General features: G+C 34.0%; 1 long non-coding RNA gene across 1 annotated transcript; it reads right to left on the bottom strand.

Moving 5' to 3' along the window:
* Positions 1–58,469: 58,469 nt before the first annotated feature.
* On the bottom strand, positions 58,470–69,496 carry LOC123646309. Its single transcript, XR_006737865.1, has 3 exons — positions 69,463–69,496; positions 64,585–64,637; positions 58,470–58,483 (listed from the first exon to the last, which is right to left on the bottom strand). It is a non-coding gene; the product is annotated as an uncharacterized LOC123646309 (long non-coding RNA).
* Between the last annotated feature and the right edge of the window lie 2,593 nt (positions 69,497–72,089).

The raw sequence follows: 72,089 nt of genomic DNA, 5'->3' as shown, positions 1-72,089 counted from the left end.
TGGTTCTGCTGGACTATTTCTAAGATACTCATTCTTTTTCAAGGTTCTTGTCATTCTTTAGACGCATCAGGATTATTTCTTAGTGTGAACCAGGTTTAGTTACTCAGGCCAGGATTTGCCTAAGAATAACCAGTCCTTTGAGCAGCCACAGCCTGTGAATCTCCCTCTGCCTTAGCTCACCATATGGAACGTAAAAGAAATTTTAAAACAATTAATAACCACAGAACAAATGCCCAGTACTTTTCTAACAATTTCAAGAGTAAGGGATTATAATTATCTCTATTTTAAAGATGAGAATGCTGCAGTTTATGTCACTTGCCCAGTAACAAACTATGAAACACAAAGTCAAACTTACAAGCTAATTTCCTGTGACTGCAATACCTGAACTCTAATTTACATATTTAAGTGATGAGCTTGTACCAATACTAAGCACTAAAATAATAAAAAAGACACAATGAAGAGAGTGCTTGCATATTGTTTTGACTAATCAGAAATGAAAGTACTCTGGAAAGCCCCATAATATTCAATTCTACCAACAACATATTAGAAATTCCTTGGGGGAAAATGTAAACTGTTTTGGCCATTATAGGTTATTTTTTAGTTTGAATTTAGGACTCTTTCTCTTCTTTATTAGGCATATATTTTATAACATATTGTCAGAGGAAAGAAATTTTGGAGCTCAAGTTCTAAAAATCCCTAAATACACAAAAGTCAACTTCAATTTGTACACTCCCTTTGCATATTGTGATAAGAGATAATATTCATGCGAGATAGAAATATACCATGATAACATAGGATTTTTCTTTCTTTAGTGATCAGAGTGATGACAACTTTCATTGGTCATGATGGAAAAATCTAATTTCACAGCCAGTTTCAAAATCCTGCTGTTTCAGCAGACCTTACAGAGATATGGGAATGAGCAGGGTATGTCCCTATTGTACAGCAACTATGAAAACTGTAATTTCAGGATCCTCCATAGGAAACTTGTATTGTTATTGCTATATTTCTTAAAATGAATGGGTTTTCTATTGTGTTGGGTCCCCTAAAATTTCTAAGATACTGTAGTTGATCTTACATGTCTGCAGTAACTAATTCCTATTGCCACAGAGGATCATTATGAATATACTCAGCATTAACATACTTTTATTCAGAATGGGCCTTTATACAGATAGAATGACAATGTAGTAGAAGAGGTAGCTATAACCAGAATTATAATAACATTTTATTTAAGAATCTTAGAAATTGAAATTATAACCTTAAATGTTCAAAAACTAGGAGTTTGAAACTTTCTCTTAAAATTTCTTTGAAATAAATTTACTTGTACTTCTTGAATTCAAGAAGTACAAGTAAAAGAAGACCACATTATATGAAATATTGTCATTTCTACATATAGTCACAGATGATAAAAATGGGGTAAATAACACCAATAAATCAAATTTAGCTTGTGATCATTGGGGAAAAAGTGCCACCAATTATCTACATTGAAAATGTAGACAAAAATGAAATCTGACTATTCTAACATACATTTTTCCACCCTCTCTACCAGTACTTTTCACCTAGTGAAAGTTGAATTTGTTTTCTAAGTATTTGTTGAACATTTTTTTATCTTTCCTGAACAATGAACAAGTCAGTCTATCATTCCTTGTATATACCATTGTACTTTATTAATTTGTGGTCTGGCACCATACAATTGTAAAATTTACTTTGTAGATGCTACTGAAGCACTTTATTCACTAGCATTGAATAGTAGTTTTAGTAATTTAGTCTCTTTTTTAACATCTCATCTATTCACCATCCTGTGGTAGGTAAAGATCACAAAACTATTATAACATCACACTTATATACTCTGGGCTTTCCGAGAAGGGTGAAATCTGTAGACCTTCTTCCCACATTTGCAGTAGAATATTTCAGTACCCCTTTCTAATGGAGAGAAAAATAGACATAAATATCTGTAAGAATACAGAATACTTGAATGACACCATCAAATAAATGGATCTGGTTGACATTTATAGAATACTCTTCACATCAGCAGAATACATAGTGCTTTTCAAATGTACAGTGCTGGAATATTCACCTAAATGGGTGATTAAATTGTCACAGAGATGCAAAGCATGTGTATGAATATAAACAAATTATATTAGAAATCAATTATGTAAAAACATATAGAAAAATTTAAAAAGTTTTGAGATTAAGCAACTCAGATCTACATAACCCATGGGTTAAAGAAAAAATCTAAAGGCATATTAGAAAATATTTAGAACTAAATGGAAAGAAAAACACATCAGAGAATGACTTTGGCTCTGTCCAGTGTTCAGAAGACAGTGTAAGTCACAGCTCAAATTTTTACCAAGGGCCAAGGGATTTGAAAGTGCTAAGGTGAAGTTAACTCTTAAGTAAAAATGAAACGAAAGCACTGAGGAAACTGAAAATTAAATGGTGAGCATAAAGCAGTAACAAAAAATAGAATTAACAATTATTGGGTATTTGATAATTGAGTATTTACTAATGATGTGTAGCATACATTATTCCAAGTACTTTTATGTGCTAAAATTATTAATCCTAACTAGAATCCTTTAAAATAGATATTAGTATTCACATTTTCAAATGAAAAATGTTAAACACAACAAAACTGAGCACAAAGACATTACAGAAAATTGCTCGTGTTTACATAGAAAATGAGGAGCAGAGTTGTGATTTAAATGCACTGTTTCTGGTTCCAGAGTCACAGCTCTGAGCTACTCCCTATCCTACCCTTCTCTGTGAATTATATTTTATTTTAATGTTTCAAGTGGGGAACAATTCCTAATGAGGAAAAGGTCCATGGCAAGCCATCAGATAGAGCCACTGGAGTAAGCTGCTAAAGTAGTGAGCGGGTAAAAGTCCTGATAGGTAAACCTGTGACAGGAGTGTAAAGTCAGGTTCACAGAAGTGTTCCCTTCCAAATTGTGTAGTAAGTGGATAAGAGGGAGACAAAAATCAAGTGCTAAATTTTCCAAAGTGGGGTAGTTACCTCGGAAAAAAATTTAAGAAAGAAAGTGAGTTTGAGAAAGGGTAGAAGACCTTAAAAACTGGGATGTTTACTAGAGCTTGAAGCATGCTATGTAACATAAATGAATGCTAACCTCATTTATGAGTTGAGTGACAGACGGTTTCTAGGAAAATAGACAGTTGGCACATTTACAAATCCTCTGTACACAATGGAAAATAATTAATGCTATAAATTTCCCTGTAAGTACTCCTTTTGCTGCATCCAACAAATTTTGATAAATTGTGTTTTCATTTTCACTTACTTCAAAATAAAAAAAAAATTCTCTTGAGATTTCTTTTTTGGCTCACATGTTATTTAGAAGTGTGTTGGTTAGTCTTCATGTGTTTTGGGATTTTCCAGTTATCTTTCTGTTGTTGATTTCTAGTTTAATTCCCTTGTGGTCTGAGAGCAGACATTGAATAATTTCTATTCTTTTAAAACTTATGAAGGTATGCTTTATGACCTAGAATATGGCTTATCTTGGTCAATGTGAGCATGAGAATAATGTATATTTTGATGTTGTTGAATGAAACAGTCTGTAGATATAAATTATGTTCAGTTGATAAGCTATGTCCTTACTGATTATATTGTTTGGTAGGTGTGTCCCTTTCTGATAGAGGAATGTTCAAATCTCAAAGTATAATAGTAGATTCATCTATTTCTCTTTGTTTTTCAATCAGTTTTTGCCTCATATATTTTGACACTCTATTGTTAGACACAGGCACATTAAGAGCTATTATGTCTTCTTGTAAAATTGACCCCTCTGTCATTGAATAATACACTGATTTATCCATGACAATTTTTCTTGCTTTGAAGTCTGCTTTGTCTAAAATTTAATATAGCTTCTCCTGCTTTCTTTTGGTTAATATTAGCATGATATGTCCTTCACCATCTATTTACATTTAATTTATGTGTGTCTTTAAGTGGATTTCTTGTAAACAACGTATACTATTATTTGTTCTTTTTTGATCCATTACTACAATCTCTGTCTTTTAATTGGAACATTTAGACCATTGACATTGAACTGATTATTGATATAGTTGGATTAATATCTACCATATTCATTACTGCTTTCTATTTCTTGTCCTTCTGTGCTAGAATAACCAATATTGTTAGAATGACAGAGCAAACTCCAAGCATATTAACAAAGTGGAACAGAATACTTCAGGACAGGAAGAATCTGCAGGTTCTATACAAGTTGCAGTGGTGCTGTCATAGTCTCTGAAGCCAGCTCTATTCCTCTGACTTGGTAGCTTTTTTAATCACATACTGAACTGTACATTAAATCTTTCCTCCAAGCCCAATCTTATTAAGACTGTCCTTGCAGAGGAGATTTTAAGATTAATATAGAAACAATTCCCCTGAATATTTTTATGATCATAGGCACAATCTTGTTTTTTCCCTGGTGAGTATGGCTCATTTGTATAGAATGCTTCAGTTTATCAGTCCTATATGTTTTTTATTTTTTTCGTCTTACTCCAAACCTCTTTCAATTGTTTTGATCTCTTGCATTGTGACAATAGTTTACTTTTTTGTGTTTCACTTAAATCCTTTCTTCTAGGGCTAACTACAGTCTATTGCTGTCTAATTGGTTTGGATCTCTTAATGCCCAACTTAATTACTTATTTGTACTTTAGTTCTGCCTTCCCCTCACATTCTGCCATGGAACATCCAAACTAGTACACTGGCCTTCCGTAAATATCTGCCTGCCCACCATCAACACCTCTCAACATCTACGAACTGCTAGGACACTCTGAAGAGATATATACCAGTCTCATTATTGGAATACTTCTCCCAGAAGTTATGCATAAAATAGCCTATATTTAAATTATGAATACTATTTTTAGTACATAAAAATGAACAAGAAAACTACAAAGCTAAGAAAAGTAGCTTATTCAAATCCAAGGCCATCCATAATGAGCAAAGGGTTATGAAGAAAACATATTAATTTATAATACTTTTTTCAATTTCTAGGAATAAAATTGAATAAGCAGGTCAGTGAAACACTTATAATTACAACTAACATTGAGCTGCAGGGAAAGTGTACACCAAAGTGAGATTAATGGCACCTTAAAGACTGTAGACAGCTAAAATCGGTAATTAAGAAAATGGTTTGCAAATATACTTCCTACTTTTATTTGAAAGTTCAGAAATAAATAGCAAAATGTTAAGAACCAGTACTAACAATTTAAAATTACTTTAAATTTTAATTAAATATTACAAGGTGAAATTCCCAAGATGTTTTTTTCTTGCTACTAAATTTAAACACCAATATGAATGAATAATGTAATATTTAAAATACATGCATTAGAGGTAATTTTGAAGTGTATACTCATGCATCCATCTGGATAGATTAAATATTTAATTAAAAACTTGCAATATTGTTGGATTAGTGGTAGTATAAGAGCAAAAGTCACATGGGAGTGTCCTGAAACAAAATTCAGGATTTTAAGAAAAGGGGGAAACATAAATCTAAAGAAAAATACAGTGTTTAAAAGTGAGTTTTAACTCCTTAAGGTAAGTGGTTGCAAAGACTACATGGATCCAGTATATCGAATAGAAAGAAATCCATTTAATAATATGTATCACGTGGAAAAGAAAGATGGTTGACTAACAACAAGTCAAATAAAGGACACTGGTCTAAATAAGGATTTCTAAAAATAAAGAATCACCTGGGTTATAAGGGTTCTTAAAATCCACGAAGCAATTGACTGTAAAGGCTAGAATCTACAGAAAACCAACTCTGATGTTCAAGTTGAGTCAAAAGAGGTTTTGTTTTTGTCTGTTATTTATTTGTTTGTTTTAACATTAACCCACCTGCTCAGCAACACATTACATATTAGTGAACCAGTCCAGAATTTTCTTTTCTTCTAGGAAATAAATGTATACCTTGTCATTAACATCACCCCATCTTGGGCATATGCTGTACCATTTTATCCATGCACAAGTCAGCCCCACCCTACACAAAATCTAAGGCTACAATACTAACAGAAGTTTGAAAACCTAGTCCTAAACTGAAAATGTACTAGAAATCATGCTTCTGCTGTGTACCATAGACATGCTGTTCAAAACAGGACTATTACTTAGAGACCTCCACAAAATATGTCTATTGCCTGCATTTTTTTTTTCTTAGCAACCCTAGCATGACTCAGCGTAGTAGGTAAATTGTTTCCAGAAAGATATGCTGAAGTCCTAACCCTCAGCACCTGTGAAAGAGATCTTATTTGGAAATAAGGTCTTTGCAGATATAAGCAAGTTAAAGTTAGATCACACTAGATTAGTCCCCAGTGATTTGTGTCCTTAAAAGTAGAGGGAGATACAGACAGACATATACAGAGGGAATATAGCCGTGAAAAGGCAGAGGCAGCTAAAAGCCAAGGAATGTCAAGGATTGCCAGCAACTAACAGAGGCCAGGAAAAGGAAAGAGATCTTTCCAAGAAACTTCAAAGGAGCATGGCCCTTCTGACGCCTTAAACTGGTCTTCTGGCCTCCAGAACAGTGAGGAAATCAGTATTTGTTTTTCAAGTCATCCTGTTTGTAGTAATTAGTTATGGAAGCACCAAGAAACGAATATACACTTGGGAAAGACATCTTTGTACTTCTTTGTATTTTCACAAAGAAATATGATTAGGTGAGAATCTTAGTTGTCTTTTGAAGTGAGAGAGATGATATATCATTTTCTTTCATATTTAGTATAGAAAAAAGCACACGGGCCCTAGAGTTTGACAGCCTATATTTGGTAAGTCTGAGTCTGAGTGGCAACTTGAACACTTTATAATTTTTGTGACCTGTGACACTATGAGGCTTAAGTTTCTTTATGTACAAAATTGGATCAAATATGTCTAGATTATAGAATTGTCATAACCATTAATTGGTATAATACATGATATATAACTGGTTCTTATCTCTTATCCTGCTTTGCCTTTAATCAGTAACCTTCTCTTTAAAATATACAGTTACTTAGATAAGTATACTAGAGATTAATGGCAATGGGGGCAGAATTCAATGTTGATTTACAGGGTAAAATGGATTGCCAAAGTCATTTCACCTTTATTTTCTTGTTCTCTAGGCTCTGTTCCAGCTCAATTTGAGGTTCAATTGAGAATTCTGATTCTTATCTTAAATTATTGAGGGAAACGGAATCGCTTAATTACTTTAACAAATCACTCTCATTTAACCTTTTTATAGCCTTTGGACAAAAGTACAAGAACCAATATGCCTCTAAATTCTAAAAACAATATATAAATTAGATATGCAGTGATTTTCACCTATGGACTTGAAATATACATTATGAGGTTTCCAATTATGTCAACATTGTGAAAAGTCACAAAAATGGCTATTTTCAAAAATTCCTGATAACAAAAAGCTATACGTATGTAATTTTTTTTAATCCAGGAGTTAGTTCTCTAACTTCATTTAAGACAGGAATTACTTTTTAAACAGAATGCTGTTAAATGTAACTAATATAAGCAGCACAAACTAAATTTGTATGTGTATCTGTGTGTGAGTACAGGTAAGTGTGTTTTCCCCAAAAGGAATCTGAGAAGTTCCTACTTATACTTTTTCCATTTTAGCCAGATACAGAGAGAAGATTTAAGCAAAGTAGTGTATTATTAAGAGTGTTTCACAATTAGTTAATGATCAAAGCAAGAAGAAAAGAAATAGAAGGAAAGGTTTGAGGGAAAATAAAAGAAAATAATTTCATCCATATATAAAGGGTATTTTCACACTTTGAACACTGTTTTTTAAATATTTATAGAAAATAAGCAAAAAAATTACAAAATACTTGTAACATATTTCTCTAATACTAATACATCAATCATGATAATCATTAAGTATAATATATTGTATATCTTTACAGATAGATGAGAAGACAGTAGTACATAGCACTCAATAAATTCACAAAGTAAACGTACCTATGTGACCTGCAATAAGACAATGAAATAGGCTTTAACAGAACCCTAAAATCCATTATATCCTACTGATGCCATTATATCCATGCAAGGTAATTACTGTCATGCCTTTTGTTTGTTTTTGAAGACAAATATAAATATAAATGGAATCATACAGTATGTACCCTACAGTGTCAGGCTTCTTTAACATAGCCTTACCCTTATGAGTTTCATCATGGTTGTTGCAATAAAAAATAGTTCATTCTTAATGCTTTATAATATCCAGTTGTAAGAATACAACACTATCCATTCTACTGTTAACTAGGTTTCCAATTTTTGTCTATTATGAATAATGCTACTATGAATCTTCTTGTTATCAGTGAACATGCATAGACAATTCTGTTAGGTACAGTCTATGTGTCCGACTTTAGCATAGCTTCACCAGCTTTTTCTTGAATATTGTTTGCATAATGTATCCTTTCAGTACATTTACTTTCTGCCTTTAATGTATATCTAAGATAAGCAGTTTACAGTTGAGCTTTTTAAAGGCTGTCTAAAAATTTTAGGCTTCCTATTAAAAGCCTTTAGTCCTTTTGTATTAATGTGATTACTGTCATATTTGAGTTTATGTCTCCTAGTTTATACTTTGCATGTTTTTTCTCTTCTTTCTTCCTTTTTTCTGGATTATTCAACTTTTTAAATATATTGTCCATCTATTAGCTTACTGATCACACTTTTTTAAAGCATCTATTAAAATCATCTTACAGTTTAACAACATTAATCCATGATTTATTATGGTATAAAAAATATTATGTTTATTGCTTCTCTGCAAAGACAGGACTTTAAAACACATTAAATGCATTTAACCTCTCTTACTATTGTGTTACTATTGTGATGCATTTTAACACTAAGTATATTTTTAATTAAAATGCATTATTTACATGGATATTGATTTACATTTACCTACACCTTTGCCTTTTTATTGCTCTTGATTATTTCCTGCATATCTATGGTTCTAGCCATTATATTTTTCTTCAGTCTGAAGAACTGAGAAGGTTTGGTGTAGATATGTTGACAACAAATGTTTCTATATTTGTTTATTTGCCAAACATTATTTACATATATTATTGAAGACTATTTTAACTCAGTATAGAACTCTATAGTTTTTTTAGGATTTTATAGATTTAATTTCATTGTTTTCATGTTTCTGTTATTTATTCAAATGGCAGCCTACTTCTTGCAGCTCTGAAGGTAGCATCTGTTTTCCCTGGCTGTTTTTAATGAATCCTCTTTCACTTTGATTTTTCTCACTAGCTTTCTCCAGAGAAGGTCTCCTCTTTTCCTTTGTTAAGTAAATAGAGTTGGGGTTAATCACCTTAATCCTATTCAAGAGCCTGAGTCTCAGTTGTAAATTTTGACCATGATATGTCCTCATTGGGTTTGCTCCTATGGCAAAGGCCTCTAAGTTTTTCAGCTCAGGGCCTGGCGTAATCAATCACAGTTAAGTTCCAAATTCTAATCCTTAATCTTTTCCCCTATATAGAGTTCATTTTCCACTCCTACCTTTTTATAGGATAACTTGCCCCTTGAATCTCTTACATCTCTCTACTCCTGTGAACCTGCAAAATCTCTACAGGTCTCTACAGTCTCTACATCTTAATAGTTGCCATCTGCTAGGTCCTTTGCCTAAATGTTCATCTTTCCCCCTTACTCTAGAACTGGCATATGTGTTTTTTGTTGTTGTTGTCTTTTTTGAGGGGGGATAATATAGCTTCAGAATGTCAGTTTTCTTCTCCTTGTCGCCACCATTCCATTGGAAAGTCTTAGTGCCTTAACTGTTTCTTGTGTCTTTAAATGATATATAAACATTTTGTATTTTTTATAATAGGAGTTTTGGTCAGTCCCAAACATCTTCATCCTTCTCAGGAATAGAAGTCGCATGGACAGTTGGTTTAAATCTACACAATTTGTTTGGGAGAGAGGTGAACAATACAGATTCATATAACAGAGAGGTAGATATACAGAAAATTATAAGGAGTAAAGTGATTATTGAGAAAGTACAAAGAGCTATATTTTTGCATTTGGTGAGTTTAACTAATTGCAAAGCTTCTGATGAATTTAAAGTTGAGAAACATAGTATCATATAAGTGGGAAAGGCCTCCCAAGAGGAAATAGTGGCGTCCATAATTAAGCAGTTACTAACAAAACACATATCACTATGGGTTTTTAACTCGTTATATAAACTTTTCAAATACTTTTTTAAAATATCTTGTCTTTTTTTCTCAGGTCATAATTGACTTTTTCTGAACACATCTTTTCCTTACACACTACACATTAGGCTAATGGCTGTACCAGAAAGGGTAGGGTAAGCTGTCATAACACTATCATAACAAGTTATAGCAACATAATAGAAGTTTGTTCTCCCTCTCATGTAACAGGCTGAGTCAGGTGTTCCTCGCTAGTAGGTGACTCTCCTCTAGGTAGTGATTCACTTACTGAGGTTTCATCATCCCTTAAAGTTTCATCATCACATGGTTCTGGCCAGTTGGTAGAGAAAGGGAGTGTGAAGACAACACATGTCTTAAAAGCCCTGTAGTGCCCCACATCACTTTCACCAACATACCTTTAGGCAGAACTCAGTTTCCGTAGTCATATCTAGCTGTAAGACTAGGAATTGTAGTCTGTGTCCATGCTCAGGAAGCAGAAGAAATATGGTTTCTTGATTAACAGCAGTGTCTACCTCAGTGGTTAAAATAAATACCTCAGAGAATTAAATGAGGTTTAGAAACATGCAATGGTACTTAAAAAAACAAACAAACATACGCTGAACCATAAGACAGTGCTTAGTCAGCATTTTTGATTTGTAAGAATGGTAGTTCCACGTGATTTAAAATGAAAAAAGATTAAAAATAGAGAGTAAAATGTTTTTTATCAATCAGAAAATTTAACTGCTCATACTTGATTCTGTAATGTTTTATTTAAAACATATGGGGTAGTAATCATTAAATTAGCTTTTGATAATTCATATTCTTCTATAAAGAAGGTTTCTGAGATTATCATACAAGTAAGTTTTCAATAATATTATTTGATGAAAAAATTAATGAACATGCTTCTATAAATCTTCAATTAGTTAAATTTATTATAATATGTACATATACATATTAAATATATATTTGCTATTAAAATGCTTAAAAAATAAGTGATGGAAAGACCCTAAGATGTCATAGAAATCAGCAATTTTTGATATCAATGATATTTAAAATAAAAATAGCATTTTAACTAGAAAGTAGTGAATTGAATAAGTCTTCAAAAGAAAGAATTGCTATTATAGAGGTAATGATATTTAGATGTAAAGAACATGTTGAAATGTCAAGTGCATGATAGATGAGCTAATGTCTTTATCGTTAAAATTACAGCTTAACCCAAAAGCTAATGATCTTTAAATTTCACAAAGGTAGCTATTCCATTAAGTGCCTAATGTTTTCCTAATTTTACAAGATATTATAGAGCCATAGGAAGTAAGTTATATTGTATTATGAGCCAAAATACACAGCAAATTATTACTTTAAATAATTACAATATAGTAACTCACTTTAAGTTACAGAACTAGAGACCCAACTCACTAAATTAATCTATTTCATTTGACAAGAATAACGATGCTTCATCAGAAATATACTTTATTGATTTTTTTTAAGTCCAGTTCTCTTTCTTAAATTTCTGTTTATTTAATTTATAGAAGTGAAAAGTCACATCTTTGTTGGTGTTTTCTGCGGTTTTTATTGTATTTTATCAGTTCTGTTCTGAAATATTATGCTTTCAAAATCATTCAACTGATAGCAGTAAAATATAGCACACACATCTGTCAAAACATGAAATTCTGTGTTTTTTCAGCAGCATTTACTATGTCATAGCTTGTAAAGAAAAAATACATTATAGTGCCTATTTGATGGCTATGGTAAACAATGACAGCATTGTCTATTTACTAATTGTGCAAATAACTTAGAAATATATTTTTAAAGGGCTTAGAGAGATAATGAAGTCTAATCTTTCATTTAGCAGATGAAAATGTTATATACCACAAAGTTTCATTTTCAGAATCAAGTTCTGTTTCTTTGCTACCAGTTTTCCCTACCCTTAACAGAGAAAATCAAAGTTTGCTTCCCATTTCTGGAATTTCATTGACTTAGGTTTCTTGGTGTCTTTAGCTCTGTGATGGGCATAGTTTATAAAATTATTATTTTATGGCGTATTGGCCTGCTCTTGTTGTTAGGCTGGGAATGACAGTCCCTTGAGTTTGTCTACATTCTACCTAGAAATGGAAACCTTATTCAGATTATATTCTTGTTTTCATCAAAATGGTTAATCTGATAAGAATTATCTTGTCATAGAAATAAAAGTTCTTAAAAATATAGTCATATGGTGAGAAAATGTAAGCATTACAATAAAGCATAAATAGCAAATGTTATTTCTTTAAATTCTGGAATTTCATGTTGTTATTTGGATATTTGAAGCAAGTCTCATTCTTTGCCTCTGTTTTAAGGATTTTTTAAATCTCTTTACATAAATATTTCCTTAGCTTTGAAGTTTAACAACTAAATTAGGATTTTTCTATGTTTCATCATTTTTATTTATTTTTAATTGAGAAATAAAAATGCATGTATTTATGGTTTACAAAATGAAATAGGTATATATGTTAGAATGCTTAAATGAATCCAAGTAGTGTAGGAATCATCTTATATACTTATTTTTTGTGGTAAGAACACATAATATCTACTCCCTTAGAAATTTTCAAGTATACATTACATTGTTATTAATTATATTCATCTATATTGAACAATATTAATAGCTCTCTTAAATTTATTCCCCCTGTCTAATGGATATTTTGTATCCTTTGACCAACATCTTTTCTAATTCCCTTCCCTCTACTAAGCCCGTGGTAACCACCCTTATACTCTCTGCTTCTATGAGTTCAAACTTTTTAGATTCCATATGTAAGTGAAATTATGTGGTATTTGTCCTCTTTGCCTGAGTTATTTTGTTTAACATAATATCTTCCAGTTGTTGTCACAAATGAAAGGATTTCCTTTTTCTCAAGGTTGAATAGAATTCCATTATGTGTGTGTATACATTAATATATATACACATAGTCAATATTTTATTAATTCATCTATTGATGGACAATTCATCTGTTGATAGTTGACTCCATATCTTGGCTATTGGAAATAATGGTACAAACAACAAGAGAGTGCAGATATCTCTTTGATATATTGATTTGCATTCTTTTGAATATATACCCAGAAATGAAACTTATGGATCATACGGTAGTTCAATTTTTAGTTTTTGGAGGAACCTCCATACTGTTTTCCATAATGGATATACTAATTTACATTTCCACCAACAGTGTACAAGCGTTCATTTTTCTCCACATCCTTGCCAAACTTCATCTTTTGTCATTTTGATCACAGCCTCCTAACGTTGTGAGTTGGTATCTCATGTGCTTTTCATTTGCATTTCACTGATATTTAGTGATATTGAGCATTTTTTCATATACCTGTTTGCCATTTGTAAGTTTTCTTTTAAGAAATATCTATTCAGGTCTTTTGCCTATTTTTTCATCAGATTATTTGATTTCTTACTATGGAGTTGTTTGGATTCTTTATATGATTTTGATATCAACCCTTTCTCAGATGTATGGCTTGAAAATATTTTCTTCTATTCTGTAGATCGTCTCTTCATTCTGTTTTCTTTTGCTATCCAGAATCTTGGGTTGATGCAATCCCATTTTATCTATTTTTGCTTTGGCTGCCTGTGCTTTTGGGGTCATAGCCAAAAAATTATTTTCCAAATCAATGTCATGGAACTTTTTCCTTATGTTTTCTTTTATTAGTTTTATAGTTTCAGGTCTTATGCTGAAATCTTTAATTCATTTTGAGTTGATTTTTTGTATGAGGTGTGAAATAAGGATCTATTTTCATTCTTCTGCATGTAGGTATCCAGTTTTCCCAGTACCATTTATTGAAAAGTCTATCCTGTGCCCATTGTGTGTTCCTGGTATCTTTGTGGAAAAATCATTTGACTGTATATCCATAAATTTGTTTCTGGGCTTTCTATTCTGTTCCATTAGTTTACTTGTCTGTTTTAGTGCCAGTACTAAGATAAGAAACAAGGCAAAGATGTATACTCTTGCCACTTTTATTAAAAATAATACTAGAATTTCTAGCCAGAGTGATTAGGCAACAGCATAAAATAAAAGGAATCCAAATCAGGAAGAAAGAAGTTAAATTGTGTTTGTCTGCGGATAGCATGATGTGATGTATAGAAAACCTAAGGACTCCACCAAAAAACTGTTAGAACTAATAACTTTGGTAAAATTTCAGGATATAAAATCAAAATTAAAAAATCATTAGTATTTTTATACACTGACAGAAAACTATCTGAAAAAGAAATTAAGATAACAGTCCCATTTATGGTAATTACAAAAAATACCCAGCAATAAATTTAGCAAAGGTGGTGAAAGATCTGTACACTGAAAACCATAAAATATCGATTAAAGAAATTGAGGAAGATATAAATAACTGTAAAGATATTCTGTGTGCATTGACTGGATGAATTATTATAGCGAAAATGTTCATACTACCAAAGCAATCTTTAGATTCAAAGCAATCCCTGTCAAAATTCCAATGACATTTTTCATAGAAATGGAAAAAGCATCCCTAAAATTAATATTGTATCATAAGTGACTGCTAATAGCCAAATCAAGCTTGAGTGAAATGAACAAAGCTAGAGGCATCACAATACCTGATTTCAAATATACGTCTGTTCAACATAGTGCTGGAAGTCTTATCCAGAGCAATCAGGCAAGAGAAGGCAATAAAGGATATCTAACATAGGAAATAGGAGGTCAGACTATTGCTTTTTGCTGATGATATGACTTTATATCTAGAAAACCCCAAAGGCTCCACCAAGAGACTCCTGGAATTGATAAATAAACTCAGCAAAGTCTCTGGTTAAAATATTAATGTACACAAATCAGTAGCATTTTTATACACCAATAATGATCAAGCTGAGAGTCAAGTCAAGGACTCAATATCATTCACAATAGCTATAAAAAAATTAAAATACCTACAAATATACTTAACCAAGGTGGTGAAAGATCTCTGCAAAGAAAACTATGAAACACTGAAGCAGAGTTAATTGAATAATTGAAACAACTCCATAAATTGCTGAACCCCGGTATTTGCATCTGTTGCAAATTATCACAAGTGGATGTCAGGTGGAAAGTGCAAGCTCTGCATAGATACTAAAGGAATCCTGGATCTCAAAGTACTTTTGATTCTCAAAAGCAAGAATATAAGTAAATTTGAAAATAATCTTCTTAAATTGATTGGTTTAGTAATAAACATACACTGTTTTCTTCAAAACAATGAATAAACATGAATGATATATGGGAAATCACAATCACACAAAAACGTAATTCTTTAATCATACTCTTAGGCTTCCCATACCTATTAAAATATTCAAACATTTTATACCAAATGTGAAGTTTGTATGCCAAAAAATAGATGTTCCAAAAATAAAACTACTAATATAATTATAAGAACAAAGAAATACCAGTGGGTGTAATTAATATGCAAGGAGTTCTGCATAGGGATTACTCAATATCCTGCATTCCAGGTAATTAAATTTAAATTATTAATAGACCAATAAGAAGCGTGATGCATTTTAATATGTTTATTTAAAAATTACTTAATATTTTTACATTTGTATTATTCTCAACCCATACCCCAATTGATCAATATAAGGGAGATATGAAAGAAAAAAAAAATGTTAGTAATGTTTCAAGGGTTACATAAGTATAGTAAATCTTCAAAATTTCTAAAAGATGACATGGCAAACTGCTCCTGATATTTAACGAGACAAGACTTTTTTTTTCTTTTTCCAGAAATGTATAGGCTAGTGTAACAGTGAGGGAAATAAAATAATTCTTTAAGTATTGTATATAATTCAGTTGATGAGCTGTTTGTTTAGCTCCAAATTACCTTTCTCTACCTCATTTTCGTTTTTGTGTCTAGTAATAGGAAAACATTTCTGCTTTGTCAAGTATAATAACATCCTGTTAGGCAAGTTATTAGACAATAACTCTTATGTTTATGTAATACTAAAAGACTTTTTCAGGCAAAATGGATATTTCATGGTCTAGAAGGAAGACCACTGTGGTCCATTTTTGAGTCAGGGCTTTTATTTGGAAAGACACTACTCTTGGAAGGGAGAGAATAGAAAAAGAGAGGACATATACATGGCATAAAATTATTGCAAACACAAAATGGGCTCAGTGGTGTTAAGGGGATGAAATTGTTTCATGAGATCACCTTCATCCTGTTCCTGCCATTTTCCCTTGACATCATCCATCTTCACACGGAAGACCTGAGTCTTGTATGTCTATGGGCTATTAGGAAGCAGAGCTTGCATTTTGAGCAACTGTTAGATACTAGGAGGTAAAGTTTGTAGCAGATGTGTACAAACAGAAAAAAGAGGGTATTCACATTTTTAATTATTACCTTAGAGGAAAAGGTAGTTTCTGTAGTCAATAGTCATCTTAGAGAAATGTATAGAGATCAGAAATTGACTGAATATATTAAGCCTAAAAATGTAGATGTAGTAATATCATATTTTCTAATAATTTCTTTGTCCTTTTCTTCTTCTTCTTTTTTTTTTTTTTTTTTGAGACAGTCTCGCTTTGTTGCCTGGGCTAGAGTGAGTGCCGTGGAGTCAGCCTTGCTCACAGCAACCTCAAACTCCTGGGCTCAAGTGATCCTCCTGCCTCAGCCTCCCCAATAGCTGGGACTACAGGCATGAGCCACCATGCCCGGCTAATTTTTTCTATATATATTTTTAGCTGTCCAAATCATTTCTTTCTATTTTTAGTAGAGACAGGGTCTCGCTCTTGCTCAGGCTGGTCTCAAACTCCTGAGCTCAAACAATCCGCCCGCCTCGGCCTCCCATAGTGCTGGGATTACAGGCGTGAGCCACCGCACCCGGCCGCTTTTCTTCTTATATTTTACCTTTTCGTGGGATGAAAAAAATACCTTTAAACACAAACACACACTCACGCATAAACACACACAGAGAGTTGATGCAATTTTTAGAAATATTTAAACTATTCCTTAGTTAATTCATTTACTGAAAATACCCTGTAATAATTTGCTTAGACTATGTTATTCCTGTTTATCAATCTATTTTTTTTTTTTTTTTGAGACTGAGTCTCACTTTGTTGCCCAGGCTGGAGTGAGTGCCGTGGCGTCAGTGTAGCTCACTGCAACCTCAAACTCCTGGGCTTAAGCGATCCTACTGCCTCAGCCTCCCGAGTAGCTGGGACTACAGGCATGCGCCACCATGCCGGCTAATTTTTTTCTATATATATTTTTAGTTGTCCAGATAATTTCTTTCTATTTTTAGTAGAGACGGAGTCTTGCTCTTGCTCAGGCTGGTCTCGAACTCCTGACCTTGAGGGATCCACACGCTTCGGCCTCCCAGAGGGCTAGGATTACAGGCATGAGCCACCCACACCCAGCCTATCAATCCATTTTTTTTCTGTAATATAACAAGCTATGCAAAAGTCAATATATTAAATCTATTACTCCTTTGCCTCAATGTATCTACATTTTTTTCCTTAACATTTTTCTTGGTTGTTCCTTTTTCTCAAAGCTCCAGATCCTGTTAGACATTTTCAAATGATTCTCATACTTAGATGAATATCTTTACTTTTAATTTATCTGTTGTTAGGCAAGAAAGAAGAGGTTAGGGAAAGATGGTTTTAAAATAACAAAACTAAAGTAGGCATTTCTAATGAACCTTTCATTTCCCACCAGGTGTTTATTGAGAAGACCCTTTACATTAGGTGCCATGTTAAAATTGCCCTGTCAAAGTGAATTAGATATACGTCTGCTGTCTGATAATTCAAAATTTAGGTGAAAGTCAGCTGTTAGTAAATGTGTGTAATACAATAACGTTATTGCTATTTTAAATACATTTAATGATAAAAGAGCAAAAGAAGTTCAGAACTTGAGACAAAACTTCCAAATTATTAACAAAAAGGATCCAATGAATGTTAATTTCGTAAGTTAAAATGATTAATAGAGGTTCTACAGCAAGTCTTCCAAGGCTAAAATTATGGCTTTCCAACTCCCAAGCTGTAAAATATTAGGTAAATCACTTATCCTCTTTAAGCCTATTTCTCTAACTGTAAATTCAAAGTGATTATGGAACAATATATATGGTACTTTTATAAATATCAATATTTTATGTCATAATTTAAACTGAAACCTGGTACCACAGCTTTATATACCTTCAATAAAGTGTTTAGTAAAATTTCAACACGTGTCAACTACAATTGTTATTATAGCATTTCTTGGCATTTTTTCCAAGTTGCAGCCCTGTAATTTGGTTTTCACATTCAAATTCTCGCTCTGGACTAGAAACCCCACAATAGCAAACAAATATCTCTTTCAATTGACAGCACAAAGATCTAACACAGTGTCTGGAATTTAGTAGGTACTATATAAGTATTGCTGAATGGTATTTGATATCAAACATAATTTTGCATATTATTGAACTACTATATTTGTCAAAATCTGGGCTTTCCCTGGTTAAAATTGGGGTAAAAAGATGCATTGTTTGGGAGATGACATTTATAATTGGTGTGAAAAGAAAACAAATTCTCTACCCCCCATCTGTTCTTGAATAAATTATACACAAAAATTATCATGGCATAACATGACACAACTAAAATACTTGCCAATAAAATAAAAGGTCAGCATTATCACTCTGTGATATGAAGAAGCTAGATGTCTCTCTCCTCCCAGAATTAGAGTAAATTTGATTTTTTAAAACCCCAATGAAATAAATAGTGAGATAGCAAGAGAGTAAGATTAGTCAAGTTTTTAATCTTCTTTATTTCATTTAGTCTTTAGTCCTTTTCCTGAGGTGGGAAACTGCAATCTTTAAACAGTCTAGGATTTCAAATTTGGCAGTTTACTCAGTGATGGGGCAAAGAAGAGAAAGTCTTTCTGTCATTTGCTATAAGGTGACCCTAGATGTTGTTGTTAGGGATTGGTGGTTGAAAGCTAGGTTAGGGGTTGAATTCTCACATGTTTTACTGTTTTATTTAGGTTAAAAATTAGGCCGGGCGCGGTGGCTCACGCCTGTAATCCTAGCCCTCTGGGAGGCCGAAGCGTGTGGATCCCTCAAGGTCAGGAGTTCGAGACCAGGCTGAGCAAGAGCGAGACCCCATCTCTACTAAAAATAGAAAGAAATTATCTGGACATCTAAAAATATATATAGAAAAAATTAGCCGGGCATGGTGGCACATGCCTGTAGTCCCAGCTACTCGGGAGGCTGAGGCAGTAGGATCGCTTAAGCCCAGGAGTTTGAGGTTGCTGTGAGCTAGGCTGACGCCACGGCACTCTAGCCCGGGCAACAGAGTGAGACTCTGTCTCAAAAAAAAAAAAAAAATTAAAAGCACATGATGACATACAACTCATCCCTCCCACATACATGTACCTATTTGCATTTTTCCAATGCTTATATACAGGTTTTTCTCTTAATTACTATTAAAAAATAAGTTAGTAAAATGTTCAAAGAGAAACTTGAAATAAACAGCTTCTGTTTCTATTTATAATATTTGCATAAAAAACTATTAATTTATCATCTTCACATACTGACCTTTAATACTACTTACAAGAGAGAGGAAAACTTTGCTCTAGCTGTGGTATGGACCACTCAGCATACCAATTGAAAAACATTAGGAACAATCAGATAGTCCTACCTACTTCCCATAAGAAGGATAATAGTAATGGTGGTATCAAGGGTATCAGGTCCCATATCTATTCATTTTCTAAGGATATTCCATAACACATTTGACAATATAAAATAGAAAAACAAATATAGACTTTAATTATCTGACTGCTGGTGCAAAAATCAAATATTCTCTCATTCCATAAATATTTACCTAGCTGTTATTATTGCCAGGCCCTATTGCTAGTTTTCAGGTATACAATGAACAATAAGAAAAGCATGATCTTGACATCATGAAGTTAATAGTATATTTTAGAGTTGACAGACAAATCAGTAAATACACTGTGTTATATACTACATACTAAAGGAGAGGGACCTCAGTGTGCTACGGTGACACATAGCAGGTGTAGCCTATGAAAGGAAGGGGCACCATGTATTCCAAACAGGACTCATAAGCAACAGGACAGACTTCAGAGAAAGTATGAAGCATTTAAAGATCTGTAAAGCATTTAGTATGATTCTATTTCGTAGTAGGAGATAGTGATCAGAGGTAACCTGGAAAGATAAGGGTACAGAAAACCTTACAAACTATTGCTATGATCTATGGCTTTTTACCTTAAACACAGTGGGGAGTCATTGAAAGGCTTTATGAAACAGAGCTACATGGTTACATTTGCACTTAAAAAGATCATTCTGATCTCCCCGTGAAATGTGGATTAGAGAGAAGGAAGACCAGAGACAGTGGGATTATTTAGAAACATGTTGGGTTAATCCAGGGAATTAAATGACTATCCTATGTTCTTAGAAAATATATATGCAAGTTGAATAAGTGAGGTTTTGTAATTTATTCATATGGGTTGTGATGGAAAGAGCTGGTGTGAATTATGGTGATAGAAACATGGTTCTCAATAATAGGAGCACCTTTAAAAAGGGAAATTGTGTTCATTTTTATGATCATGATTCATGGAGTTTGTAAAACATACAGCTGGACATAGCAAAAAATTCCTAGATTTGTGGGTTTGAACATCAACAGTGATATGGCTGGATGGCTGTTTGATTGAAGCCATAAGGATATAGATAATTATTTAAGCCACCATGGTAATAAATGGCTGCACCCAGGAAATGTAAGATGAAGATAAGCCTTGGAAAGAACACTGAAGATCAATATTTAATACACATGTTTGGGAAGTGGAGCCAAAAAATGACATTAAAAAAGAAGAAACCAAAAATGTAGATTCACAATGGAATAGCAGAGTTAGTTATGTTAATGAAGAAGAAAATTTGAAGAATAAATGGTAAAAGTTATTAGATGCTAGAGTGATGAAGGAAGAGTATCACTGGGAAGAGTTTATTGGGTACAATAATAAAGAGACCACTGATGCTTTCCAAACAACTTGAATTAAGTGCTATAAATCAGATTCTAATAGTTTAAGAAGTTAGTGAGTGATGAATACATACAGATAGCAAATGTAAACTATTCTTTCATGATGGTTATGAAGAAGAGGAGCTAGTCAATGCAGTTGTTGAAAATGGTAGGGTGTTCAAAGAATTTCTTTATGGTGGGAAAGGGTTATGTATATTTAAATAATCACAAGAGAAATTTTCCAGAGAAGGAAAGATGAATACTATATAGGAAAGAAAGTAAGCATGCACAGAAGGTTCTTGTTGGGTGGGTGAGATGAAGTGGAGACAGTTGCTTCGAACAGGTCTAAGAAAACTCTCTTCTGTTGTAACCAAAAGGAAGGAGAGAATAGTACATAGAAGTGCAGATACATCTGAAGATTAAGTTACCCACGGAGTGCCCAAGCTGGATCAATGTCTCTCTGCCTTGGGATTTGCCCCACTCTCCTGAAGTCACCGGGCAACCAGCACCTGGGAGGGCCGGCAGGTAGGGAGCTCATAGTCTGAATACCTCTCGGCCAGCTGTAGGGCCCCAAAAGGAAAGGTCCTATTCCCTGCAGATGCCTCCTGGTGGTGGCTAAATTGTCTCTCTAGGCAGCTGTTTTGGGGAAAGGGAAGCAGAGAATGAAGCAGTACGGCACAGGCGGATCCGCTAGGGTCTACAATTGCAAAGATGTAGAGGGTTGTAACTAGGGTCGTAAACAACCCAAGTGCCCATCAATAAATGAGTAGATTAATAAAATGTAGTATATGTATACCATGGAGTTCTACTCAGCCACAAAAAACAATGGTGATATAAAGCACCTCTTGAATTACCCTGGATAGAGCTGGAGCCCATTCTACTAAGTGAAGTATCACAAGAATGGAAAAACAAGCACCACATGTACTCACCATCAAATTGGTATTAACTAATCAACACTTAATTGTACACATAGTAATAACATTCACTGGGTGTTGGGCAGATGGGAGGGGGAGGAGGGACGAATATATTCATATCTAATGGGTGCGGTGAGCACCGTCTGGGGATGGACATGCCTGAAGCTGTGACTCGGGTGGGGCAAAGGTAATATATGTAACCTAAACATTTGTATGCCCATAATATGCTTAAATAAAAAAAAATTAAAAAAAAAAACATTTTAAGATTAAATATAAAGTTGAGGAAGTTCCCATCAAGTGTTTTCTTTTTTTTTAATTCTGAAAAGTTAGAGGAGATAACCGCATGAAATTTGTTTCTATCTAAATTTTAACCTACTTCTTTTTTGTGAAATATAAACACACTTTAAGCAATGCTCTAGGTTATAGTTCTCTTTGCTTCTCCATTTAGCTTTTAACTCTGTATACTTGAGAGAGCATGAAAAATGAAAAACCACTAGGCCAACACACAGGCCTCAGGCTCTCTGAGGCACTGACTGCCTTACTACAAGATAAAGCTTAAAAATTCTGGTCCTTCTTTTCCTTATTTGTAAAATGGGGGACTGGAAAGAATGTTTTCTATATGGTTTTGTATAGAACAACATATTTTTTTGCCTAAGTTCATTTTTAATCTTGGAATATAATTGATCATAATTGTCAAGTAAAATATACATAGCTTTAGCAACTATGGCAGTAATACACACAGCTTGTAGTCCTGATTAGCCACTTATTTCCGTGTGAGGGATTCCAATTTATAGGAGTTAATATCTTTCATCTGTAGTTTTTTCAAAGCTGACTCAAATAAAATTCAGGAAAAGACAAAGCTTTTCCTCAGGTTTAATGGTATGTTATTGAAAAATACCACAAGAAATAATAATGAACACAGAAAGAATCATGTCACTTCTCATGTTACTGTAACTGTGAGACAATGGAAAAGTCAAGATGCAGAGAAGAGCTCAATATCTCTCACTGAGGTCAAAGCATATGAGACACAGTTCATAGAAATGATTTATTTTGTTGCACATTATGCAATGCACATAGATATCATGATCTATGTTCCCATAATTGAGAGGAGAAAAAAATTTCAAAGATAAAGGATTGAGATTTGCACACTATAGTGCAAAATTAATTTCTTATTTCAACCCATCATTGAGAGAAAGAATTTTTTTAATTCATTAAATATCTTAAAAGATGCTAGAATCTGCACACTGTGCACTTAGAAAAAAAAAAACAAAACCAGAAAATAAGGTAAAAGAAGATAATTTTTCTTTTGTTTCCTTTCATGTCAAAGGGCAGAAAGCTAGGAAGTCATTGTTTCAAAATATGTTTTCTAATAGTGTTCTACTAGGAAATACCATAGCTTGTTGTAAAGTGTAAGTCCTAGATTAGTAAGAGTTCCATAACAATTGAATGACAAATCCTCTTGATGATGGGATTCTCACTTTATATTTCCATACAAATAACTCTAGATATATTCGTTTCCAAGAATGTTTTCATAGACAAAAAATATTAGACAAGTAAATGAGCAGAGAGAAAAACAATTTAAACTTTAGTTGATTCATTAATTTGTATTGTTTTACATGATTTGAGATGGTCAAGTCTATTTCTGTATTACTGGGCAAGTGTATTTCCTCTAGTACTTTAATCGTGGTTTTCTGTACATCATTTCAGTTAATTTAGAAGTGACCATCATGCCGTAAGTATAACTCTGAATGCAGTCAGGAAAAAAAAAAAAAGAAGAGGTTAACCTTAAATAAGATAGAGAAGAAATACCAAGACCCTAACCATGCCACTGCTGGCTCCTGCCTGCTCACATCTGCACAGGCAGTTCTTAACAAGTCCATTGTCTAAGCTCATGCTAATCGGACCCAACATGAAGCAACCTCAACCCCAGCTGCCCTAAGTAATTTTCTTGGAAATGCTCCATTTCTTTGGTTTGGAAAGAAGGGAAAGTATTCCTCTGAAACACTGAAAATAGGAAAACAAACAAACAAAAAATTCAATCCCCTTCCCATTATGCTGATTACTTATGACCCCAAGGATTTTTTTCTCATCCTTCTCATGTAGACTAAGGGTCTTTGTTGGTTTGAGAGGGAAGACACCATAGGGGCAATGGTCTGGAGCTGTACAGCTGTTCTAAATGCTTCTTTAACGATGTGCAAAAAAAAGAAAAAAAAAAACCAAAAATTTGATTCTTTATAACTTCTCTCTTTTTCTTTAGTTCTAGAATCTGTACAGGAATTCCTAGATGATAGGAAGAGTCCTCAATATTATGTTTTGTATAAAAAGCACACATCCACAAAAATCAAATGTTACTAATTCAATGTTAAAGACAAGAAACATAAATATTCAAATTCCTATTATAAACAATTATAGACTCTTGGTAGAACATTCAATGTGTCATGAATACTCTAAAAAATATCTCATTTATCAATGAGAAGATGTAAAAAGTATTTTATATTTTAGTGTATTTACAATTCTATTACCAAAATAATAATCAAATAATATTTGCCAGACATTTTTAAGCTCTGTGTTACGGACTCAATGTTTATATCCCTCTGAAGCTCACATACTGAAATCTAAACCCCCAATGTTATGGTATTCAGAGGTGGGGCCTTGGGGAGATAATTTAGGTCATGAGGGTACAGCCCTCATGAACGGGATTAGTGCCCTCATAAAAGATACCCCAGAGAGCTCTCTAGCTCTCCTTCCACCCTGTGAGGTTACAATGAAAAGACTGTGGTCTGTAACCTGGAAGAGGGCCCTCACCAGGACCCGACCATCTGGCACCCTGATCTCAACCTTCCAGTCTCCAGCACTGTGAGATATACATTTCTGTTGTTTAGAAGCCACCCAGTCTATGATACTTTGTTACACCAGCCTTAACTAAGGGACTCTGCAAGCAATTTGTTTCTTTCTGTTTGTATCTATTCTCTATCTGTATTATACATGTGCATATTCATGTTCCCCATTTAATTCAAAACACGATTTTATATTTATTGTTGCAGTTTCTTCTTAATTAATAAAGTGTATTGCAAGTACTCGACACTTCATATTTTAATGGTATAAATAAAAATTGGCTTTTGTCTTCTAATAGATAATATTTCAAAATATTTGATAAAAATATATTTAATAGAAAGATATTTACCTATTTTAAATTATATTCTTAATATTTGACACTAAAATGCATGATGGCTTTAAACAAATACATTTTCAACAGAAAAAAGTTGAAGAATGAATAAAAGAGCTATGATTTTTTTATTTTTAAATTAGTAACAGAAAATTGGAACCAAGGCATAATATGATATATATCTGAACACATAAATGCATACTTGGAATATTTTCAATAATGTTTTACATTTAATTCTGACCCTAAAACAATATGCCAATACATATATTCCCATTGCTATTCTTGATTTTGTGAACTTGTTTACTTTGAAAAGGGTTTTCTCAGCAGCTGATAATGCACTCCTATTGAGAAATGCTCTAGATAGGTTGCCTTAGGAAGTACTTAGTTTTATTGAATAATATGTCATTGCCAGCTATCTCTTATAAGAAACTTGATTTCTCTGGGAAATGTGTTCATTTGTGTGGCTTTTAGATAAATCAGTTTGGAAAATGGTCAGGAGGCATTTCAGCTCTTTTTCATTGCATTTGTAAAAAGTAATATGGGCACTGTCACAATTTCACTGGGAAATCTAAATGAATCAGAGTTTCAAAGGTTACTGAAAATACACTCTAAGTCCGTAATAAAACACTGGAGAAACACTGGAAACCAATAAAATATTCAGTAAAATATAAAACAACAAACTAATTTCTAAAATAAACTAATACTAAAAGAGGAATAACTAGAACTAAAATGCATGTTTTGAGAGCAAATAAAGTACTTGAAGAGTCTAGAAAACATACTTAACTAACATTCATTTTCAACTACATTCTCCCCAACAAAGTCAGAAAAAAATACCCAAGCACATCTGCCTGAGAACAGCATGATTTTATGAATAGGTGATTTTATGAACAGGTGATTTTATGAACACTTAACAGAACACTTGAAATCCAGTTCAAATGAAACCATAGATAACATGTATTCAATGAAATGAGACCAGTAGCATATTAAAAATAATCATACAATGAACAATTAAATTAACAATAAATTATTAAGTATGCATAGAATATTGATATATGAATGACAGCTTTGTCAAAGTTAATCATTGGAATGGAAGACAGGAAGGGGCAAATTGTGATAATATAAAAGGTAATCATCCAGAAAAATTAATCTATAGATAATAAATATTCCTAAGCAGAGAAAAGAAATAAACTTTACAATAGCTAAAATCAGTACCAAAACTAGAAAAAAAAATAAGAAAGAAAAAGAATCAAATTTCACTAAATGAAGTTCAACATTTAGATGCAAAATGTCATAATCCCTTTCATTGCAAGCTGGCAGTGTTTCTGCTGATATAACATTTTCAAAAACCTTGTTGATCTACTGTGAAATTCATGAGAGTCCAAGCCATCAGAAAATGCTTCCAACCAAAAGATCTTTTCTGGGTAACCTATCTCTATTCTTGGCTTCCCCGAGATGATTGATTGAATTTGTGAGTCACATACATAATCTCCTTATAAAGGTTGTCCAGCTACACCCTTGGCGTTCTCCCAAGAGCATGCTTTCTCATCTTTTGCTATCTGGAGAGGCTGAGAATTTTCCAAATCATCAAGTACTGGTTCTTTTTTGTTAGAAGTTCCTTCCTCATTTTATTTCTTTCTTTTTGCATTTTATTATAAGCTGCAAGGAGGAAACAAGGTCCCATCTTCCATAATTTGCTTAGAAATCTCCTCAGATCAATATTCAAGTTTATTACTTACAATGTCTACTTTTCACCCAATGGTAGAACACAATTCAGGCAAGTTTTCTGTCACTTTATAATAAGAATCTCCTTTCTCCCATCATACAATACCTTATCCCTCACTTCCATGTAAGCCCTCACCAGAAGCACATTTAACATTCATATTTCTTGCAACATTCTGTTTATGACCATAAATGTATTTTCTATAGTGATGAAAGCATTCTGTATCGTTCTTACTTCTGTTTGAGACCTCATCATAATTGCCTTTAATATCTTATATCTCCAGCAACAATCTCCTCAAGACCATCCAGCTTTTCTCCATTATGAGTCTCAGAATTTTCTAGCCTCTGCTCATTAAACAATTCCAAAGTCATTTCCACATTTTTAGGTATTTGTTAAAGCAGCTCCTACTTCCTGGTAGCTAAATTAGTATCAGGGTTTTCTAGGGAAACACAACACACACACACACACACACACACACACACACACACATACACAGAGACAGAGACAGAGAGACAGACAGAGGGAGAGAGAGAGAGAGAGAATTAGTCTATGTAATTGTAGGGATTGGCAAGTCTAAAATCTATGGGGCCGATTGGCAGACTGGGAATTTTCAGACAGAAGCTGATGCTGTAGTCTCCAGGCAGAATTTCCTCTTCCTCAGGTAAACCTCAGTTTTCCTCTAAGGGCTTTCAAGGATTCAAAGAGGTCCCGCTGACATTATCAAAGTAAAAAGGAGAATACTCTCCTTTACTTAAGGTCAAGTGATTGTAAATGTTTACCACATATACAAAATACCTTCACAGCAACACCAAGATCCGTTTCTGATTGAATAACTTGGTACTATAGCCTGATCAAGTTTACACATAAAACTAACCATCATATTTACCATATAGGCTTTCTTAAGTTTACTTTTGTGGAAGTTATCATAAGGAATTTCAGCTTAGACTTTTAAAAGCCTCTTGAGGCTAGGATGACAAGCCAAGAATTTACCACCAGATAACACCTGCACTTGGTATAAATGTGGGAAATTCTTTTCTTTCTGAAATCCCCAAAATATAATAAGTTCCCTGAGCCTTCCAGAAATTATTTTTTTAACTCAAGCCTTATGCCTCTAAACACTGTATGCCAGGTACCAGGCCTGTTATTCCAAGAAGGCTTTGTAGGCATTGCCGCCATAACATTGGCATTAGTTTTTTAAAAATGCATTGTCATATCTGATTAAAGGTATGACAAGAACATTATTCTCAAGTGTGACGTTTCAGGCAAGGCCTTGGCTGTATAACCATGTTTTCAAGTATGTCTTAGCAACAAGGAGGATAAATTCTAATTAAATCTATGCAAACAACTATATTGCCAAGACAATAACAATACTCAATAAGAGTTTCCAAATTCTGGGGGGCTCAAGCAGGAGAAAAAATATTATTTATAAATATTGTGTTTTCAGCTTACATAAGCATAATCTACTAAATTGTTATGAGATATATATATATATATATATATATACATACACATATATATAGCTAAAGAAAAAAAGATTAAATGGTTCTTAATATTTCCAGAAAATAATGCATTAAAACACCAGCAATATTCTAAACAATATGCACAATCATCTTTTACCAGTTCATTCAGTCCTGTGTAATTAATCCTTGTTTTAATTGATCTTGGGTTAGTATTCTTATGAAGTTAGTTTCTTCTATACTAGAAATTGAGAAATTCTGATTCAGTCCACTGGTATGGTTTCAAAGTTGTTTAAATGATGCCATCATGAGCCTGCACCCCAAAATACCTGATGTAGTCCTTTTTACAGGGCTCTGAAAGGGTCCCCGTCTGTTTAAGATAAAGCATTCTCACATGTAGGGGATGCAAGAGCTTTTAGAGAAGCATCAGAATAAAACAGAAAACTTGATGACAAAAGACATGAAATGGCTGTAGTTTACTTAAACGAATAATTTTCAATAATGAAAGATGTGATGAGAGCTTATTACAAGAATAAAGCAACTGACAAAGAAATTTGGTCATTTCCGTGACATGAAAAACAAGATTAAAGTCAAGCCAAAAAAAGTTTTGGATAAAATATCTTTGAAAATAATAATTCACTGTAATTTCAAAGAACAGTGGATATTACATGCAATTTACAAAATAGATAAACACAATATTTGCAGGAGAAGACTTAAGATAATAAGCTGATGTAATAATCTGTGAGTATATTAAGCATATATTTAGAACATATTAAGAATACATCAATGATATCTTGCAAAGAGATTCAGTAATTCTAGGATGGGCCTAAACATCTGTATATTAAAAAAACTCCATAAGTTAGCAGTATAAATCTTTCATTGAAAACCAATAAAAACTGGCCAAGAAGATTCTAGATTCAATATAAATATAATTGCAACCAAGTTAACAAAAATAACTGAAATTAAGACTGAATCCACTATCTGTGTTGTCTAGTAACAGGCCAAGCAGCACCAGGACTTTGGCAAATATCATCATATCAAAGACAGAAAAGGCAATGACAAATCTCTAAGAATTTCCATCCAGCATAAAATTTTCTAAAGTATTTATCTGAATAATTTTTACCTGTACCAATCTATGCTAGAGAAGGCTGAATATCTTCTAATCTTCCAACACTTGTTATGCTACTTGTTAATACTAACATATCAAATAAGCTTAGTTATTTCTAGCACATCTCTTTTTAAAGGATGAAAGAAAAAATCTCTTGTGATTTTCCAGAGGCTCTCTGGGAAATCTCAAAGACAGTTATATGTGCAAAACATATCATTAGGATTTGATTTTGAGAAGGCAAAATATCGAAAGTTGAACACTCAATTGAGATACGATCATAGATTACTGAGAAAGGATGCATGGCTATCTAACCAATTAACAATGAATGCTTTTCAAAGTAAACACAGGAGTTAATATGATTATGAAAAACTTTAGCTCTTAGTAAAAAACTAGTTTTCTTAAATAATCAGAAACATAATAAATCTAACATAAAACATACAAAAGTATGTTGGTAAAATAAAAACTGCTGGCCAGGCGCGGTGGCTCACGCCTGTAATCCTAGCACTCTGGGAGGCTGAGGCGGGAGGATTGCTTGAGCTCAGGAGTTCGAGACCAGGCTGAGCAAGAGCAAGACCCTGGTCTCTACTAAAAATAGACAGAAATGATCTAGACAGCTAAAAATATACAGAAAAAATTAGCCAGGCATGGTGGCACATGCCTGTAGTCCCAGCTACTCGGGAGGCTAAAGCAGAAGGATTGCTTGGGCCCAGGAGTTTGAGGTTGCTATGAGATAGGCTGACGCCACAGCACTCTAGCCTGGGCAACAAAGTGAGACTCTGTCTCAAAAAAAAAAAAAAAATTATAAAAACTGCAATCTAAGTAGACTGCAACAGATGTAAAAAATTAAATTTTACAACCTCAATGATCAAAAAATTTGTCATTTACATAGACTGAAAACCAAATTCTACTTTTTTAAATTAATGCAGCAGTATCTGATATGGATACTAAAGCTTTTTTTTTTTTTCCTTGAGACAGGGTCTAACTTTGTTACCCAGGCTGCAGTGCAGTGACCCCAATCATACTGTCAGGAGTGGGGACCAGATGACAGGTCTGTGTTTCCTGGTTCTTGCTTCCCAGTACCAAAGAGTGGCTCTTGGTACCGATTCAACAGAGCAAATGAGCAGACCAAGCAGATGCAAGCAGACAAAGTGCCAAAGTTTTATTAAAGCATAGTACGTTCCAGAGAAGAAACGTGTCTATGTCCAAGAGTGGAAGAGACCCTGAGTTTAACAAGATTCTTACCTTTATGCTGATTCCCTAATTCTATGTTAAATGGGGGGCAGAATATTAATGGTTTTTCTTGGAAAGGGGTGGAGAATTCCCAGAATGGCAAGTCCTCCCATTTTCTATCTTTGCAAGGCAATCTCTGGAGGTTGCCATGGTATTTATAAACTGTCATGGCACTGGTGGGTGCAATTTTTACTATGTTAATGAAGATAGGTCATTTGAGGATTCTGTCACCTTACTTGTACTCATGCTCTGCTCCAAAGACCCTCTTTCGTGCCCTTGGTTATATCTCTACTTTATGCCCTTTCTACCTCTTTTTGGTTGGTCAGTCCTTGGAGATCCCCGTATCTTAGACTAAGCATCTGTTCAGTCCTTGGAAGCCTGCTTGACATGTCATCTGTTCCTTCTTGGAAGCACCTTCTGGTTAATTTGCTCCTCCAATTGTAGACAAAGCCTCTCCTAGTGCCATCTGCTCCTCTTCCTCCTTATCCCTACCTAACAATACCTCACTGTAACCTTGAATTTCTGAGTTCAGGGAATCCTCCTGCCTCAGCCTCCTAAATCTCTGTGACTACAGGTACACACCACCACAGCCAGCTAATTTTTTAATTTTTGTAGAGATAGATACTGGCTATGATGCCCAGGCTGATCTTGAACTCCTGGCCTCAAGTGATTCTTCTGCCTCCCAATGTGTTAGAATTACAGGCATGAGCCACAGTGCCCAGCTCTAAAGCTGTTTTTGAAAACCTTATATATTAAGTCCATCAGACCTTAGTCAGCTTTCATGAAGGCAAATACAATTTCCTTCCCCTGAACCTTCTACAATGTTTTACATATCCTTACATATCAATTACAGTAGAAATTCTCTGAAAAGTGGCAAAAATTAGCACATTTGTTAAAAGATTCAAATTATATAGCTTTAATTAGCATATAAAAATAAGAAACAAAATATATAAACTTAAAATTATGCTTAGTAGTTAATGTTTCAGCATTGTCTTAATTAGAAATAACCATGGTATCTAATGAAGATCCATATATTTACTCAATGTAATATCAGTCCAAGACTTTAAGTTACCTAGAAATTAGCTTCAAGCTGATAACATGCAAAAATATTATTTTTGAAGCAACCAAAGTGTTGGTAGACAGATAAATGAATAAACAAAATGTCCTATTCACATATAATGGAATATTATTTAGTCTTAAAAAGGAAAAAAAATTCTTACACATGCTACAACAGGGGTGAACCTTGAGGATATTATGTTAGCTAAAATAAGCCAGTCACAAAAGGGCAAACACTTTGTGATTCTACATAGGTGAGGGACCTAGAGTAGTCAAATCCATAGAGTGAGAAAGAAGAATGGTGGTTGTCATAGGCTGGGAAGAAGGGGGATTGAGGTGTTACTATTTACTTGAGACAGATTGTCAGTTTCACAAGATGAAAAGAGTTCTTAAGATTCATGGCAGTGATGGATACATACATCACAGTGTGAATGTACTTAATGCCATTGAACTATAAAAATGGTTAAGATGCTAAATTTTGTTATATATACTTTTACCACAATTAAAAAAAGATTATAGCCATTATAATAAAAGTGACATAATTATTGTAGAAATAAAATGTATTGAAATAATGACTCAATTTGGTAAACCACAAATTATATTTTTAATACTCTCAAACATTTTGTAGAAATAATGACAGCTTATTCAATTAGAAAACCAGATTAAGTTCAGGGAAAATACATGAAATTAGGAAAAAAGGTCTATGAACACATTATGCTCAACACAGACAAATCAGAGAAGATCCACTCCTAGAGGAAATAAAATTCCTCATTGATTTGAGATCAAAATAGAAAAAATTGACAAACTTAGAAGATTAACAAATCAGATACTCTGCCCTCTTTTAGTCAAAGAACAAGGTCTCTATAATCCATTAATCTGTTAACAGAAATCATCAAATGATCAGATCATAAAATCAAAAGATACCAGCACAGGAAATCATGTGACTACTCAACAAAGATCAAAATAAATTCCTTACTGAGCTATCAATGAACATGAACACTATTCTGCCATGAGAAGAAATGAATTACCTTGAAAACGTTAGGCTAAGTGAAAGGAGCCAGTTAGAAAAGACTAGATATTATTTTATTACATTTATATGAAATGTTCAGAATCAGGAAATTATTACAGACATAAAGTGGATTAGTAATTTTCTAGGTTTGGGGATGGGGGAATTGTGGAGTAACTGCTAATGGGTACAATGTTTCATTTTGGGCTAACATTTTTTTTATTTTTTTCTTGAGACAGAGTCTCACTTTGTTGCCCAGGCTAGAGTGAGTGCCATGGCATCAGCCTAGCTCACAGCAACCTCATACTCCTGGGCTTAAGCGATCCTACTGCCTCAGCCTCCCGAGTAGCTGGGACTACAGGCATGTGCCACCATGCCCAGCTAATTTTTTCTATGTATAGTTTTAGTTGTCCAGATAATTTTTATTTCTATTTTTAGTAGAGACGGGGTCTCACTCAGGCTGGTCTCGAACTCCTGACCTCGAGCGATCCACCCGCCTCGGCCTCCCAGAGGGCTAGGATTACAGGCGTGAGCCACCCCACCATGCCCGGCCTATTGGGCTAACATTAAATGTTCTAAAATTAGATTATGATTTGACAATAATTTATAATCCAATTATAGAATTAGATGTTTGCACTTTATATAATAAATACTTTTGATTGGTACACTTTAAATAGATGAATTTCATAACCTGTGAATTATATCTCAATAAAACTAAAAAAATATGCACAAACTATACTTCCTATTCTTGCATTAGTATTTTTTTAAATACTCATCAGATTTTATTTATTTTGTTTGGTATCTGTCTCCTACTTCTAGAATAAGCTCCACATGGGAGGAATTTTTAAGTAAAGATTTTTCACTGCTGTGCTCCCATTGCCTAGAAGAGTGTATGGCATATTGTGGGGTACAATAAATGTGTTAAAGGAAGAAAGTAGCTTTAAAATTTAAAATAATTAAAAGAATAGTATAAAAACACCAAAAACCATCAACAAAATCAAACACCTAAGTAAGAGTGGAAAGGTGAGTTAAAACACACCAATAAAATCCAAAGGCAGAACAATAAGACATAATTCTATCTTGTGATAAAGTAGTGATAGCAGATAAATGTTTCTAAATGGAAGGAAGTCTATGTATATGTGTATAATGTAACATAACAGTATTTGTTACCAATAATCTAAATAGAAATATCTCAAAATTAAAATTAAACAAAAATTTAATAAAAGATAAAATAAAATATATACATGTGTTATAAGATACTAACACATTAAGTAGCACTATCAGGCTATGTAAATAAGAAAAATAGCAATATAATATTTATTTAAATTATACTATTTGAGATATGATTAACACATTATACAGTTCATTGAAATAGCAAAGAATATTCTTTATAAAACTATTTTATTAGTGCATGTAATCTTTATAGCCTTAATAGAAACTTCAAAAATAATAATACAATCTCCCATTTATCTCATACTAATTCTTTGCCAGGCACAGAAGTAAATTTTACACGTGTCCCTTAATCATTATAGCAAGTGTGAGAATACCATTTTCTCCATTTTAAAGAAACTTGGTCAAAGCTCTGAGGTAGTCAAAGGCAGAGACAGTCATCTATCCAGCTCTGAAGTCCATACTGTTTGTCACCACTGCTTTGTTTTGTAGGATCAAAAGAGCATAGTTGTCCTATTATACCAATTCAGTGCAATAAAATAATAATTAATGAGCACAGGAAATTTGAAAATGTCCTATCACAGCTCACTTACCAGCAATTAGAGAACTCAGTACAATCTAATATCTTAAAATCCAATGACCAAAGCATTGCTCAAAAGAAAATACATGGCTATTAATGCTTTCTCTTTTTTGTACTAAAAATACATTAACAGTATAAAATTTAATGCATCAAAAGTTAAAAAGAAAAGTCTACATTATTTTTAAAAAACTGGAAAAGTAAAAAGATTGAAAATAGATTATTGTAAATGTCTACATTATTTGATAAATCACTCCCAGATTTATAAAGAAAAACACAAAATAGTGATTTCAAAAGAGAACTCATAAAATACATACACTACTGACAAGATATGAAAGGGTATTTTCTGCAGTATTTTGGAAATATGCTTATTCTTCATGAAAAAACTAAGGATAATCAGATAGACAATCTAGAGTTCTAGAACAGGGATGGGGCCAATTTCAACCTGCAAAGATATTACATAAAATGTTAAAAACATCTTGAGACTGTTTTTGCCTTCTCTTTTGACAAAATTTCTATTAAAAATTTTCATTGAATAAGGTTAATATTTTTAAATAACCTGCATAGATTCCTATTTTTAGACAATTTCTACATATATAAAAATTGGTGGGAGGCAAAAAAGCATCTATTTAAATCCAGCTGTCAAATGGATGTTGTACGTTAAGAATGAAACAGTTTTTTTTTTTTTGAAATTGATTAACTATCTTTTGTATCCCTAACATTTAGTATGGATATCAGGAAGTTTCAATATTCAAGATAACTTCATCTTTGGGAAGATGTGTGCACTAAAAGAAAGGCCTTTCTGATCTCCACCACGCAATAAACCATCAATACAACATTCCTGGAAATGATCAAGTGACAGTACAGGGGCTGCTATGGACTGAATGGGTAAAATTCATTGTGGTGGTTGGTGACTGGTAGCAGCATCAATTCTGTGTTAGTTCTCAGGTTTAATGACAAAAGAGTCTTTGGCAACAAAATTTGTAAGAAGAAGAAATGAGAAATCAAGTGCAAATTAATTTAATCTAAACTTTCAACAAAATGAAGGACCGTGGAGATCAGCAGTTCAAAGCTATTATGTCAAATAATAAAGAAAGAAGTTGAATAGATGGATGCTTTGTCCTTATCCTTTGGTGTTTGTCTTAGAAGAACAAATTATTATGCTGGGTAAGGTGATAATTGCATCTAATTATTAAAGACTAGCTTGTACACAAATATTTATGAAAGAAAACATCAAGTTTTGAAGAATCAGGAATTCTTTAGTTCAAAATGAATGTCACACACTGACTTAGCTGGATGAACTCCAAATATCTTTTTAACAAACATTCTACAAATCACAGAATTAAGGAATTCTGCTCTGGGAAGACAGCATGCAGTAATCAACCCGACGCAGGATGTTTTGCATATAATAATAATGAGGATACAAGATGTAGCTTAAGTTTGCTCTTGTGACAGATCTATGAATCACTGAAATTTGAGGACACATGTGTCTGAGAAAGGAATGTGAGATTACAGTGAGAATTGATGGTTTTTGTTGTACCCATATATTTCAGGTGATACTAGAGCTCTTATACAAACCCTACCCCCAAAATCTTATCTTATTGAAAAGATAATAAGACAACTTTAATTATTGTGGGTGATTTTAATTAAATCACTATTCATTAAGGATGCAATTTATTATATCTTCTTTTCAGGTAAATAAAACAATATGTTAAGAGACATGGGTAATTACACATTGGTATTATAGCAAGATGTTGTAGAGAAACACTGAACTCTGAGCAGGAAGATACTGAGTTGGAAGACACTGTTCTAGTATTGAGATGTGTGATTATAGAAAAATAACTTCTGTGATACTTTGAGAGATTGAACACCTTCTATTTAAATATTCCCTGGTGCTTTCATTTGTTTCAATATTAATAAGAAGAGGAAAAGCCTAGAATAGTGAATATTCACTTATAATCTTATTTTGATTAGCATCCAGACTTCCAGAATTTCTGGCCAGCTAGTTTTACAGGCTTACCTTGGTTATTTTAATTGCCTCAAGATAACATTAATTCTCACTCATTTTATTTTTGCACCCTACTGCTTTGGTAATCTACTAGTGCATAACAAACCACCACAGAATTTGAAACAATGAATCTTTTAGTACCTTTCATGGTTTTATGTATTGATTGGACTTTGCTAAGAAAGTCTGCTATTTTGCTTGGGGTCTCTTAACCATTTGCTATCAGGTGGCTTCTGGAGCTGTAGTCACCTGGAGGCTAGGGTAGGATTCTACAATGTTTGTGTCGCAATCTACCTTATTCTCTCTTTGCGTAGTCAAAGAGTCTATCCCTTTTCATGTGACCCATTTGCATGGCCTCCACCTAGGGTCTGTCTAGCAGGGTAGCCAGGTTTTTTATATGGACAATCAGGTATCCCCAAAATGATCATCCCAGGAAGCAGAAGCTGCCAAACCTCATAAAATCTAGCCTGGAATGGGATCATTGTCTCTTCTAATGGATAAAGGGTTAACCTAGATTCTATATGGGGAGAACTACACAAGGACTTGAATACTGAAAGATGTGGTTCATGGTAGGGCCATAATTAGAGGCTAACTCTCACATCTACTTTAGACTTCAAATTTGATTTTACTGTACTCTTTATTAAATAATTAAAAATAGTGTGTAGGGGGACACTGAGATATCTGCATATTGCATAATACAAAAGGAAATGACTTTCAAGGAAAACCTTAATAGTTGGTTTTTGACACTCCCTCTAGCCTTAGGAATACCTAAGTGAATTTTTTAGTAATTTTTCTTGAAGCTCAAGGAATGTATAGGAGTACATCAGACTCAAGATTCATGAGACTCCACTATAGATAACTACATACTGGAGTAAACACCTATACCTTAATATCAAGCTGATTATTTAGTTATAGCACTCGATATTAAGACTGCTGTACCTAAGAATGAAAGCTAGTCATGTACAACTGAGGGTGGATCATAAGTAGAAAGTGATAAAAGATGTTGGGACCCCTGAGCTGATGACATTCCTAAACTGATATAGTTTCCACCCACCAGTCTCATTTCCCATAACCACATGTGCCCTAAATAAGGAGTGATTGGGACATTGGGAAATTGTCTAGCAGTTATAAGACTTTATGCTGTTATTTTCTTACTACATTGCCATATTTTGTCAGTCCTATATTCATTCTCTAACCAAGTAATGTTGCTTCTGGATGAAGCCTATTACATCTTGTAGTTTTGTTGTCAATCTAATACCAAAACCACCATGACTGGTTGAGTAGAGTGTTTTTGAAAAATTCCAACTATTTCCATCTTTTTCTTCACTTTATTCTCTTACTATTTGACCCAGACAGGTAACTAACTAATTAGTGGGATACTTTCCCTTGAGATGGATATAACTGATACATTCAGTGTCACTAAATCCTCTTGAATGATGGCACGACTGCACTACTGTGAGCATGTATGTGTGTGTGTGTGTGTGTGTGTGTGTGTGTGTATTAGGGGTGAAGGAAGTGAATTGCTATAGTATTCACAGCTCTTGTCAATTAGAATCAAGTCCACATCCCATCAGAAGCAGGACAACTAATCTGGAGCTGTTTTAGCTTCTATTCTGAACGTAATCAGCACTGTAGGGCATCTAAGTACTATCAACTCAACTACTTCAGTAAACTTAGAAAGGAGAGACATTGGTATGCCTTGGCAAACTTGCCCCTGTTCCCTCTTGGTGAAGAGCCACACCATTTCTACTGACTTCTTTTGCTTCTGTGTTGACCTTAGTGACAAAATGTTGCTATGGAATAAGAATGAAAATGATGTGTCACTTCCAGAGTAAAAAAGTGAAAATAGACAGATTTTTTCCATTGTCTCATGCCCTATTCTCTGGTTGTATAATTCTAGGTTAATATGAAATTTGAAGGTTGATGTTTGAGAGAACTGGCTCCCTGAATCATTGTTTGCATTGTTTACAGGAGACTCCCTTAAGTCCTGCAACCCATATACTGTCTTACATTGGACAGTCACTGAAAAGACTAAGAATTAATGCTTTTTTGAATTATGATACTAAGATTTAAGTTTATCTGTTTCAGCAGCTATAATTTTGCATCTTAACTAATCTAGAAATTCACACAAGTCATTAGAGTTCTGGTGTAACAAAAACCTTAAGTATGTGACTTTGGATTAGAAGTTGGACAGTAAGGCAAAAAAGAAAACCCCTCAAAAATCTGAGATTAGAGGCTGAACAGTTGGTAATGCACATCTTTAAGATGCAAATATTTGAAACAAAGTTTGATGGTGATAATTTGTAAGTCAAACCTCAAGATTTTAGATTTCGCATGTCCTAGCTTCCTAATTGGTACGCTCACTGTGGCAGAGATTTTTGGTGGATTGATGGCTGTAAGAACACACCATTGTGTCCTTCTTCCTTTCATTCACATTTATGCAGTGTGTCAAAGTGTTAGCTAAAAATCTGTTTGTCTGCTTTTCTTGTAGTTAAATTTGGGCATATGTCTAAGACCTGGCAAATGTAATATTAGCAGAAATAAGTTACTGGAGAAGACAGTAAGAACACTTTAAAGATAGGAGTTCTTATCCCCTTTCTCCATTCTGCTATTTGGAATGTAGAAGCAATAGCTAGCGTCTTAAGAACAAATGTTTCTCCTTAGTGAAGACATATGGGAAAGCTGGAAATAGTTGTGTTATGGCTTCTACCCTAAACTGACTAGTTCTCAACTGTTTTTTACATGAGGTAGACATAAAATTCCATCTTGTTTAATCTTTCATTTTTGAGTCTATATATTTAAAGACAAAACCAATCTTAAATTATACTGACCAGAAAAAAAAAATCCTTCTAAAAACCCTTCATTTCTTATTTACTTTAAAATTAGGACAAAATGTCCTATATATACTAACATACTAGCATTATGATTTATTCATGAGTGTCTCATACATTTTATTAGCATGAATTTTTCCAGTCCTGGATCTCTGGTCATATCTATGTTCACAAATTCATATCCATAAAATTTTCGCTGTGTGACTTGGTCATATATTCAATTGCATGGAGCTTTGTTTCATCACCTGTAAAATGGGACAATAATACAAATGAAGAACTCCTTGCTGGCACAGAGAAATCCCTCAATCCATGTTATTTGTTGCTATTACAAAGCCTGGGAAACTGCATAATGCTGACTTAAAGTGCATTCTTGCTCTTTCTTAAGCAACTGATTAAAATCCCAACAGAGTTTGCACGATTCTTATTCAGTTGATTCCAAGAAGTAATGAAATATGTGACTCTTCAGTATTCTACTCTAAGGCAGACATATTTCAAATAAATAACCAAATTTCTTAAATGGCCTCAAAACATGCATTGCAGGATTGACAATGTCTCATCCAGAGTGAAGAAGAGTATGAGGAAAGTGAATATTGCTATCAACAGGGACAAAAATAAGGGAGATAGAGAAGTGTGGTAGGCAGAATTCTAAGATAGTTCCTGTATTAATATTCTAGGGCTGCTATAATGAAGTACCATAACTGAGATGGCTTAAACAACATAAATTAATTTTCTCACAGTTCTGGAGGCTAGAAGTGTGAAATCTAGGTATTGGCAGGGCTGGATACTTCTGAGGACCATGAGAGAAGTCTCTGTTCCAGGCCTCTTTCCTTGGGTTGTAGAAGGGTGTCTTCATGTTTGACTGTCTTCATATGTACATGGCATTCTCCTTGTATATTTCTGTATCCAAATTTCCTCTACTTACTAGAACACCAGTCATATTGGATTAACACCTACCCTGTTCATCTCATTTAAACTTGATTGCCTCTGTAAAGACCTGATCTCCAAAGGAGATAACATTCTGAGGTACTGGGGTAAAGACTTTGACATATAAATATGGAGGTGACACAGTTCAGTTCATAACACACCCCCTTTTGTGCTCCTGGTATATATTCTGTGCATTAACACATCCCTTTGAGTGTGTGCAAGACTTGTGACTAGGAGGGGCTTGTCACTCCCTTTGTTATATCATGTGATATGACAAAAGTGCAAGAATTTGTGTATGTGTTTCAGTCTCTAGTCAGTTGACTTTACATTAATCTAAAGGAAGATAATCCTGTAAAAGTCTGACCTAACGAGGCAAGCTCTTTAAAAGAGTGTCTAGAGGTCAGAGACGGATGATGCTGCCTTATGGGCATCTTAATTTGTTTTGAATAAACAAACTGTCATGTTAAGAGAGAGGCTCACACAGCAAGGAATGGTGGGCAGCCTCTTGGAGCTACGGATCTCAGTCCTATGACTGCCAGAAACTGAATTCTGCCAACAACCAACAAGATTAGAAGACCCCCAGCCTTAGGTGAGACACCAGCCCCAGCTTACATCTTCATTTCAGCCTGGTTAGTTTCTGTGCAAAGCACCAATTAACTTTTACCTAAGTTCCTGACTTATGGAAACTGAGATAATAAATTTGTGTTGTTTAGGCTGCTAAATTTGTTTCAGTTTGTTAAGACACAGCAATAAAAACCCAATGAGAGAGAAAAGAAACATTTAACAGGCACATACTATATAAAGGTTCATAATTCTTTGGAAATAAATTTTACATCAAACATGGGTATATATACTTTATCCACCAAAGATTATATTTTCAACAAATTATGATATGCCTACACATATATGTCAGGGCATCAGAGCATAAGAGCCTAAATATGTATGCATGGAATTTAGTATGTGAAAAAGAGAGCTATTGTGTAGCTGGATAAAACTAGATAATTGCCTCATAAAATATATTTAATAATTATACCATATAATACTGTTAGATTATGCACAGAGAAAGGGTCTGGAATGATGCATACCAACATGTAAACAGTACTTTAAGAAATGAGATAACCAGTCGCAATTCGAGATGGGAGGAGGATGGCAGTATTACTTTTTTTTCCCTGAGGCTTCATTATTCATTTCGCTAGTCAGGCACTCTGTTAGTAGAACTGTTAAGCCAAGTCAAGTGCTGACAAATCAAAAGACAGCAAAGTTATAAAATTAAAAAGAAGAATCAGTATAGTGTCATTAAGAAGGCATTAAAGTTTAGAGAGCTGTATTCTAGTCATTGGGTGATATGAAATATATTTTTATCTATTGTTAAGAGGACTAAGGGAAATAACTTAGGATTCTAAGGACTCTGGCAGGCCTGGGTTCAAATACTGAATGGGCATATTATCTAACTTCTCAGTCTCTGAAGTCCATAATTTGGTATTGTGGGGGCTGGGCCTAGAAGAAAGGATGGATGCATGGATGGAAAGAACGTGAGCAGGGTTGAATGAAGTAACAGGTGAAAACACCTGCCGGAAGCTGCTTGTTTGCTGTGTGCAAAGGTCAGCTGAAAACAGCTGAACTGTATGGAAGTTGTTAAAGAAATTAGCAGATGGCCCTGACCTGTTGCACGTGTCCTTGGAAATAAATACTGGAAGGAAGTTAGCTGGGGAAGCCATTTTCTTGCTCAGGCTTTGGTCTCTTCCCTTCTTTCTAAACGTTATGTGTTTCCAGTAATTATTCCTTCGCTACGCAGCACCGGAGTAAAAAGCTGCCACTACATGGTATGTCATGTCATTTAAGTTTACCCTTCTAAATTAATAAAAGGCATTTTATTCTCAAACTATAAAGGTAGCATTTTGATAAGACTTGCTCTAGTAAAATGAAATTTGAAGGCACAAAAATTTCTTTGTTCCCCAAATGGTTGTTTCTGTCAGGTCCCTCACTTTTAAACTTTCTCAGGATGGCTGTGATTCTGTTTGCCAATTTTTCATTTTACCCCATATATCACTATCACTCTGTAGTCATAGAAGCTTGTAGATTCCAAATTTGAAGCAGAGAGATGATGAATATCTTAGGATAATGTCTTCCTTCCCAGCTTCAGCCATGCATCACTTCCCTCTTCCTACCAGAGGTAAATGGGAGAGGACAGGACCCAATCGTGTGTAAAGAGGTTTAGAAGATTCTGAAGTGACTGCTATTGCTCAGAGTAAGATAAAATTAAAACTCTGTGAAATAGAATAAATGGCACTCCACCTTTCACGATTCTTCCTCACCTAAAACTCCTGCTTTTAATATTTTCAAATATTGATTCCTTTTTAAATTGGTCCCCTTATCCCATAAGTAGTCACATTTTTGAGCTCTGGTTTTAGAAAATTGTTCTGTCATAATCTCTTACTTTCCTTATAATGTGTACATACTAGATTCAAGGAATTCCTCTTAAAATTCTACATTAATGCTCTACAGAATTTCAATTTGGTTTATTTTTATTGTATTTTATTAATAGAAATATCATCTGGCTAACAGCAATATTGTTTTTTAAAAAGTTGAAAGAGTAACTAATGTGTACTTTTTTTAAGCAATCAGCTTTCAAAATGGCGGAAGCCATAACAGTTGTTCAAAAAAGCTTTCCGGCCAATTTAGAATTTCTATTATACCATGTGAGAATTACTGCACTAAAATATAACCTCTTGATCAATCAGTTGACATTAACTTAATACCTTTTCTGTCCTGTTCTGAAGTTAGCAATGCTTAATGTTAATCTACTTGCCCCTGTTCTTCATTTCTAAAAGGATTATGTTGGTTGCTTTATTCCCTGAATTTCTACAGTGTATCTTTGAAATATGGAAAAATTATGTACTTACAAATAAAAATATAAAATCTCAAGTGGATATACTATATTGTTTTGTAAACCACAGTATGAATAACACGAGCTGGAAAGTATGTCTTCCACTTACACAGTCTCTTCTATTTCATGAGTGATAAAGGAATGAAATAGTACAGATATTTTATTCTTTCTCTCTTTAAAATCCTGTTCCAATTGACAAAATGATAACTATTAAGAATATAGCTAAATCTAGAGCACCAGAGCTATATAAATGTTTCATCACCTCTAAGCTCCCCTCCAAGTGAACCTGCCCAGCCTCAAGGACTTGTTGCCTAATGGACATTTTTTGACATAAACTTGTAATGGCAGCTAAGTTAACCAGAACTGGTGTATTTCCCCAGGGTAGCCAAACCAAATCTTATGGGAATTAATTTGCTGGTAAATAGCTGAAGTGAAAGAGCCATGATCCTTAATCAGCCGGGGAGGAGCTGTTGCAATTTCTTATAATTAAAGTGCCTAAGTAGAATATTGAATAATGCCATTATCATTTACTCAAAATAATGCAAAACTTAAAACAATTTTCCCCATGAAAAATATTAAAACTCAAAATATTGGAATGTTTAATCTAGTTAATAGAGTTCAAATGCTTTTTATTCTTTTAAAGTTCATACTGAATATTTACACATTTTATTACACAGATACAAAAAAATGCTTATGCAATAACAGACATAATACTATTACACATAAGTTGGTACAAGTTGTATGTCATTAGAAGTTTGAAAAGGAAAACTGTACGTAAGGTACATGATAACACCATAGACCTACACTTTCAAACCGTTTCTATCGATTATTTCTAATTAGCACACCAATATTTCCTGTTCCAGGATGATATTGTCATTTCACCTAGAATAGTGCTTTATTTTACTTAAGTACACTGGTTTCACAAGTTATCTTCCTTCCCTTCCTCCTTTCCTTCCTTCTTTTCTTTCTTGTCTTTCAGCTTTCTTTTCTGAAAATATATATTTATAATCTTTTTCCCTCAGTCAAAGCAGAATGTTGTGAGATAAACCTAAAGTGTATAGTTTTACAGTCTTTTTCTTTCCATGTCTTAAGCCACATATAGTACATCATGACTCTAACAGCGAGATAATTCGGAAGTAAGGAAACCAATCATTTAAGGATTGTTGAAGTGTGTAAACCGAGATTCCAACAGATATGAAAATTCTTGGAGTGGAGCAAACAGTTGTGTTGGGATATGTTTGAAATGTTGGGTGGACAGTATAGAAATTATAGAGACATTATTGGTAGAGGCTTAATAGGTTGAATGAAACAAAATGTTCATATTGTTCTAAAACTTTTTTTACAATTTTTTCATACATAAAAAGTCTTTTTCATTGTTTTGACTATATATTGGCATAATTTTATCAGCAATCCTCTCATTGATGAACATTTAGATGTGGTTAATATGAACTCAAATATTGCATGAACTAATGTGTATATTTGCCTATGCCTATGCTCATGCCTATATCTGTAACTATTCATTTTCACACATGAATATTATAGTAAGAGAAATTTCATTTCTTCCAATTTTTCTTCTGCCCTTCATTTTCTGTATTGAACTTCTGAGCTTCCCAAACAAGCCTGCTTCTTTCTCTAAGTAATGCTTTTCCAGTACTTAGTCTTAAAATTGCAGGCACTTCTACTATTTGGTTAAAGACATATTCTTAAGAAAAGAAGTAGAAAAAACTATTTCATGAAGCTGCTGAAAAACAGATACTATACTTCAGAATAAAACTGTTCTCAGAAAAAATCAGCTATAAAAAAAGGAGTATTATAAGACATTCAGACCTAAGAAATATGTTATGCACAAATAAATTTTATGCTCTTAAAGTCCATAATGCCTACTAATTTGTTGCCAGGGTAATAATATTTAAATTGGCATCTATGTTTACTGAGAGTATCACTAGTTATAAGTTTTGTTTCTTAAGCCAAAGAAAGTCATAGGCATTTCTCTCTTGTTCATATGTATGGTATTTGGGGAGACCAGGCATATGGAAATTAGTAATATACATTTAGATGACATGCAGTTTAGTAAGAAAAGTAAATGTAATTAAATTCAGATAGTTTGACCAATGTTGCACAAAATGGCTTAAACCATTTATACTCCTACTAATTGCACATAACAGGACAACTTTCTCTGCTCTCTGGCCAACTTTAGATAATATTTATGCAGTCTCAAAAATGAAAACTTATAATTCATTGTAGTAATGTTAACTTGATTTTAATTGGCTATTAGAAGTATAGGGCACTGATATTTCTTCTACATGTATATATTGGTATTTTATACATCATTACTTGGCTCTTTCTAAATTTATATTGTATAATATAATATTTATCTTATATATACAGTTGTTCATTGCTTAATGATGGGGATATGTTCTGAGAAATGTGTTAGGTGATTTCATCATTTTCCAAAGATAGAGTATGCTTATACAAACCTAGATGATATAGCCTACTACACAACTAAGCTATATAGTATAGCCTACTGGTTCTAGGCTACAAAACTGTACACCATATTACTGTACTGAATACTGTAGGAAATTCTAACACAGTGGTATTTGTGTATCTACATTTCTAACTAGAAAAGCCCCTTAGAAAAGGTACTTTATGGGACCACCATTGTATATGCAGCCTGTCATTGACCAAAATATCATTATCTAGTACATGACTACAATATGTTACAAATGTAATTATATATATATTTATTATAAAAGTAATTATTAAAAAATAATGAATATTTAAATGTGTAAAATAAATCAACAATCTTAAAATCGTATAGAACTTTGGCCTTATAAGTATCAACATCTATACTAAGGAATTAGTTCTAAATATTTAAAACATTGCAAAATTTTCATCACAGCATTATAAAATGGTAGCATTGTCAACAAATACGTAGTGATATTAAAAATATTAACTATATAAAGAGTCATTATAGAATAAAAGTTTGATTTAGTAATTTCATGAGTATTGTATATTAATAGTTGACAGAGTACGAATACCTCATCAAGCTCTCTGGTAGAAAAATCATTAGCATTAAAGTGGTATTTGAACTTCAACAACTATTCTTGGCAATATATTATTAAAAATTGGGAAATGAGCATTATGGTATTATAGGACAGTTATTATAAATGCATATTACATCTTTCTAAAATTATCCATGCAGATTATATACAGAGATACAGCTTCTTCCATAAGAATTTACCCATTTTTCTTCTTTGCTAGTCAAAGTTAATCCAAACAACCAATTTTACAACAATAGAAGAGAATAAAGATTATACTCTGGAGAAATCAAGGAAGGTTTTAATCAGAAATAGGAGTATGCTTATCTTTGCAGAAGACCTTAACAATAGATAATATTATCAGAAAAAGAGGTGATAAGAAGTAAATCAGTAAAACATCATAGGATAGAAACCAAGGGAGAAGACAATTTTAAGAAGAAAATGCATTTAAAAACCAGTTGAAGAGACAAGTGGATGACAATGTACATTGAGAAAATCACAACGAATTATCAATTTTTAGGCTGTTCATAAACTTCAAAAGAGTAATATCTACTCTGACATGCTTAGATACTAAACAGAAAGAGATTAAGGACATATTGAAAAGCTAGAACAATATATTTATAAGTAAATTTTTATTAGAGTATAATATACATACAGAAAGTTGCACAAATTATATGTACAGCTCAAGGAGTTATCCCAATGTAAATACATCCATGTATCAATTACCCAAATAAAAAATTTTAATGTTACCAATACAATCAGATAGACATGATTACATGTTCCTGTACCCATTACCAGTCTTTCCTCTCTTAACCACTATCTCAACTTTTAACATCATTACTTTGTTGTGCCTGTTTTGGAACTTCATGCAAATTGAAAAGGCTATGTAATTTGATGTTTGGCTTCTACTGCTCGATATTACGTTTGTGAAATTCATTGATATTATTGCAAATAGCAGTACATTATTTATTTTCGTATAGTTTTCCATCATATGGATTTTTTTATATATGTGTTTATTCTCATTTTTATATGTTTTCATTCTAATTTGGGTTGTTGAGCAATAGATGCCTACTTTATTTCCCCTGAGGCCATCTGGGTTTGCCTGTTCATGTGAGCAGTCTCTGTCATGCTGAAGGCTCCTTAATTTGAGGTCCTCCAATGTTTGTCTCTTTTCTACCAGAGAGCTTTCTCTGACACTGGGGAATCTTGCATAGCTATGTGCAGGCACCACCCAGACCAGAATGTGGTGAAATTTATGCTGCTGGGGGCAAGCCTCAACCCATGGGGAATGAAGCTAGGGAATAAATTCCCTGTTTTTCTTGTCTTCCTGCAGGATAATTCTGGGCTTTATTATATATATGTACCAGCAGGTCCCGGAAGTTTGGGCTCCAGTTGCCCATTTTACATTTTATTATTATTTTTTCTCTCACTTTCACCATTTTCACTCCTGCTTCACAAGTGATCTACCTCACCCAAGTCCTTGTCTTTGTATCTAGTTCATGAGGAACCAAAAGTAAAGCAGCTACCTCCAGAAGAAACCTTACAAAGAGGACCTCAGTGTTTGATTCTGGAATTTTGATGGTCAAATGGTAACCAAAATTACCACCCTGCTGGTGGTAAATAGAATGACCACAACACCTAGGAAGCTGTCACATTATAATTACTCAGGCTTTGGTGCATAGTGATGAATGGTAGGTAGGAGGGCCAGCACTCGTTATGGAAATATACTAGAATTTGAAAGAGGTTAAGGTCAAAAATAAGTGTAACTGTTGCAAATTTTGCTGGCTTTTGTTAACTGCTCTAGAAGCCTTGAAAGAGAAGAATGACATATGTTTCTTCTCTTACATTTTTTTTTGTATTTTTGTATGTCTTTCCTTTAATATTAATATTCTTCTGAAAATATCTTTCAGAAGAATATTACTTTCTTTAGCTGTGCCTAAGAAGCTATTAAACATTTTATTTGTTATTTTTTTAGTTCTTAAATTTCCATTTGATTATCTTTATATTTTCCATTTTACTCCTAAAATTCTCCATGTATTTTTTCCGTTCTTGAACATGTTAATCACAATTATTTTAAAGTCCATATCACATAACTCCATTAGTTTTATTTCCTTTTGAGTCTCCTCCTGTTTGTTCTGTTTTATTTTGTTTATTGATTTATCTTTAAGTCCTCTTCTGTATCTTGTGGTTTTTGATTAATTATTAAATATAATCTGTAAAAATTTTTACACACCATTTTAGTTCATGAAAATGTCAACCTCAGTAAGAAACTGAGGCACAAAATATAATTTTAAAGTATTAACTTGAGCCAAGATGAGGACAGCTGCTCAGAAAACTCAGACCCAAGTAACCTTGCCTATAAGCTCTGTTCAACCTTTCTTAAAAGCAGGTTTTTAAAGGCAAAATGGAGGACAAGGAGTGGGCTGATACAAAGTTGTTCATCAAGAATTCTCATTGGTTTACAGAAATAACACTGATTAATGATTGGCTATGCATTATTGAACTATAATAGGGTTATGAATTATGGTGTCCACCATGCAGCATTGTAAGGTTAATTTATAGCTTCCTGTGGCAACAATGTAGAGTCCCCATAGCAAGCCCCTGCAAGAAATAATTACTTAGCTCCAGGGAAGTGAGACCTGGCTGCTGTCTCATTCCCATGCCTGCCTGGGCCAGATAATTTACAGAAGGCTCACATTCCTCAGATAAAAGTTTCTTTTCTTAGAGGATATTCTTTTAGTTTTTGTTGTGCAGTTAGGCTAGGTGAAAATCACCTTAAACCAATTAGGTATTGAAATGGTGACACATTGGTTTTCAGATCTTGTGAGAAATGGTCTATTTTACACTTACTCTGGAACATTTCTCTCATTTCTCTTCTGGGTCCTTATGGAAAATGTAGCGTGTTTACCAGCTCTTTGGCAGGTTTTGCACTTCATTTCTTGTGTGACAAGTGCAGAAATACCTGCTGAAGGTTTCAGCTTCTCAACAGGATTTTCAAAGTTGGCGCTATTTTGTAGGGGAAACATGGTGTTAAATGTTATGCTGACCTGTCTTTTCTTCAGTTACCTCCCTCTTCTTCAAAATTTGCTGTTTGTTAGCTTTCTGATGGCTTAATCTTTTGTCCATCTGTTCTATTTTTATTTTCTTAAAACATATTCATTTGAAACAACCTAGTTCACCTTGCCAGAAATAGAACTCCTCACGGAGTTTTACTCAATCAGTAGCTGGAATATTCAATTTCTCCTATTTGAGATCTGCTATTAATATTTTGATATAGCTCATATTAGAATTTTTTATGTTTATTGTATTTACATATATAAATAATACCTTCTCTACCTTTATTGAAGATATTTACAGACTGGTGGTATGTCTTACTCCACTTCATAAATTTTTTTTTTGTATTTTTGTATGTCTTTCCTTTAATATTAATATTCTTCTGAAAATATCTTTCAGAAGAATATTACTTTCTTTAGCTGTGCCTAAGAAGCTATTAAACATTTTATTTGTTATTTTTTTAGTTCTTAAATTTCCATTTGATTATCTTTATATTTTCCATTTTACTCCTAAAATTCTCCATGTATTTTTTCCGTTCTTGAGCATGTTAATCACATGACAATCATAAATTGTCTTGTAGGCTCCCAATATTAGTTGTTGTATTAAATAATATATGAATGTGGTTTATTTTATGTTATCAATAACGCTAAAATTGGAAGTATCCCAATTTGGCTAAACTTTTTATTTTTGAAATAAAAATGATTTGTTTTCATTTTATTCATCATTCCTCATTTCCCTGATTTGCACAGCAGTAGACGCACCTGTAAGTTATTTTATCAAATTATGAAATGGTTGTAGAAGGCTGTAGCATTTAACACCCTACCTTGATATCTGCTAAATATAATATCCACCTCATTTGACTAACTTGCAAATTGTTTTTCTTATTCTTATTTGAAATATTTTATTCTTGAAAGCCGAGTGCACCCTAGGCTGTACAATTTAAGGGTGATTCTTATGTTTCCTGAGAGGTAAAATTACCTTGCATTAAGGTTCTAGCCAATGTGTGATATAATCACCTGAAAATTTACTACCTACTGGGTTTTATTATTAACAAAATGGGTGCATTTTTTAAATATTTAGAAGAATATATATAAATGTAACAAAGTTAGAAATAACAATTGCACTGTTCTAAAGACAAGCAGATTCTGTTGCCTGATAACAAATTAATATATTTATTAGGATGATATACTGAAATAACATTATAATAAAGCTAAAATTGCTTTATGGAAGATATGGCATTACATATAATGAATAGTTTTAAGAACATCTCAACAATGCTGATTGTATACTATTTCTTTGTAAGAAACATAGTTGTGAAATAAAGATTATTTTTACATTTCTTTAAGAAAAGCATTTTTATACTAATTTATTACACTTTAGATATAAGCCTGACCTTTTTTTGCCTTAAGACATAAACTGTAAGTTTTATATATAATTCATGTATTTTGAGGTTAGATATATAGGATTTTTCCTCTTAAGAGACCTGTTTTAAAGGTAACTTTTAATTTATTAATTATTTTATTACAGCAACTATTTATCTTTAAGAATGAAAATAAGATAAATTACTATGATATATTTTTAATCAATTTTGAAGTATACCTTAAAAATACTAAAATGCACTCATTTTACAAGTACAGTGCAATAAATTTTGACAAATGTATTCACCCATGACTATCGTTTCAGTCAACTTCAGCTAGTTCATCACAGCATGACATTCCCTAGTGCTCCTTCAGTCTGCACCAACTTGCTCCTGATTTGTTCATGCCACTATAAATTAGTTGTCTTCTCTAGAATTTTATAAAAATTGAATCATATAGCATTCACTCTTTTAGGTCTGCTTTCTTTTTGCTCAGTCCAATATTTTTGGATTAAAATTCAGTTTTAAATGTATGACTATCCCAAGAATGGAAAAATAAGCACCACATGTACTCACCATCAAATTGGTTTCACTGACCATCACCTAAGAGCACAGGCAGATGTGGGGTGGGGAGGGGATGGGTGTATACATACATAATGAGTGCAATGTGCACCGTCTAGGGGACAGACACACTTGAAGCTCTGATGGGAGGGGAGGCAAGGGTAATATATGTAACCTAAACTTTTGTACCCCCATAATATGCTGAAATAAAAAAAAGAAAAAATAATGTATAACTCTTAAAATACTATGCTCAAAATTTTTGTTAAAGATAGTAATTAATATATTTCATTCTATACTCAAGAGAGAAATTATATGTAGGTATCTAGAAAGCAATTTTGCCAAGAACTGAATGAGAACTGAGTGACTGAATTTGCTTTCTATTGTTCCAAGGACATACTGGAAGTTAGTGGAAAGTTTTATCTTTCGTTAAAATTACTTTTCAGTTTTAATTTTGCAAAATAAACTTAAAATATTATAAATAATTTTTATTATTTCCCCTTGCTAATTTCAATTTTATGCATTTATAGTATCTTTTGTTTTCTTTTTTGAATTTGCTAGTGATTTTTTTTTTACAGGTTTTTTTTTTTACAACTAATTATGGTTTGAATTTATTTTAGGTTTGTAAGATATTAATAAGTTACAGGTTATCCAGTTAAATTTGAACTTCAAAAAAATAACACATACAAAAACAATGTAATTTTTTCAGTATATATTTGTCCCAAATATTACATGGGGTAGACCTATATTAAAAATTTCCTGTTGTTTATCTGAAATTCAGATTTAATTGGACATTCTGCATTTAATTTGTTAAATCTATCAATCCTATTGATGTGCTCTAATAGTTTCCTTATTCTTGTACATTGTATTTTATACATTTTCATCTTCATTAACTCCTTGTTTCTATTCTCTTCTTGCTTTGCTATGATGTTCTTTTTCTATGTTTTTGAGCAAGGTGCTTAATTATTGAGTTTTATTTTATTGACTTTTATAGAGAGAGGTTTTTAATGGTAAAATGTCATATAAAAGCTTTAGCTTTTTTGATGGATGTTTTCATTATCATTGCATTAAAGAAAGTCTGACATCTCATTTTTTATTTCTTTTTTGACCCAAGTTTTATGTAATTACATTTTAAAAAATCAGATGGAAGGGACTTTTAATTTTGTTATTAATTTACAATTTTAATGGATTATGATAAAATGCTATTTGTATCATTTCTATTTACAATTTCTTGAGGATTTCTTTGTGGTCTAATATACATTCAATTCTTTCTAAATGCAGAAGAAAATTATTTATGATAAGAGTTCAGAATTTGATATTTAAGATGTTCCTTATCAATTATGGTGCTGAGACCTTCTTATATTTACTTATTTATTTTGTCTGTTTAATCTGACTTCATTGAGGAAGATGTTTTAAAGTTTCCTCTTATTACTATATTTCTGTTTATTTTCCTTGATTCTGCTGTACTTCCTATTTTATGAAAGCTGCTGTATTATTGGGTGCATAAATATTAACTGATTTCATGTAATAGTCCTCTTTTTTGTCTCTTTAAATCCTTTTTTGTGTGGAGTCTACTTAATCAAATAGGAAGATTGTGATTTCTGCTTTTTTATATACATTTGCACATGCCTTTATGCTTTTGTTGATCCTTTCATTTTGAACATCTTTTTCTTTTAATGGGCTGGTTAAGGACATATATCGATATGTTTGATCTCAATTCTGTCTTATTTTTCTATTTTATTTTAATAGTGTAGTTTTTCATAACATATTTTCTTTTCTTTTTCTGTTTTGTCTCTCTCTTTTGTTATTTAAGAAAGTTTTTTTAAAAAATTTGTGCTTATAATATATATAAATTTGTACAAATGTACAAATTATGTCTATATAGTATTTTTCTAAGTTAAAGATATATGCCATTTACCACTTGATCATCCAGTGTATATTTTTAAAAAATTAGTATTTTATTTTACATAGCCATAGTAAAATTTCCACAATCAGAAAATTAATATTGAAATGATACTGTTATAAACATATAGATCATAGTTAAATATTGTTGTCACAATAATCATCTTTTTAATAAATGAAAGTTCAAGTATATTCATAGTATACTATTTTTTGTAAGTACAAAAGCAAAGGTAGAAAAATATTCAATATTTGCTCACTGGTGCAAGAAACACAGGAAAGGTGAATAAAAAATAATGTAGTTGGTTTAGATACAAGGCGTAGAAAGGAATAATATCGAAAGAATAGGTTAACAGGAATAAGGTGGAAGGAAGTGAAGAACAGGATGGAAATGACGGACAATTGTTGGAATGTAACTTTCCATATATTTCTCACTTTTGGAATCATGATGATCTTTCATATGCTTAGAAAAAATTAAACAAGGATATGATGAATAGAACAAAATTGAATATAAAAGCAAATGAAACTAACTGTAGGGAGGGAGAAACCTTTTAAGAAACTTTTGAACATAGCGGTTTGATCATATATCTTTAGGGTTATATAGTAATTTCAGAAATACTCTATGTAAATTCTGAAACTAAGAAAATGACTAAATAAATTGTGGATAATAAGAGGCAGGATCTTTAGGGCATTATAAATGAGGAAATGGGAAATGTTAGAATAAACCTTACTATGCTCAATTGGAGATGTAATTATGACTTTATTAGTTTTATATAAATATATAGGCGGAAACATATTTATATAGATGTGTATATATACACATAAAATCACACATAGCTACACACATCCATATCAATATATAGATATATAAATATACACATGTATATATGTACATATATTTGTATATAAATATACATACATATATGATGTGAGAATAAAGAGTATCTGAAAATTATTGTTATATATTTTCAATTTTCTAAGCCTGAAGATTAAATTAGAAAGCTTAAAAATTTGCTATTGCCACTGCCATTATCTCATAATCTTTCTGAAATCCTTTTTGGTATGCAGATTCTGAAGCTGATTTGAACCACAACATTTTCTTCACAATATTTTGCCTCTTTTATAGATATTTTCTATGATGAATCATTTCCATTATTTTCTCATCTTGTTGATATTTTCTTTACAGCTAAACACATTTGATGAGCTCAAGCAGAATGAGTTATTGAAGCTAGAAAATCACCACTTTTGTCGTAGTCATTCCCACCCATTTATCAATAGAATTACCATCAGCATCTCCTGCCACTTTTTGTTATACAATTACTCATTAAATTTGATCTATGTCATATGGTGACCATTAAAATGAAGTATACTCATGTCATTCAGTGAAGATATGAATTCAGAGTCCTAATATTTTCCAAGTCAGTTACCACAAAAGTGACAATACTAAAGAAGCATCTTGAATACTGCATTTGTCTTCTTGGTATACTGCTCTAACTTCATAAATATTTACGGTCTCAGTTGTTTGTCATCAGCAATTATAGAACTTATTCAATGGTTTCATTTATTTAAAATGTCAATAATTGTGCAATTTGTACACAAAATTGTGCATTATTCTTCCCTGCAGTTATGGGATTTTATTATAGGTACAGACATATGCAACAGTGTGTTGGAGCTGGCTCATAATTGACTCTCAAGAATTGATTGGGTATACCTCTTTCAACTCTAAGTTCAGTGTGACATTGCACTGATAGCTTACAGTCACCACAGTGGGCACATATACAATATGGAAGTTTGTTAGTGGAAACAATCAGCCCCCTCCTCTTCCACTCACCAGGGAGCTGTTTGCTAAATATTTACCGGCATACTACTGCTGTAATGTCCTCTGGGAATATGGGATATTCTACATTCATGAAATTTTAGTTGGAAAGTTGAAAGTTTAGCAAGAGTTAGCCAGTTGAATGTGGGTTGTAGAGAGTAAAGGGTAGATATAATACATGAAGGCCAAAGGTGGAGAAATGCATCGCTTGCTTAAAGAACTGAGAAAATGCTGTAGCAGAAGTATGAGCCACAAAATTATGAAAAATTAAGATGTAGAAGTAGGCTGAAGAAATATTGTTATAAGCATTCAAGAAGAATGGGCTTTGGATAAAGACAAGAGTTTGGACAAATTTTTAAAAGGAAATGAATAAGCATACTATCATAGTATTTTATAATATCAGTTACAGATTTAATGGATTAGATAGGAAACACCCATTTAAGATGTCATTGGGGACATGGAATAGCAAGATCTGCTATTACCATCCCACTGCTACCAGCTGGAATACTAGACAAAACTTACAAAACAACTGTTTTCTTACACTAGCCAATAGGCAACACAGAACTGTGGATCCCGAGGGAAGGGAAGTAATGAGATGAGCCACAGGATCACCCTAGTTATCTGCTTGAAAGCAATCTGTAGAATGTGGGGCAGGGAGAGAATGAATCTCAACCAAACCTGCCCTTCTCACTTGGTTGGGAAGGTAGGAGTTCAGAGTTTGGGAAAGCTGAGACATCTAGACTCTATGGGTCAGATTTACAAAGCTGTAGGAGCAGTTAAAGACGTCCAGAAATTTTACGTAGGATGATTTACTCTTTAGAGGAGTAAATATAAGAAAGTTTGAAATTAAAACCTATGTAGCTTAGCTAGGAAAAAATTATTAGGAGAGAACAAATATCAGAGAGCTATAAATCAAAAACAAATTCTACATAGCCCACATAAGGCTGGGAAATATGTGTGTTGCCAACAGCCAGATTGAAGGTGGCTCTTTGAATACATGGGGCAATCAGTGGAGAGCCCAGAAATGTTCTCCTCAGATATGAGAATAAACTAAATCTAGAGTAAAGGCTACTCTACAAATTTCCTAAAATCTTTAAAACAAGTCTTAATTGATTAAATGTATTTTCAACTCATTTAACTTTCTGACAATAAACTTTAACACTCTTCATGTACTTACCAACAAATTGGTATTAACTGAGCAATACTCATGTGCACATACAGTAGTAACATTCATTGGGTGTTGGGCAGGTGGGACAGAGAGGGGCGGATGGATATATCCACATCTAATGGGTGCGGTGTACACCCTCTGGGGGATGCACACACTTGAAGCTCTGACGGGCGGGGCAAAAGCAATTTATGTAACCTAAACATTTATACACCCATAATGTGCTGAAATAAAAAAAAATCAAAAAGATAAAATAATGCTAAAAATCTAGAATTCATTAATATAAAATTCACAATATGCGGCATCCAAATTAAAATTAGACATATGACTGTGCAGAAAAATATGACCTAAAACAAAGATATAATTCAGTCAAAAGATAGACACTCTTAAAAAATATATGATAGAATTGGAAGATAAATTTATAATTACTATAAATATGCTCAGTAAGCTCAATTATGTGAAAGATAACATCATTATGAAAAAAGAGATGGAAGACAGGGAAAAGAACCATTTCTTAAGAAATCCATGTGTGCTTATCAAGCCTGCAGTGTTCTTTCTGGTAAAATAGCTCGTGTATAAACTGCAGAAAATAAGTAATGTCTACACACACCGCTAAAAGAAAACCTGAATCTTCATATAAAAGACATAGCAAATGATTTTTGTGATTGATTTTCACCACGTTATGAAACAAGTCTTGCCTTGCATAGGTCTTGGTTCTAAGGCACAGGCACCTGCTCTCCACCTTCAACAGCAGGTGGGAAATGCCAGTTCTGGGTTAAGAAAACTTTTCTTAGTACCAAACATTCACATTACTGTATGGAATGAAGGCTGTACATGTAATATTAATACTTAACTATGATTTATAATTTGAGCATCACTGTATATAAAGGATGTGTAAAACCTTCTGTTTGTGTCTAAATTTTTCTTCTCATTTCCACTAAAAGAATCAACATACTGTGTTTTTCAAAAAGCAGTATTCTTAAGTTTATCAGATCCTAAAATAATTTTCAACCAAATGATCTGATATATGGTTTAAATATTTATATTTTTTCACTGAAATTTAGCGTAAGTGGAGACACAGGTGGGGGCAAGATGTGGAACTCAGTTTTGGACATTTTGAGAGTAAGTTGTCTGGATTCATCTATGAAAATAAATTAAACAGGCAGCTTTATATATGGTTTGGGATCTCATAATAGAAGTATGGGGTGAAAAGATACATTTTAAACCACTGGCTTGTAGATTATAACTGAAATTTGTGAGTAAGGGCTTAGGGTAGAGTGATGAAGTAGATAAACATTTAAAGATTAACCAGAGGAGAAATAACTGTCCATGAAATTGAGAAGGAGGAGACAGGGTTAAATAGAAAAACAGGGACACAAAAATCTGGGCTAGAGGTGAGAAAGTGAGGAAAGAATCACAAGCATCAAATGCTGCCTTAGTATCAAGTCTAAGACTGAAAAGCAATGTGAATAATAATTATGACATTGCAAAAGCAATTCAGAGCACAGAAACAGAGTCTAGTAGATTGAGAAATAATGGAAGGCCTTGTTTAATTCCAAAATCAATATTCTTCAATTTCTCAGTCAAACTGTGTTCCATATTTACAGGCAAAATGCGACAAGTTCATTTACTATTTCTCCATTTAAAAACACGAATGAATGATGCATGTTGATGGTTGTTGAATATGTCAAATTTCTTAAGCAATTTTCTCACTAAAGAAGTTACATTGGCCATTCTATGATTATATGCAATTGCTTAGAAAATTTTGTCAAGTGTAATAGACAGTTAAGAAATATAAATGAAGCATCACTAAGGCCAAAACAACTGGTCTGGGTGTTTAGCAGCACATGAATCATCATTTGTAAATTTTTTTCAAGTTTATTTATATTATAGTATTATAATAATCAGGATAGGCAAACTGCTATAACAAATAATCATAAATCTCAGTGTCTTCATATAATATGATTTATTTCTCTGTCATTTTACAGTTACACTAGTTGAGCCTGGAGTGGACAGGGCTGCTTGTATTCAGTAACTCTGTTATCCTGTTACTGTCTAGGTCTGAGTCTAGCTGGCAGATGAAAGAAGAGAGTGAAATATTATGTATTCATGGGATTTAGGGCCAAAACAAGAAATTACACACATCACTTCCACTTATATTTGACCACTCAGTAACATGGCTCGACTGAAATGCAAGAATCTAGTCCAGAATGCCTGAGTTACTCATAACTTTTGGCCTTGCATACAGTATGGGGTAATAATAAGTTTCAGATAAAGTCAATTATCGAGTTTCTTTTTTCTAATACATCCAGAATTTGACTGCCTCTTACCTTGTCTGCTCTTACAACTTTGATATAAGACATCATCACTTCTTGCGTATATTGTTGTATTATTCTCCTTTCTTGTTTTCCTCTAAGTTGTGCTTCCATAGGCAGACCGTTGTCCACACAGAAGACAAAATGATCCTTCTAAAATCAAGAGACATCAGGTTATTTTTCTACTCAAAATTCTCTAGTGGCTGTTTATCCTACTCAGAGGATCTTTCTGATCTGGGTTTCCTTTGCTCCCTTGGCATTGTGTCCCCTCCCCTTATTTAGCATCAACCACACTGTTCTTGTTGCTTCACTTAGGCACTTAGCCAGGTAGGCAGTAAAAGTGGGGCTTTTGCACTTGTTCCTCCCTTTGCCTGGAATATTATTTGTCCCAACAGCTGCATACTTTGTTCCTTCATTCCTTTCATTTATGCTTAAAATAATAACACAATCAGTGAAGCTTTTCGTGACAACCCTATATGAAACAGTTTCCCTGTATACACACCTCCAGTAATTGCTTTCCCAAGAAATACAAAGGTTTATTTTACTCAATAGCAAGCATCACCGTCTGAAGTAAGTTTATTTTCTTGTTAGTCAATTACTGCCTTTTTAACCACTAATAAAATGTAATCTCCATGACAGCAGGCACCTTGCTGATTTTGCTCAAATTTTCTATCTCCAAGGTCTAAAATGTTGGCACATAATCAACACTCAAAATGTGTCAAATGAATAACAATGATGTAAACACAAGTGTCAATGGTATTTTAAAAATATAAATTGTATGTTTTATTTTGAAAGTAGTTTAAAAGTATTTATATTTTTTAAAATTGGTGCTGTCTATATACATATATAATTTCTATTTCTTATTTATCTCTCAATTTCATCATATAAATGTATTGTCTTTAAATGTGCCTTTAATATGTGGCTTTAAAATCCATATTACTGCACATTTTCTAATATAAATAGGTTAGCTATTAGAGATATAACATTGAAGAACTGCTTTTGTGTATAAACACTTTTATGTGTTTGTGTTAGTGCGTTTTGTGATGCTATAACAGAATAACACAGACTAGGTAATTTACCAAAAAAGGGCATTTTTTTCTTATAGTTCTGGAGGCTGGAAAGTTCAAGTTTGAGGGGCACACATCTGGTGCGGGCCTTCTTGCTATGGCATCCCACTGCAGAAGGAGAAAGGGCAAGAGAACGAGAGAGGGAGAGGGTGGAAGGGGGCCAGACTAATCCTTTTATCAGGAACCTACTCCAGCAATGATTAATCCACTCCAGGGAAAATAGCATAATCCATTCATGAGGGAAGAGCCTTCATGACCTAATCACCTCTTAAAAGTCCCACCTCTCAACATTGTTGCATCCGGGTTTAAGTTTCTAACACATGAACTTTGGTGGACACATTGAAACCACAGCAGCATTTCAAATTTATCATTATGGCAGATTCCTATAACTGGATTTATATTGGCAAAGGACAAAGACATTCTTAAGTACCTTGATAAATGTTGAATATACATTCCATTCTAGAATGACTTTATTTATACTCTTAACACATGCTTATTAATGTTATCATTTAAAAATTTTTGCTGTTAGTGAAATTATTTAACACTTTATAGTATGGTATTATATAGTCCATTAATTCTTTCAACAAACTCTCATTGCATATTTAAAATGTACATTCTCTGTGCAAGGAACTTATTGATATCTTTATTCATATTTTTGGTTAGTAACAAAGCTTATAGAATTTTAAATTGTGAGAAATTATTGTTTCAAACTCACATTCATTAAAAGCATAGTCCCTTTATAGTTTAAAAAGTGCTATCTTATTTATTGTCTCACTTGATCCCTATAGTGGGACTTGTCCCAAATTTATAAGTGATGAGACCGAATAGCTTTTTGGCATATAAGTCTGCTTTTCTTGTCAGACCATGAGCTCTGATTTCCTTGGAAACAAGAAACACATCTAACTAATTTTTTTATTCCCAGAAAAATAATATCAGAGCTATTAAATAATGTCATATAAATAATGGATGAATTCTGAAGATACTGACATCAGAATATCTCAGTGACTTTTTTAAGAGACAATGTCTGAGCTTAAATCAAGGACTTCTGACCTCAAGCCTATTATTCTTTCTTCAAACACAGATAGGAAGCACCTTGATTTATGTGAGAAGAGAAGGGGTTTCTCTGAAAATTATTATACACTAAAAGACAACATGAGACAATGATTTTGAGTATCATCAGATAAAATAGTAACATCTCAGGGCGTGGGTTTAGGGAATTTAGCAAGGTATAAATGTAATTTAAAAAACAACTTAGTAGCTAACTAATTTTATTAACATATAATGACTGCTCTTCCCACAGACTCTCTCCCATAGTTACTGAAGATTCTTCAGAACCAGCATAAATAGCTGAAATGACAATTATGCTGCTTGTGTCTTTCAGTTTCGTTTTCCTTTCATGTGATTGAAGGTTTGCTGTCAAAATAATTTAGTTTGGCTACACCCTATCAGGCAACAGATGGCAGGTTTCAATGCAGTACACTATATTTTAAAAATATAATAAATATATTCATTTAATATACTAAATGCGCTAAATATTAAAAGTTCCAATTAACCAAGATACAATCTAAACTATCTTGCTAAAGAAACTTAAAAGGACAAATAAACAAAACCCAAGTCAGAAAAAAAACACTCACTGTAATAGAACCACGAAAATGGCTAGCATAAACAGCACTGCGACACGAGTTAGAAGGGTTAGGCAATCATTGCCTACTGCCATTGCTATTTAGACTTGGTATTTCCTTATGTAGAACAGAGCCCGAGTCTGGGCAGATCATGCCCACAATAAATGAATCACCTGCTTGAGAGTATTTTAATTAGCTTTCCACACATCAATGGTGGTAAAAATGTGAGAGGAAGAAGGGTAAATATATATAGGTTCCCCTGGAGGCAAGAATAATTTTTAGTCCTATCTCTGCCACTTACTGGCTGTGTGATTTGAGCAAGGTATTTGTCTCTTTGAGTCTCAGTTTCTTCATCTCTAAAGTCATAATTTTGAACAAACCTCTTTCTAAAGATTTTTTTGAGAAATATTCATAATTTGCCATAAAATTTGATTGTGTGTGCAGAATCTTTATTGACCTCTTGTTAGGCTCTTAGTAAATTTGAGTTTAGATCTTAATTTCTTTAATGCATTGAGCACTCTCAGGATTCAAATTTCTGATTCATTTTAGTTTAGTTCTAGTCTAAAAATATATCATTACACCAGGCAAGATCATGAGAACCAAACAGCCAACCCTACAAAACTCCAGGAGACACAAAGCAGCAGCCACAGGAGACATCTTTCTAGGTAATAATTTAGTCTAAAATAAATGACAATTCTTTACAGGTAATATTTAAGAGGCAAATATCTGTATGTTTTTATCAGAGAAGGTTTTACTAATTTGCTTTGGGAAAAGAAACCCTGTATTGAACATGTTATTTTTCCCAGTGCAAGCATCCTCTTCTCTAGCAAAGGCACATGAAGACGGTGCCAGTTTAATGCTCTGGGAAAGACTGTCAGTTCCTCCTGAGTCCAGCTTATGCATCTTAAAGCAGCATCAGGTTTCCTGTCGACGACCACCTTTCAGGCCCCTTGACAAAGCCCATATAAAAAAAGATGTGTTGTTCAAGAAACAGAGGTGGCTTAAATAATTTAACAGCTACATATAGGCTATGAAATATTAAAAGGGCAATAGGGTACAATGGGGAGTTTTACAGAGATCTAGCTTGACATCAGCCTCCTCCTTGAACAGTTGGCTGTTTGGTTCCAGTGATAGGTGTCATGTTATATGGTGAGATAATAGTTACAATGGACCTGATAAATACTTTAATAGAAGCTAAACACCATCTTACTGACATTCAGATCTTAAAAAAATGAGCTTAAATAACTTAAGCTTTCTTTGGAATATTGAGCTGATATTAAAAATCATTTTGAAGAACATCCCATCTTTGGTACTTTTAAATAAATTTGTTACAAATAAGAACTGTTCAGCCTGCTATGTATTTCCTTCAAAAATTTTATAAGTTTAATAATGTCTTTCCAAAGTGAAAGGCAAGAAAGCAGGTGCACAGTCTCTTAGGTTGTGCTGACATGATTTGAAGAATCAACATTTATCATTTTATATGGTATATCCACATGCTTCATCCCACATTATAATCAGGAACATCTCCATCAGAGGATGTAGTGCTGATACTCACATAAGGTAGAGGTGCCCAAATGAGAATCCTCATTTTTCTCAATTGCAAATCATTGTCTTAGACACCTATTATATGCCTTAAAACTTTCTATTTGTTTCTAAAAATATAGTTGTCTTTATTTCTCTTTAATTCTTTTGGCATTGCAATGTGCTTAACTAAAAACTATAATTAAATAAAGGTATATTTTACCCACTTTAAGTGAAGTAATGTTTGAAATATCTTGCTTAAAATAAAGTATCACGCTATTTTGGTACTTCTAAGAGGTCCCTGTTTTGTTTTGCATTTCCTAATACTGTGCGCTGAATTCTCAAAAATGAGTATAAAATAATTATTGCTTTGAAATATAACTTTAACTTAGGAGTGCTATCCTAGATTCTTAAATTTAATAAAATGTTCTTACTAACAAGGGTTATAGAGAATTTTTAAATTTTATAACTAGAGTCCTACCACCAAAAAAAGACATGCTGAATGCATTTTTAAAACTCAAAGTTAATCCAGCTAATTAAAACAAGCCAATAAATTTCATAGGAGGCTTTTAATCATTTTAAGAGGGCAAAAAAGTCTATGTGTATATGTGTGTATATGTGTAAAACAATTGAATTTGTAAATTCAATGTGTATGTGTAAAGCCATTGAATTTGCTGTTTTGCCTCCTTTTGAATGATAGCTAAATAAGCACATATGCCATAAATGAATCAGAATTGTAAATTATCAACACACATTTGAATATCTACTTAGTTACTCACTACTGAGGATTTCAAAGAATATGACATGTGGCACCTAACATTAAGCACCAGTCTGTTCCATGAGGGATATAAAACACACCAAGCAATGTTTTCCTCCTTCAACACATGTTCTTTGTTTTTACGCTGTCTTCAGCTTTCCTACTTCTTTAATTGAAATTACCATAAACCTTTTTTGAGTAGAAATGTCACTTTTTATTGAAAGTATATATAAATAAGGCAGAGTTATACAAATCTGAATTCTAATCTCAACTCTGATCTACTAGTGCATTTTAAGTGTCCTCTAAAGTTTGTTCTGAGAATCACATAACATAATGCACATGAAAATGTTTTGAAAATTATAAATCTCTGAATATATGTGCTTGTTTTCATTTTAATAAAGTGGATGATACACAGCCTATTTACTTCCTAAACCTTTTATTTATTTATTTATTTACTTACTTACTTACAGGGTCTCTCTCTCTCTGTCAGCTGGGCTAGAATGCAGTGGCTTCATCATGGCTCACTGCAACCTCAAACTCCTGGGCTCAAGTGATTCTCCTGCCTCAGACCCCTTGAGTAGCTGGGGCTATAGGTGTCCTCCACGACACCCAGCTAATTTTCTATTTTTTTTAGACACAAGGTCTTGTTCTTGCTCAGGCTGGTCTCAAATTCTTGATAAACCTGCATTTTCAAATATTCTAACTTAGAAGATATCTACAAAGTTTCTGCTCTTAAAATAAGGGAATCTGCATTTTTAAACCCAGGACTATTATTCAACGTCTTTAAAACTACCTTGCTCCAGGCTCTAATCAGCCAGGATGAGGGATGCCTGCTGTAGCTCTGGAGCAGGATTCCCTTCAGGTACTAGATCATGGAGGTACAGAGTCTAGCAGAAGGTGCTAGGGCAGCATCTGTGAGAGGGGTGAAATTACCAGGTTGCATTAACAACAAATAACAATTGGATCAACCATACTGCTGCAAAGTGGCTGAATATTAGCTCTTCTTAAATGTCCTTCTCATGCTGTTTTTCCCAATCTAAAACCCAGTTTGATTCTTTGCATTATTATTCTTAATACTTTTAACAGTATCTCCTCACCTTTAAACAATATAACTAAAGTTTTATTATAAAATGTATGAGTTTTAACTGATTGTCTTTCTAGAAATAGAACACGAGAACCATCAAATAGTTTTGAGAACTCCATCAATGTCTTGTATCTTGCCCATCCAATTACATTCCTAAATTGTTTTTAATTATGTAACCAGATTACAGCCAGGACTCAACTTACCAAGTATATTAGTGCTTCTTCCACAGGTACAGAACAACAACATGGCCCAGTATCTGAAAAATAAGTTCAGAATTATAAAAATTCTTTATTTGTGTTTTCGGGCCCCACAAAGCAAATATTAATATAATTGCACAGTATATGGTAACAGTTCTGAGAATTTCTTGTTATCCAGTATAAATTTTTATCACACTCCAACCTATGGTGGTACCTCTCTTTACCAAACTCCCTGGTACTCTTCCCTTTTATCCACAATTCATTTTTGGTTTTATTGTGCTTTGTTTTTCTCTTTAAAAGCCAACTTTTCCCAAACCCAAGCCTATGTATGTACTTATTTTTTCACATCCTCATTAACTTATGCATCTACAGTTTTCTTGTTTTACTTTTGAAATTGTTCATTGCTGACTACTAAAGAATAATTAAGCATGAGCCCAAGAGACAAGGGAAGGAATCAAATCTTCTATAAGCAGAGAAAAAAAGACATTTAAAAAATTTATTCAATGATAGTTGTTACCCAGTCACAAAAACATTATTTCTACATTACGTATATGTGCATGTGTATATGTGTGTGTATACTTAAATTTTGCTTGCATTGACTCAGTGATTGAATATCAATGTTTACTAACTTTTGATATATATTAATAGTAATTTTTCTTGACATGGGGGCAGGTGAGGCTACCAAACCTGTTCTCACTCTGGCCCCACCACTGCCAGCCCCTCAGTCTGCTGTTTATTGATACTAAATTTTTTTAAACAATTGATTCTATCTTTTTCTCAATAAATACTTCTTCCATACGTTAGTTGACTGAAGTTCATCTTCAAGAAAATTTTTCTCAGTAAGTGTGCATGGACATGCTAGTCCTCATGCTTGTGCATATTAGACAATTTAATCTGGGTGGTCTTGATAATAGAGTGGCGATATAGCTAGCCATCAAACTTCTGAATTTCTCTCTCTTTTCTAAAATTGTTTGATGACTTCTCAGAACCTGCATGTAGAAAAAGTTTTCTACAGAGAGGAAAACAAGAGGTTAAGATAATTTTTCCTACCTATAAAAAACTTTTGTGTTTCTTGGCTTTAAACGTCCAAAATCAGAAATGATACATTAGAATAGCTTTTGATGTTAATCATTTTTTACAAAGTTTCTTTAAAAATATATCCTTTAAATCTGTAGATTCAGATATTTTATTCATAAGGAAAATGTTTTCTCTTTTTTTATTTCAGAATATTAGTGGGGAACAAAATGTTTTGGTTACGTGAATTGCTTTGTACACTTTGAGTCAAAGTTATAAATGTGTTCATCACTCAGGTAGTGTGTATTGTACCTATTAGGTGTGAATTTACCCATCCCATCCTCTGCCTTCCACCTGCTTGATTCTCATTGAATTTTACTACCATATGTTGATCATGAGTGTTGATCAATTAGTTCCAATTTAATAGTGAGTATATGTGGTGTTTGTTTTTGCATTCTTATAATACTTTGATTAGAAGAATGATCCCTAGTTCCATCAAGGTTGTCACAAAAGGTATTAGTTCACCTTTTTTTTTTTTTTTTTTTTGGTGGTTGATTATTAATAGTACTCCATGGTATACATATGTCACATTTTATTAATCCACTCATGTATTAATGGGCACTGGGTTGTTTCCACATTTTTGAGATTGTGAATTGTGCTGCTATAAACATTTGAGTGCAAGTGTGTCTTTTTTATAAAATGTCTTTTTTTCCCGTTGGGTAAATACTCAATAGTGGGATTGCTGTATCAAATGGTAGGTCTACTTTTAGTTCTTCGAGTTATTTCCGTACTACTTCCCATAGAGATTGTGCTACTTTGCAGTCCTACCAACAGGGTATAAGTACTATGGTGTTATTGTTTATTGTTCTATTTATATCAAACAAGGTTTGCTTTATGTATCTGGGTGTGCCTGAGTTGGGTGCATAAATATTAAGAATTGTTAATATTTGTTGGATCTTCCCTTTCCCAATATATAGTGGCCACCTTTGTCCTTTCTTACTTTGGCTATTTTAAAGCTTATATTATCTGAAATAAGTATAGCTACCCCTGCTTTCTTTTGGCTTCCATTTGCCTGAAGGATTGTTTTCCATGCCTTGACCTTGAGCCTGAAAGCATCTTTGTGGGTTAGATGTGTTTCCTGGAGACAGCAGATACTAGGCTTGTGGATTTTTATCCACTCTGCCAGTCTATGTCTCTTCAGAGGACAAGTCAAGCCCTTCACATTTATTGAGAGGATTGATATTTGGGGTAGATTTCCATTCATATTGTTGGGTGAATTCCTATTGTTTTGTTTTACTCCTTGAGCCATTATGGAATCCAGGTACTAGACTTCAACTCTTGAGTGATTTTACTCTGGAGAGTGTCTATTGTGCTTTTCAGTGTGTAATGCAGGTCTGAGTACTTCCTGTAGAGCAGGTCTGGTCTCCCCAAATTCCATCAGTGATTGCTTGTCTGGGAAGGTCTTTATTTCTCCCTCATAGATAAAGAGGGAGAGAATTCTAGGTTGGCCGTTATTCTGTTTTAGATGATTAAGGATAGGCACCCCGTCCGTCTGGCTTGTAAAGTTTCAGTTGAAAAGTCTGCAGTTAGTCTGATAGGTTTTCCTTTGTAGGTTATCTGCTGTTTTCATCTCACTGCTCAAAGGATTGCTTCTTTCATGTTTACTTTGGTCAGCCTAGTAAGTACTTAATGTGGTGATTGCCTTTTCACATTGAGACTCCCAGGAGTTCTGTGTGCTTCTTGTATCTGGATATTTAGATTTCTGGCCAAACCAGGCATATTTTCCTCCAGTATTCCATGAAATAAGTTTTCCAGCCCTTGTGTATTTTCTTCTTCTCTCTCTGGGATGCCTAGGATTCTTATATTTGGCTTCTTTACATAATCCCACATTTCTTGTATGTTTTGATCTTGTCTCTTGTTTCTGTGTTTTCTTAATCTGATTTGCTTACCACATAGGCATTATCTTCAAGCTCTGAGATTCTTTCTTCTGCCTGATCCCTTCTGTTCTTGAGGCTTTCCACTGTGTTTTGTAGTTTTCTAAATGCATCTTTCATTTCCGGAATTTCTGTTTGGTTTTTCCATAGTATTTCAATTTCTTTAGATAATTTTTCATTCATTTCCTGTATTGTTCTTGTGACTTCTTTATGTTGGGTTTCTATTTTCTCTTCAATTCCATTGATTTTTCTTACAATCCATATTCAGAATTCTTCCTCTGTCAGTTTAATCATATTATGTATGTTGGTATCAATTGATAGAGATCGAATGTTTTCTTTTGAGGGTGACTTTTCTCTCTGATCTTTCATGTTTCCTATGTTCTTTCACTGATTCTTTCTCATCAGGCTACTTTGTGGAGAACTGGGGGTGCTGGGGCTGGTTTATGGCCGTATCGCCAAGTCCCCAAAGGGATGTTCCTTGACAGTGCTGGGGAGATGTGCTCTGGTCCTGTATTGCCTTAGAGGTGTTTTAGCCTGTTGGGTTATCTCTGACCTGTTGTCTTCACCTTTTGCCAAAGGAGATTAGTGAGTTTGAACCCCTCGCTTTAGCTCACCAGGTGGTGAATCACTCTTGTGTGTGTGACTCCCTCTTGTGTGTGTGACTCCTGTGCCCTCCAATAGGTTGAGATGGAAGGTATTGTGTTGAGCTGTGGGGTTACCCTCTCTGTTGTTGCTTGTAGTTTGCATGGAGGAGTCAATTATCAAGGTATTCCAATGCCTTTGTGTTGGGTTCTAAACCCACAAATGGGGTATATGAATGCCCTGATCTTTAGGAAATGTCTTATCACTCCCAAGGGTAACTTGAGCCCTGTTGCCACTTCAGGTGGGGTAAGGAAAACTGGTACCTGCAAGCCCGAGAGCATATACTTCTGTGGTTGCTTGATCTGTTGGTAGGGAAGAATTGCTAGTATGTTATTCAGGGCCCTTTCCCCACACTTGTGAGGCAGCTCCAGGTGGGTGGTGTCAATTGGTGCAATTACTGAGGACTCTGTCCAGGATTTTCCCTCCCAGTCCACAAGTCCCAAAGCTGGCAGCAGCCCAGGTGCCAAGAGTGAGCCCTAGTGTTATGGTCTTGTCAGATGATCAAAACCAGCCCACTGGGCCTAATCAACAGTCTGCCCTCTTTTACTTAGTTACAAGGTCGCACAGATTCAGGCCAGTCATGCAGAGAAAGTGACTTTTCTCCCTTCTCTCTGCCTCCAAGGGCGGAGTCTGCCCTGCCTGGCTGGGGGAGGGGCGTTGTCTGAGACGCGGCAGGTCCCACTCCAGAAAACGACTTCTCTTGTTTCTCCCCCCTCCAAGAGTGGGGTCTGCCCTTTCTGAGAGAAAGATAAGCTGCTGGGCTGGTAGAGGGGGTAGAGGGGTGCCGTCTGAGACCACCGAAGGCCTCAGCCCAGGAAGTGGCTTCTCTCGTGACTCCCCACCTCCAAGGGCGGGTTTACCACAGTGGCGCAAAAGACCAGCAGCCCGGGCCAGGGGAGGAGCGCCGCCTGAGGCCACCGAGTGTCTCAGCCCAGAAAGTGTCTTTTCTTGTCACTGCACACCTCCAGGGGTGGCATTTGTCTTGCCCACATGAAAGGCAAGTGGCCGGGTTGGGGGAGGAATGTTCAGAAAGAGCTTCTCTCGGTATTCCGCTCCTCCGAGGGTGGGGCCTGCTCTGGCGGCCTGGGCAGGGGCGTTGCCTGGGCTTGCCCGGCCGGGCTGCGGAAGGGGGTGCCCAGAACCACAACGCACCACAGCGTTTCTAGTCTGTGGACCCCCCCCAAAATGCGGCTGCCCACCCACAGAGAGCCAGCACTGGAGGCTACTGCTCGGCGGGCTGCGGGTTCTGGGTTTGGCGGGCTGTCCCCACTGCTTCCCTGTCCCACTGACTCACCTCAGTCCCTCAGAGGGTCCTGCACTCTCCGTCCCACCCTGCGCCAGCCGAATCTCCGGCGGTTTCCAGGGGCAGAGCCCCCCCTTTCGGAGTTCACCTCCCTTGTTCTGGTCCCGGTGACCCCCAGAGGCGAGGCGCCTGTCTCCACACTCCCTCCTAGGGCCGGGGAAGCGTCCGCTCAGACCAGCCCCTCCCCCGCCCAGTGCGGACCTAGCACAGCGCCCTGGAGAGTTCAAAATGTTACCGCTATTGTCTCTCCACACAGCCTGTCGGCCCCGGCCGCAGCTTTGCACCGGCTCAGGCGCTTCCCTGCCTGAGAGGAAGTGGAGGTTGGTGGAGGAAGAGTCGTCCTCCTGTGGGTCAGAGCACACTGCCTGCCCGGCCAACAGGCGTGGCGGTCCCATGCTTTATTCTCTGTTGTATATCTCGCACTCTCCAGAGTTTGTGGTCAATTCTTCAATTCACCTCAATTTTTTTTTTTTTTTTTTCCCCAGTGCCGCTTGTCCTGCGCTGCTCCTCTGCAGATTCCCGATGCTGTTCTTGTGGGAGAGCGATGCACTCATGTGTAGCTGTCCGCGTTCTTCACCTTCTACTCTGGGAGCAGAGAGCCAGGAGGTCACCACTGATCCGCCATTTTCCACACGTTCTCAGCCTAGTCTTGAAAGATGTCCAAATATGGACTGAACTGTACATTTGTAAGAGATTTTCCACAGAGAAGATAACCACAATGACAAGGAATTTCTGGAGGGGATTCAGGCATCAGGTAAGTAATACATCTTTTGATCATGAGATAATATTGATGACATTTGCAGTCATATTTAATCTCTCATTGGGAAAACAGAGGTTCATGGAATTTAAGTTACTTGGTTAAAATTCTCAAGATTTATTGAGATCATGAGTCAAGTCAAGTACTGGGGCTGTGGCACAAATGAAAATGGAAGTCACCTTTCATGATAATGGATGCTTACTGAATTCTTTTAAAAATAAAATTAAATTGTGAATTAAAAGTATAGAAACATTAACTGCATAGATGGTCTAAAATATTAACATTTTATGCAGTTTGCTTTGTTCAAGGTATTTCTTTAAAATGAGGATTGAAGAAAGATAATTATGAAAATTTCGTTGGGAGGGCAAATATTTAGGAAGAACAACAATGTAGTATGACATTGGAGAGGCTTTCAAGGACACAATTCTTTTCTATTAGATCTTGAAAATTTTGTGTCATTCCACAGGCTTTCCTTTTATATACTCAGAACTCCTGGCTATAGTCAGTTGCTACTGCAGGTTCAATTATCACTAGTTACATTTTCATGTATTTCTTTCACTGATCCCTGGAAAGTTTAGCTGTCAAATGGACCAGTTCTGACTATCTTTTGCCAGCAGGAACTGGCCACTCAAAAATACTAAGCTTCTCTTCCATTTTTAAATACCATTTCAAATATGACTTTTAACCTAGAAGATAAATTTGTCTTTTTTCTTAAGTTCCTGCACTTCATCTCCAGTGCAGTAGTGATTGTCTTTTTAATACAACCACGTTTTCACTACAGAATTTTTAGTACATGTCTATTATCTCTTTATACTCTTTTACTCCTTCCTTATAAATCTAGTCTCTGTTTCAGCCATCCATGCAGGTGGCATTTCAGAACTGTGTGTCTAAACTATAACCTAGGAAATAAATTTTAAGTTTTGCAAATGATTTATGGGTCACGTGGTAGAATAATGAATATTTTTGTGTGAAGGGGTTCAGGGAGGCCCAGTCTAGTACAGTTAGGGACAAACAGGTTTACTTACTACCTAACATTTTGACCTTTGTTTATTTAATCTTCTTAAAGTCATTTTGTAATATTCCAAAACACTTATTCTGCCTAAGGAAAATTTTAAGTTACATAAGTTATAACATTCAAATGATGCCACTTTTTTTTACCATGCAATTTATAATATTGCATGCATTAATAATAGGTAATTTATTAGACATGAGGCAGAATTTTATGCCAGTTGTACAGTTTATTTCATAAACCTTGAGTGGGGATCCAGAAATTGATTGCTGAGAATAGACAAGCTCCCAATAATCTCTTCAAGCCATTTTTAAATGCATCACTTATTTTCCATTTTGAAGTTGCCAACCTACCTATACTCTTTTTACCCTCATACAGAGATTACTACAGAAGCCCCAAGTGTCATGTTGCTAGTTTATTCTGCTTCCAACATATCACATTCATTATTTTCATGTTGTTATCCTCACCATCACAGTGCTTTGCATTTTATAGTCCTTCATTGTTTGAAAAAAAATATGACAGGGTTTTATTCTCTCTGGCTGGAAGCCATTATATCCTTTAAGTGGCCTTCACTGACTAACAGGAAATATCATCTTTTGAGCTCCTATGGTCAGTCATTTTCATATGACCGCTGCTATATGCTGGGCTAACTAGTGCTTTAGTTTTATTTAAAGGTTATGGCATGCTTTTAAATGATTACATGAAAAAATATATAAGTAATTTAATGATGATGCCAATGCCAAGGGCAAGCACTCTGAGTGATAACTTAGTCATTAAAGGTTTCTGGAACCATTATAGATAGTTGTCCACTTTGAGTACTCTATTTAAATAGGTGGCTATGCAACCATTTTT

The sequence above is a fragment of the Lemur catta genome, chromosome 10 (genome assembly GCF_020740605.2).
Source record: "Lemur catta isolate mLemCat1 chromosome 10, mLemCat1.pri, whole genome shotgun sequence".
In the NCBI taxonomy this organism is placed as follows: domain Eukaryota; kingdom Metazoa; phylum Chordata; class Mammalia; order Primates; family Lemuridae; genus Lemur; species Lemur catta.
This window is presented reverse-complemented; position numbering and strand designations above follow the sequence as displayed.